This window comes from Ascaphus truei, chromosome 14, assembly GCF_040206685.1.
Source record: "Ascaphus truei isolate aAscTru1 chromosome 14, aAscTru1.hap1, whole genome shotgun sequence".
Classification (NCBI taxonomy): Eukaryota; Metazoa; Chordata; class Amphibia; order Anura; family Ascaphidae; genus Ascaphus; species Ascaphus truei.
This window is the reverse complement of record NC_134496.1, coordinates 19,251,486-19,323,574: the sequence shown is the minus strand read 5'-3', so window position 1 is coordinate 19,323,574 and position 72,089 is coordinate 19,251,486. Positions and strand designations below refer to the sequence as shown.

At 50.8% G+C, this 72,089-nt stretch overlaps 1 protein-coding gene and 1 long non-coding RNA gene across 5 annotated transcripts; both read left to right on the top strand.

The window, feature by feature from the left end:
- The first annotated feature begins 25,444 nt into the window (after positions 1–25,444).
- LOC142465730 (phospholipase A and acyltransferase 3-like) lies at positions 25,445–62,922 on the top strand. Of its 4 annotated transcripts, none has more exons than XM_075569976.1 (5): positions 25,445–25,545; positions 40,119–40,214; positions 40,627–40,726; positions 59,808–60,067; positions 62,387–62,922. In XM_075569976.1, the coding sequence occupies exons 2-5, from the start codon at positions 40,200–40,202 to the stop codon at positions 62,489–62,491; spliced, it is 480 nt and encodes a 159-aa protein (XP_075426091.1). In that variant the 5' UTR covers positions 25,445–25,545; positions 40,119–40,199; the 3' UTR covers positions 62,492–62,922. The 4 variants fall into 4 exon arrangements, with proteins under 4 accessions (XP_075426091.1, XP_075426093.1, XP_075426090.1 ...); XM_075569978.1 differs by having other exon boundaries at positions 25,490–25,545; positions 40,128–40,214; XM_075569975.1 differs by having other exon boundaries at positions 25,509–25,664.
- Positions 62,923–65,119: 2,197 nt separating this feature from the next.
- LOC142465731 (uncharacterized) lies at positions 65,120–68,916 on the top strand. The gene is made up of 2 exons (XR_012787953.1): positions 65,120–66,900; positions 68,029–68,916. It is a non-coding gene; the product is annotated as an uncharacterized LOC142465731 (long non-coding RNA).
- Positions 68,917–72,089: the final 3,173 nt, after the last annotated feature.

Here is a 72,089-nt window from a genome sequence, read left to right as displayed (position 1 = left end):
TGCAAAGTTAGTTCTGAGTTCTGTGAGTGTTGCTGGAAAGCTCTTGTCAGAGCTGAGGAAGGAGTTAAAGTTCTATCAGAGTGTCAGTTATGTTATAGTAACTCCATGGGAGGCTGTGTCCAGGGACCTGGCACAGGACAGTGATTCCTGCGGGAATAGTGAATCCCTGATCTGGGTGACATACCTAACTAAAGGGAGCACTGGCGAGATGAGCGGCTGAAGATACTCCTTGTGGAGGGCAGTTGCCCTGCCGTGTCAATAAAGATGAGTTCAGCCAGAAACCCTCTCGTGTATCTATCAAGAATGAGTGTACAGAGAGGAGCACCACGGAGGAGTTCCTCGCCAGGATCATCCCTTTGCGGACGCAGGGACCCTGGTGAGGTGGAGGCGCTGCACTGGAACTAGGTGAGACTCAGCACACTACCTCAGCTGCCTGTCTGACGGGTCCTCCCCACACACCATCATGCGGGAGACTCAGGAGTCCTGTAGCCAGCAGGTGCACCATCAGGCATATTCACACTGTAATGGGGTCCGGTTAGACCACAGGGGCCAATGTGAGATTGGGTGGGTCAGGCCGGGCCAGAAATACCGTTACATTTGGAGGCGAGCTGCTGAGATCAGATCCGTCAACAGGACAGGCTTTTAGCTAGGTCACTGGGAAACAGGGAGAGTGTCTGCTGCCACTTTGTGCTGCGTAGGGACGGACCTAGGGGTGGTCAGGGGGCTGACGGGATATTGTCAGTTCGCAGGGACAACCTAGGGGCCTGAAGGGAGTGAGGGGTCTGGAGCGGGCTATAGCTGACCGAGTCACCTTGAGGCAGTGCTAGTTGGTAGGATGCCAGAAGGGACAGCCTGTTAACTTGGTCAGGAGTCCTGGAGAGGGTCTGCGCTAGGCTGACCAAGACAGGTAGACGCCCCAAGTACTGCATGGCAGAGCCAGCCAGAGTACCTAGCCATTCCAGACACTCACCGTAGGGAGCACAGACTGGGAGGAAGGAGTCACAGCAGACACTGAGAGAGTGAGCCTAGCCTGAGGTAGTGCAACACTGGGTCACACCTAGATAAAGTACACATGTGGTGGTGCATCTGAGCTAATCTTTATTGTACCGGTGTGGTGGCTGCCCCGCAGAGTGGAGCCTCATGTACGACAACTGTTATGAGAGAGTGGAGGATCCGCGTCGCGCGGAGAACGTAAAATGGCGGACAGAGGCTGATGGGGAGGGCACCCGTGGCGTGCAACCCACTGAAGAGCAGACTGTCGCTGAGTTGTCATTGACCAGGCTGCTCTGGAGCGGAGCGAAGGCTATGGCTGCCCCGTTTTTATCCTGTATGGGACAGCGAGGGGCCACCCTTGAAGAGTGTGAAGAAATTGTTATAATTGGGGGAGAACCCCGTGAGGAGAGCAAACAGATGGACTTTTTGGGCGCAAAAACCAACCAAAATGGCGGTTCCCGCTTGCTAGGGAAACCGCATGGGCCAGGCGCAGAAAAAATGGCTGCTGCAGGACTTGCACGGAGCTGGCCGGGAATGGCGCGAACAGCAGAGCCCCGCCCTGAAGGGGGGCATGGCGCGAAAGCTATGGCTGCGCCGGGATGGACAGTGACTAATTCAGCCCCTGTGCTGAGTCAACCGTTGAGTTTATGGGACCCTCCCCTGATTTCTACCAGGGGGAGTGACTTTCAACTATGGCCTGTGGGAATGCACCCACTGGGCCCAGGGACTGATATCCAGACGGCGCCACTACAAAAAGTAGTTCCGGCCGTGGAGGTGATTTGCAAGCAAAGGTACCTTGTGCAAAAAGCTGCTGCAAGGAGAAGGCGGGAACTAGCCGCGGGAAAGGACTTCAGCTCTGGGGAGGAGACTTGCGCGAAAACGCAGACCGCGCCCACCAGGACTGAGAGAGGTGCGGCCTTAATTAAGGGGCATGATATTCCCCTGTGGGACCCGCCCATTATTGCAACCCCTGGGGGCGGGTTCCAACTCTGTCAGAGAAGGGAGGAGCCGAAGCAGGGAGTGGCGGATCCAGCAACTTCCACCAGTCAGTTGCGAGGAACCACAGAGAAGGAGAGACCTGTACAGGAAGTGACTCCTGTACAAAGAATGGCCTGCTCCTCCACTGTGGGCACTATGGTCTCCACCCAGCCCTACTCAGTGCCCGGCGGGGTGCTGGTGGTGAGGGTGGCCAATACAGAGACGGTAGTCGGGCTCTGCCTACAATGCGGGCTGCCCGGAGGTACTGTGAATACGATGGCACGTTGCCCTCATTGCGGGACTTTGTATCTGTGGCCTATGCCCACATTCATCCCAATACAGCCTGCTGACCCCCCGGTGGATGTGATACGGCGCTCTGCTGAGTCACCGGGCGCGCTGTGGATCAACCGCGCGAGTCCCGGAGACAGGGGACTGGAGCCGGTCAAGTCGGCTGGGTCACTGGCCATTGAGGCGGCTGGATTAAACCCCGCGACAGGGGCAAAGAGACTTTCACCACGCCCCGCGACCCCTAGGTCGGGGCGAGGGGACTACTCTGATGAGGACCTTCGTGAGCTGGCGGTAGCAAAAACGGAGCGGAAAAGACAGACGGGAAGAACGACGCCCCGTGGGGTGAGTGACCGGACGTCCCCCGCAGATCGGCGATCCGACCGACGGAGTCCCGCCATCCCAGGACCTGGCGGAGATGGGAGAGAGACGCCTACACCCCTGCGGATGGGTAAGCCAAAAAGCCCTATCTCTTACCTGGTCACAACAGACGGCGAAGCGCTGGAAGGGCCGCGCCAGGCCCAACGCGCACGTGGAGGAACGGCATCACTTCCGGTGGCGACGGCGGAGCAACCGGATGTCGTCGTGGAAGAAGAGATCCCGCATGGGGGTCCAACGCGAGATGGCGACGCTTCCGGTTCCGGGGAGGACGTCACTTCCGGTGGCGACGGCGGAACCCGGGAAGGGGAAGCAGCGACGCTTCGGCGATTGGGGGAAGGTCCCCGACCGCTCGTATTGCCCAGAAAATGGAGAGACGAACTCAGGACTGAGGAGGGTGAGACATCATCCTTGGACCAGTCTACGGACAGCCAGGAGCGGGTCGTAACCCCGTGGGGTCCCGTCCCATGCCCCTATACCCAACCCCATGCCCTAGCTAATGTCCCTACCCCTATCACACGGTCACCGGGTTCACCGCCCAGCTTGGAACTTGTGGACATACCTTTGGGGGGGGAGGAAAAACGGACTGGGGAGAGGCAGCTCAGTGGAGCTACGGAAGGTGATTCAAGGGGAGGAGGAGAATTGAGGGTGGCGGATACAGCACCCCAACCGGCAGTAAAGGCTCCGGGGTCCTCGAGGTGGTTCAACTCGCGATCCACAAGGTCGTCAGGGGTATTTTCATTTGATGACGATCGGGAACCAGGGCCTAATCCCTTTAAGGAGACCCGGTGGTGGGCTCCACTATTTGAGGGGTATTCCGCATGGATGGACCGTACTCGGTTCCTCATCCGGCGGGAGGACGTGGTAGATTTCTGGTGGAGAGAGGGAGAGTTTACACCCGAGCAAAGGGACAGGGAATTACAGGAGAGGTGGTTCCAGCTGGAGCGTAGAGACATAGCGCCCATGGGTCCCGACACACTATCAGATCCAGTCGATCCTGATGAGCCCCTATCATGGGTGTTACCTGGGAGGGCAGGTAATGCTGATCTGACCAGGGTCAGTAGGGCGGAGAGGGCTATAATAGTCAAATATAAAAAATCCCATGGGTTGGAGTATCCCTATGTTCCGGAGCCCCTGATGGATGAAATTGAGGACAATAGGGAAACGTGGCTCCAAGAGACTATAGAGCTGTATTTAGTCAATAGGGGGAGCGCCATTGTAGGTAAGAAGGCGGAAGAAAGGATAGACACCCTGATGCGAGTGTGGAGCATAGGGAGAAATGTTCACAAACATAGGGTGACCTATGTGCCAGAGAGAGGATCACCTAGGCATTATTATGTTACGGTCCTGGATATGGGTAACCGGGAAGTGAGGAAACCTGACCCAGATCACTATTATTAAGGGGGTACTGAGACATTACGCGGGTTCGTGGCTGCTGGTCGGGGCGGGCTTGGCGGATGACTGTATTCATATGTACTGTATTATGAGGAAATTTGTGTGATGTTAATTATGTTTTCCGTTACAGTGTTTCCTGGAAAGAGGTATACAAATTTAGGTCCCAGCGTGGACGATGGGATTCACCAGGGGGAGAATGTAGCGGTCATGTAAAATGCCTACAGTCATCTCTCCTGTTGGCAGTAAGGCCTGGTAAGTGTGGGCATGCCAGCAGTAATTATGGAGGTTTCCCCTCACACCCTGGTGGGGTGCTCTGTGTATGGCTGGGACTGGTCACATGCTCTGACTCCATGGTTAGTGATGTCAGAGATGTGTCAGCCTCAGAAGCTTACATAAGGCACAGCACTGTGTTGCAAAGTTAGTTCTGAGTTCTGTGAGTGTTGCTGGAAAGCTCTTGTCAGAGCTGAGGAAGGAGTTAAAGTTCTATCAGAGTGTCAGTTATGTTATAGTAACTCCATGGGAGGCTGTGTCCAGGGACCTGGCACAGGACAGTGATTCCTGCGGGAATAGTGAATCCCTGATCTGGGTGACATACCTAACTAAAGGGAGCACTGGCGAGATGAGCGGCTGAAGATACTCCTTGTGGAGGGCAGTTGCCCTGCCGTGTCAATAAAGATGAGTTCAGCCAGAAACCCTCTCGTGTATCTATCAAGAATGAGTGTACAGAGAGGAGCACCACGGAGGAGTTCCTCGCCAGGATCATCCCTTTGCGGACGCAGGGACCCTGGTGAGGTGGAGGCGCTGCACTGGAACTAGGTGAGACTCAGCACACTACCTCAGCTGCCTGTCTGACGGGTCCTCCCCACACACCATCATGCGGGAGACTCAGGAGTCCTGTAGCCAGCAGGTGCACCATCAGGCATATTCACACTGTAATGGGGTCCGGTTAGACCACAGGGGCCAATGTGAGATTGGGTGGGTCAGGCCGGGCCAGAAATACCGTTACACAGAGAGAGAGAAGTTTTTAGTGAAAACCAGGTCTAAGTAGTGGACATCATTGTGGGTGCTGGCTGCAGTCCACTGTTGAAGGCCAAAAGAAGAGGTTAGAGAAAGAAAGCGGGAGGCCCAAGGGAGAGAGGGGTCCTCAATGTGGCAATTGAAGTCCCCTAGGAGAAGAACGGGGGAGTCTGAGGAGAGAAAGAAAGAGAGCCAGGATTCAAAGTGAGAGAGAAAGGCAGAAGGGGAATGAGCAGAGGTAGGTGGGCGATAGATGACCGCCACATGGACAGGGAGAGGAGAGAAGATCTGGACAGTGTGAGCCTCAAAGGAGGGAAAAGCAAGGGAGGGGGGAATAGGAAGGGTTCGGTAACGGCAGAGAGAGGAGAGCAGGAGCCCCACGCCTCCACCCCTGCCATCAGGGTGCGGAGTGTGGGAGAAGGAAAGGCCACCGTAGGAGAGGGCAGCTTCCAGAGCAGAGTCAGACTGAGTGAGCCAGGTCTCAGTTATAGCAAAGAGAAGCAGGGAGTGAGAGAGAAAGAAGTCATGCACAGAGAGGAACTTGTTAGAAAGGGAGCGAGCATTCCAAAGGGCACAGGAGAAAGGGAGAGAGGAGGGAGGGTGGCAGGGGATGGGTACGAGGTTGGAGGGGTTAACACCAGAAGGAGTAGAGATTGCATTTGGCAGGCGAGGACGAGAGCAAGTAGAAATAAGGCAGGGACCAGGATTGGGAGAGATATCCCCAGAAGCAAGGAGGAGAAGCATGGATAGAAAGAGGATGTGTGAGGATGATTTGTAGGGGTGTGTTTTAGTGTAGGGGATATAGCTGTGTGGTGTCAGAGGACGCAGGTAAGAAAGGAGTTCATGTGAGCTGAGAAGTGGGGAAGGAAGGAGAGATGGAGATATATGAATAGAGTTAGAGACATACTGAGGCTAGTAAAAAGAAGTGCATAATTTGAGAAGAAGTGAAGTCACAGCAAATATAAATGGTAAAGGCAGCATCACAGCAGTAATGAAGCAGTCTGGTATAGATGATTTCCTCCTTTCCAGCGTAGTTCAAATGCAGGAATCAGGGCCAGATGGGGTGTCCACTTCTTCCTCACTTCTTTTGAACTTCCTTTTAAACTTCAGTTGTTCAGTCGTCTTGCCACTTATAATGGGCCACTTTGAATATGGGCTGCAAGCAGTCTAGCTGGTCTGACTGGGTTTATATAGGCCTAAAAAGTCACCTGACAGTGTGGTTCTGTCTGCTTAATTAGCACATCTGAGGCACATTCAAACAGATTGTTTCCTACACAGGGTGTTCCCTGCCTAGGTGTCAATGCTTAATTTAATTAACAGTTGAAGCAGACAGGATTCAGATATGGGATATTACCTAAGATTGTTTCAGATTATGTGCATAATATAATGTGCATTATATAATGTGTATATCTGATGTGGGATAAAAGAGTTAGGCAGGAGATGGGAAGGGATTGATCTTCTATTCTTGACTCAACAATTGACACCAACATGGCATCTCTCCTGGCAGCCGTATAACCTTGTATTTCAACACTTGCTCCTCTACTAAAGTAAGATACACAGCCTTGTATTTTTTATCTACCTGTGTGATAATGAGCCTGCTACTTACCTCTATTCTGTTCTTTACTGTACTCTCATGTACATGTTACTCTCGCTATCAACTACAACCTTCCCCCTCCTGGCCCACTCCCAATGTAATCATACACCCTGAGCTACTCAAAAGCCTGGCATTATCTACTGACCATTGGTGGAGAGCACTGAGACCAGCACACCCAGCACCACTCATTCTTTCTTATTTCAAACATTTTTATTAGGTTTTTCAACATAACACAAATAGCATAAATAAAACTTAATGGAGAAAAGCAATAATAATGGTAAAAAAACATCAATAAGGTGTATATATAGGCAAACATTGACCAAATTGTACATGTATAAATATAAGTTTGCTGCAAGTAATATAGAAATAAATAGTAATCTATATATATAAAACTGAAAGTGTTGTCTGTGGGTTTCTGCGTTTTCTGATTGGTTGTTGCTCACCCACGGCTTTCGCTCTCATTGGCCTGCGGGGTGGTGTTACGTCACTCCCTGGGCTACACACTCCATATTACTCACACCACCTTCACCTCTGATCCACTGGCTACCCACACGTGCACCGCCTGCGAGGACCGACAGCAGTGAACAAACCACCCATCCACAGCCGCACTCCCGCCCGCCGCCTCTCTCAACTCCCACACGCTCGCCGCCTCTATTCATTGCCGCTCGCCCGCCCGTCGCCTCTCTCCCGCCTGCTCACACTCCCGCTGCCCGCACTCTCGCCCGGCACCGCTCTCCTGGCTGCCGCCCTCCCGCACGGTGCCTTTCCTGGCCGCCGCTGCCCACCCTCCCCTTTCAACCGCCGGCCACACCCCCACCCCCCTTGCCCCTGCCCCCCTTGCCCCTGCCCCCCGCCCCCTGCCTTTTACCTTCCCCCCCGCCCCTGCCTTTCACCTTCCCCCCCACCCCTGCCTTTCACCTTCCCCCCCGCCCCTGCCTTTCACCTCCCCCCCCACCCCTGCCTTTCACCTTCCCCCCCGCCCCTGCCTTTCACCTCCCCCCTCCCCTTTACCCACCCGCCCCTCCCTTTCACCACCCCCGCCCCTCCCTTTCACCACCCCCCACCCCTCCCTTTCACCCCCCCCGCCCCTCCCTTTCACCCCCCCGCCCCTCCCTTTCACCCCCCCGCCCCTCCCTTTCACCCCCCGCCCCTCCCTTTCACCCCCCCCGCCCCTCCCTTTCACCCCCCCCGCCCCTCCCTTTCACCCCCCCCGCCCCTCCTTTTCACCCCAAATAAAATGATTTGATTGGACTGATATTTGGAGTTACAATGTGTTGAATTTCAATTACATTCTGTAGAGAAAAATAATAAAGAGCAACGGGGGTGGGATGGGAGAGGGGGGCAGTTGGCATCACCATTCTCCCTGTCCGCTTCTACCATAAATGAAATCATGGTCATACTTCTGTAGCAGAGTCCCCCTACCTTGCCTCCGGTGCAGGGGACTGATCAACTGTTTAGCTGGCAGAGCTCTGCGCGACCGGGAAGAGTGGCGGTGGCCATCTTAGCATTTCTGGACTACATTTCCCAGAAGCATTGGATGTGTCACATGGGCCGTTTTAACCAATCAGTTGTAAGCGGTCATTAGAGAGACTCCTGATATCCTCCAAGGGGCAGGAAACACGCAGCAGTCTTGCAGGAGCTGGCAGAGAGGACGGGCGTGTCCAAGGAGCCAGTAAGCCCCTGGACTAGGCAAGAACGCTGCCCCAAGGCTCCAGATAGGCCCCAATCCCTCCAAAGAAGTGGAGTGTCATGTGTCATAGGGAAGGGCCCAGATAGGGACCCTCCCATTACAACCTCAGCTGTACTACTGCACCGGTGGATTGCGGACTAGGGACCAGGCTGCACGTGGCAGCACAGTAGAGGAATTCTTCCACTGGAGATCGCCATGCGTACTGCTCCATTGACAAGGTGTGAGGGGAATTGTTGGAGGCCCCACTGCGTGGAATCTAATAAAGCACCCTACCATCAATATTCCCTGGTCTGGCCTGAGACCAGGAAGGTACCATCATGCACCATCACATCACAAGGGGGTAGCGCTACCTCACATTTGGGTGGGACTGCTTGTGTGGACACCGGCTATAGGTGCCCAAGGCACCCCCAGTACTTTGGGGGAAATTCACACCGAGTGTTGTGTATTGTTATTGCATATATCATTGTCACGGGAGACCAGGTTTATTAACACCTTTTTATACCGGGATCATTGATTGAGCAAAACAAGGAGATAAAATAAATTGTAATTTATTTCACGAAAAGACATACACACAATGTAACACAATTCACAAGGTTATCACACTTACTGGGAACGGGGCTAACAAATAGATCCATTTCTGGATCGAAATTCACCAAGATTACCTTTTTAGGAGCACTTTCCACTATCCCTGGGAAGGATACTGGCTGGGTCACATGCCTGTGGTGTGATGCCTGTCAATATCGGACCTGCCCTGTTATGGGGCAGGGTTACAAGCACCTCCCCTGGGGTACAAAAGTTGACACTCTCCCAGAAGTCAGGGTCTTCCTTCCCTCCCCCTGTGGAGTGGAAGCACTTATCCCTTATCCCATCAGGGGGTAAGGGAGCAGAGCAGGGGCCTGCAAGGCCTCAAGCTCTGTGGGAACTGCCTTCAGGGAATGAGCCTGAAATGACTGTTATGTATGCAGTAAATAAAGTCCAGTTGAATTATCATTGGTGTGATCTGTGAAAAGAGTTGCCTGTGAGGATCATCCTGGCTACACCAGGATCCTCATAGGATGGAGGCGCTGCGCTGACAGAAGAAGCATCACCGAGAGCCTGTCCTGATGCCTCCCTGTGGCAGGAAAGGGGTTAACCAGGCTTATAATAAAGGTCAAGCCCACTTGGTTAACCCTGACCCATTTGTTAGGGTTTTAGAGTTTCTGGGACCCAGATGTTAAAAATGTATTGTTGCAGCTGTATACTGATTTTGCGACATTAAAGAAGTATGTGATTTTTGCCTACTGGGATGCTGGGACCGGGAGCTTTTCAGGAGGTAAGTTTCAGGGTGGGTTTGCCGGAGAAAGTTGTTACAGATTTTGGCTAGGTAACGGCGTTCCCAAGTTATGAGTTACCCCAGAAATGTATCTGGGAATCAAGTGAGATTCTCGGATACATGGAAGCCCAGTGCTCTAGGCAGACCCCCATCCTGAAAACGTTCTTGCGCCTAACCCCTAGGACGTCCTGCTTCAGCATAATCCAGGAAAAGGTAAATGAGGCACAGGGTTCACTAGTATAATGGAGGAAGTCCAAGTAATGCCCAGGTACTCTGAATCCAGGATAGGGGTTCAGGGGGAAAATCATATAATGTGTTAAATGTATGAATTATGGTAACAATGTTTTTGAATAAGGGAAAAGAGAATGGGTTTTAACCAACCCCCAAGCTTGATATGGTTGAAGGAATGTCAGAGGAAGTCATTGAGCATGGTTATGAACCCCATTTACATAGGAAGTAAAGGGTGCTGCTCATCTCAGCTTCAAAGGTCAGGATGTAGAGGTGTCAAACCTTTTTGTTAGCAGACACATTTGGGATTCACCAGTGAGTCATAATTTAAGTTCATGACTTCTAAGGCATCACGTGGAGTTGATTCCGGCATCTCTGGGGAGATATTGTAAGGTGTTACTTGGGGAGGAGGAGAGAGGAACATTTTGGCCTGACAGGTGGCTAGGTGTCAGGAGACAGGGAGACATTAGTTCTCCAGGGAAGTAGGCTTGGCTGGGTATGCTAAGCAGCAGAAGTGCTAAGTTTGCACATGCTCTCATCATACCTTGAAGCTTTGTGCCAGTTTTTGGAGTGCCTGGCAAACCCTTGCTATAGGTGGGATAATTGGTTCTCACGCAGTGATTTGCTGCAGACTGAAAAGATGGGACATGTGAAAGTTTTTAAAAAGTCATGCAGTCAATCAGAAAGTTAGTTCCATCAGTTCCATCTAAGATTCATCTCCGTTTCATCTTGTGTGATTCACCTGAGTTTCAGTCCCATTTGAGAAGTTTCAGCTCTGAGTAGATCGTCTAAATTTCTCAGAGGATAAGTGACCAGAATCCAACAGCAAAAGGCCACATGAAGGAAAAGTGGCTTGGATTATTTTGGCTGTTTGATTGCCATTAGGAAGGATTAGTTTGTTATCCCAGTTTCCAAAGTAAGTGTGTCTTTTACTGTATTTTTGTGTAACATAGCTGTGTACGTTTATCAGGTAAATAAATCACAGTTTATTTTTATCTCTGCTTTGCTCAATCAATGATCCTGGTAATTAAGAGGTTAATAAGTTGGGTCTACTGTGACACTCCCCATACTATTGCGGAGCACTCAGGCCTTCTGTTCCATCTAACAGGAATGCATGACACCATCATGCAATAGGTAGCAGCTAGAATCTCCCTCCGGGGGGGGAGGGGGTGGGAGGGGAGGGGTGTTGATGAGTTACACTTGTATACAATGTTGACTGAACCCAGTCTAGTTCTGTCTAGTTCTGTCTATAATCATGCTCTCCACCATCTCGTTTAGGGGGTGGGGGCCTAATTGACCACCCAGCTCTGCATGGCCGTTTGGCTAGATCACTCTGTTTAAATCAACTCAGCTCTCCTGCCATGGATCCCAGATTCTGTCAAATGTATTAGTGGAGTGTCTCCAAAAAGCGGTTAGTTTTCTATCAACATCACTTAGTTTATCCTTTTTTCCACCATTTGTCTGGATAGGGGAGCTTGTTTCTTCCAGGCAGCCGCGATTGCGCATCTGACCACTGTTAGATACATGAGATCAAACGTTTTAAGGAGTGACTCGCGTCCTCCACTGGGTTAGCTAATTGGTAGGTTAATGGGTCTATGGGTATTGTTAGCCCTGTCGTGTCTCTAATCATCTTTTGGACAGTTGGCCAATCATTTTGGATGGCTGGGAAGTTCCACCAGATGTGGACCATGTCACCCTTCATTCCACAGCCCCTCCAACACAGGTCAGATGTTTTGGGATATATTTGTTTTAGCTTACTTGGGGTGAGATACATTTAGAACAGGATCTTGTAGATAGTTTCTTTAAACACACTGATACCCAGTAAGCTCATATAAACCCCCAAAATTACCTCAAAATATATATATGTATATAAGCAGTGTTTGACAAATCACCCAAAAATCTACTTGCCCACCAAAAAATCTACTCGCCACCTAGTCCCGCCCTGAAACCTGCCCCTAGTCCTGCCCCCAACCCTAGTCCCGCCCCCAACCCCGCTTTAAAATAAAATATATAAATAAAATACATTAATAAATTCCTAGTCAGAACAACATTAGTTTTTGACATAAATGTATTTATTGTATTACATTATACTACAATTAGTCCTTGTTACGTGTGTGTGTGTGTGTGTGTGTGTATGTGTGTGTGTGTGTGTGTAAATGTCGATCTAGAAAAAAAAGCTAGGTGTGAATGACTAGTTTCCTGAACCCTTAACCAGTGTCTGGACGTCCCCGCTTCACAATATCTAAAGCAGCAAACCCGCCTGGGATCTTACCTGATCCGCAGTCCCTCAATGTCCAGGTACCCTCATTCCCGCAATGTTATACATTGGAGGGGAGGTGTTCCCTACCTGTCTTCTGGGTTAGGGGGTGTTCCGATGTTTCCTGTGTGAAGCTTGAGTCAGATCTGGAAGAAAGCAGTATAGGTTATTTCGGTGTAGTATAGGGCAGTTAAGATATATAGGGTAAATAAGATATCCAGATCGAGAGTGTGAGACAGACACAGAGAGGGGGTGTGTGTGAGAGAGAGAGGGTGTGAGAGAGAGAGGGTGTGAGAGAGAGAGGGTGTGTGAGAGAGAGAGGGTGTGAGAGAGAGAGAGGGTGTGAGAGAGAGGGTGTGAGAGAGAGAGAGAGAGAGAGAGAAGGTGAGAGAGAGAGAGAGAGAGAGAGAGGGTGAGAGAGAGAGAGAGGGTGAGAGAGAGAGAGGGGACGAGAGAGAGAGAGGGGACGAGAGAGAGGGGGCGAGAGAGAGAGAGGAGGCGAGAGAGAAGGGGCGAGAGAGAAGGGGCGAGAGAGAGGGGGCGAGAGAGAGGGCGAGAGAGAGGCAGGGGGGGTGATTGGGTGGGGTGACGGAGTGATTGGGTGGGGTGGCGGGGTGATTGGGTGGGGTGGCGGGGTGATTGGGTGGCGGGGTGATTGGGTGGTGGGGTGATTGGGTGGGGTGATGTGACACTTCTGGTATCCTACACACACACACACACACACACTCCACTCCCACACACACGCACTCCCACGCACACACATGCACACACGCTCTCCCACGGACACACGCTCTCCCACGCACACACGCTCTCCCACGCACACACACTCTCCCATGCACACACACTCTCCCATGCACACACACTCTCCCACGCACACACCCACGCACACACACCCATGCACACACACACACCCATGCACACACACACACACACACACACACACACACACACACACACACACACACACACACACACACACACACACACACACACACACACACACACACACACACACACACACACACACACACACACACACACTCCCATGCACACACACACTCTCCCATGCACACACACACACACACACGACAGGGGGAAGAAGAGGAAAGGCCGCACAACCGAGCACCACCACCACTGCCCCGCTCGCCCCCCGCGACCATCTCCCGCCCTGCGTGGACAGCCACGGGACCGTGGGGAAGTGGAGACCAAGGAGGTAAGGGGGGAACACCCTCACTACCATCACCGGCCCCGCGCGGGTATCGCGGGAAGCCAAGAAGTGACGCGGGAAGCCGGGGAGAGAAACACCTCCGCCCCGCGCGGGAAGCCGGGGTAAGCGGGTAGAGAAGGGGGAACACCCTCGCTACCATCTCCAGCCATGCATGGGTATCGGGGGGGGGGGGGGGGGGGGGCAGGAAGCGGGGAGTAAGGGGGAACTGCAGGAGGCAGGGAAGGAGCCGAGGGGATGGAGGATTGGAGAGTACTTACTCTCCAACAGATCTCCGGCCAGAAAAAATGGCCGTTCGTTGGGGGTGGGCTCATATAGAGCCTGGCCGCGCACCCACAAAGCCTGGGAGCGCGCACCAGTCAGCTGTCAGGTAGGGGGAGTTTTTTTTTCTTCCAGCCAGCGCGAGCAGGGAAATTTCAGCGCGAGCAGGGAAAATTTAAAAAACAAACACGTGTGCTGCTTGGGCCAATATTTACTCGCCCGGAGGTTAAATCCACTCGCCCCGGGCGTGTAAATGTATAGGATTGTCGAACACTGTATATAAGTGTCAAAAGGAGTGCTACTGAGCGTGGCACTGTATACTACAAAAACAAAACACAAAGGGAGCCCAGAGCTACATCCAATATGACAAAAATACACAGTGAAATACCTATATATATATATATATATATATATATATATATATATATATATATATATATATATATATATATATATATATGTAGAGGTATCAGTACCGTTTTAGCCGAGCTTCAATAATCAAAAAATAAATAGATGATACCGTTCTGTGGCTAACGAAATGCTTTTATTTGTGCGAGCTTTCGAGATACACTGATCTCTTCTTCCGGCGATGTTACAATGAATGAAGCAAAAGGTACAGTATACTTAAAAACAGTGTCTCTTGGAATGTTATCTGTGCTGTTCCTTCCCCCGGTGTGGATGTGTTTTATGGCTAGAGGTGTCAAAAGGTTAATTGAAAGCAAGTGAAGAAAGAGTGTGTATGTGTATCAGTGTGAATAAAAATGAATGGAGAGCCCACAGTATATACAGTGCTTTACACAAGGTGTGTGTGGAGTGGGAGTGGATATAAATGGTGTGGGTGGGTGTGGAAATGTGAGAGTTTGTAGCACAACTAAAAGTGTGTGTGGATACTTAGTGGTCCCTATTGGTGTATAGGGATGGAAAAACAAGGAGTATTAGTATGTGTGAGAGGCAGCTGTGTGTGCATACATATAGCACAGTATGTACAGACATGGCCTTTAGCGCTCATGGGACGAGAGTTCACTAGTGTCAGTAATGACTCATAACATTTCGATCTCTGTTTAGGCCACTGCTAAGTGTCCCGAACAGTTGCATAAATTTGTATTCATGCAACCGTCTCTCTTTCGGGGTTTTAAGATTACCTTTGAGTATGGCAACCCTCAGATCGTTCATCTTATGGCCAGAGTCAGAGAAATGTTCGCCAACAGGACTGTCTCTTGTACCGCGTGTGATGCTGTGGCGATGCAGGTTCATTCTCTTGTTTAGCCCCTGCCCTGTCTCACCTATGTAGTAGCAGCCCCCTGGGCATTTCATGCACATGATGAGGTACACGACATTGCTGGAAGAACAGGTGAACCTTCCTCTGATTTTTTATTCCCGATTCCTGTGTGGTATTTGTATTGTGTCCGCTGTGTAGAGCATTGCGCAGGTTTTGCATCTTGGGTCCTGGCATGGTTTTGTCCCGCATTCAGTTGTACTGCTGAATACTTTACTCCTCACCATAATATTCTTGAGATTATGGGGTTGTCTGTATGATAATAAGGGTGCTTCAGGGAAGACCTGTTGCAGTATATATATATATATATATATATATATATATATCTTGAAAAAAGGGTCATTTAGTTTAACCCTTTTGCCAAAGTATTATAAGCCTGCGAGCCACTTCAAGGCATGACCACATATTGCAGGTCCTAACACTAACTGATTAAAATTCTTATTTACCTGTATAATTACAGGTTTTAAGCTTGCCCCTCCAGACTTTCCATATGTACAGGTCTTTTCATGCAGATATTTTCTTTACTCGTTGTGCATATGGAGGTTTTAGCCGCAAATTCCAAGATATCTTCCCAGTCCTCTCTGTCAATATACAATTTTAGGTCCCTGGCCCACTTGGTCATATAACCATGGTCAGGAGTGTTTGCTGTTGCTTCCATTCATAGGTATATTTTGGTGATCAGACCCTTCTGATAGGTCCCTCTTCTACAAAGCGGCTCAAAATGCAATAATTCAGGAAATTCCAGTTTCTTAGAGACTTTGTAGAAAGTGCCAATTTTGCAGGTACTTGAACAGGTGAAGGTCTGGGGCATTGTATTGGATCTGGAGGTCTTGGAAACGTAATAATTTCCCCCTGTATAGAAAGTCTGCGATCGTTTTGATATTTTTTTTCTTAAATTGGTCGAAAAGATTTGTATCGCATCCAGGGTGAAAATTAGGGTTATCGAAAAGAGGGGTAAATTGGAATATGAACAATGAGAGTTTGAGTTTCTCTTTTGTTTTGGACCAGATATTCCAGGTGCATTTCATTGGCCCTAACTCAAATGTTTTTATGCCCGACTCTTTTTTCTCAGGAGCCCAGAGAGAGAGTGGCCGATGGGATGCCTTAGCGTATTAAGGTTCAATCGCTATACAGCAGTATTGGTTTGGGTCAGCATTCCAGACTACCACTTGCCTGAGCTGAGCGGCTTGATAATATTTCAGGATGTCCAGAACCCCCAAGCCACCCCTTGCCCTAGAGGTCAGCATGACTGACCAGTCCGTCCTAGGTCTTTTGCCCTGCCAAATGAATTGAAATATTTTGTTTTGCAGACTTTTTAGTTCAGACCCAGGAATCCGGATCGGGAGGGTTTGGAACTAGTACAATAATCTGGGGAGAATTAGATATTTTGATAGATATTATTCTCCCGATCCATAAAATCTGAAATGTATTCCAATTCAGTAAATCTTTTTTAATCCCATCAAATAAGGATGGGTACTTGCGTTGATATAATTCAGTGCCATGACAACGAGGCACTGACATGTTGCCATGACAACGAGACACTGACATGTTTCCATGACAATGTGGCATCACGTGATGCCCCTGCAGTGTTAGTGTGTATAGAGGTTGGGGCTTTGCTTGGGCCCTTCTACTCTTACAGCCAGGGCATTATTGGCCAGGAATGCCCAGTTCGGAGGGGATGATTACTACTTCAAAATGTATTTATTTCCAATTCTTAACATAACACAAAAAAAATGTTATACCAATAACTAACAACCACAGACAATGATTATGTAACCCGTCAAATAAAATGAGAGAGAGCAGAGAGAGAGAGAGAGGAGAGAGAGAGAGGAGAGAGAGAGAGAGGAGTGCACATCTCAAACAGTGTAATGCCTACACTGGCCTAAGCTGGGTTACACCTGGACCACATCCAGCCTAGGTCTATCACCGCACTAATTACATCTAAACCTCTCCTTCCTTCATCTCCCTGACTGGTGCCTCCTACTTTATATACCTTGGCAGTTCCGGTACAACTTGCTGAGCATAGACCCTTGTCCATGCACCGTGCACATTTGCAGCCTGAGTACGTCTCTGTTCTTATCAGTATCTCTGGTGTCACCCTGCTTCTGCCTGACCTGTCTCTTCTTTATTCCCCCTGGACCACGGCTTGTTTACTTCTACCCTCTCCACTCCACAACCTCGGCTTACAGACTACGACCATTCTACACTCTCCAACCCCGGACCACGGCAAATTCCCTCTACTCTCTCCACTCTCATACCCTGACCCGGCTACACGTCCTTGACTCTGCAATCCGGACCTATTCCCGTGGCTTAGGGCGGTGGTTATAGATCTTCCCCACCTGAGCCCCGCGGTCGAGTCCAGGTTACAGTGAGCAACCGTGACACTTTTAAGCCGAAAAAGTAATTTTATCTCCGAAGAAAGTCGTTTGTAAGATCGCCGGGGATTTGTGCCTGCAAAATTCTACATACTGTATATGGCTGAGTACACTTTAGTACTATAGAAAAAATATATGGATCAGTTTAAGAGGTTCAATGAAAAATCCTTGCAGTATGCAAATAAGGCTATCAATTGTAACAAAGTCATGGTACAAGAATGACGAGACGAGGGATCTTATAGGAGCTATCCACCCTAACTCCATTTTTTGTAAACGCAACTTATATTGGCTTACATGCAGGGCTGAACATTTTTTTACTTACTCTGCCACCGTGAGAGACCAAGCTGTCTTTCCTGCGCCAGAGGTGGAAGCGACTCTTGAACAATCTCTTTGGAAGCAGATCTGTCAATCACTGCTCTGCTTGACAAAGTCACACTCCGCATAGTGCCACAAAACGCATTGTGGCGTGACTTTGACAAGCAGAGCTGTGAGCTACGCCCCTAAAGATGTTCATCAACAGCAGTGGTTTTTCACTCCCCATTTTCAAATAATCCTGCACAAGTGTTTTTTTCTCTCTTCGAATTCTGATTTTTAGTATCGCCAGTCTTCCGGGATCAAAATGTGATCACTTGAGGGTAGGGATGACACCTGCGTGATCACTTGAGGGTAGGGATGACACCTACGTGATCACTTGAGGGTAGCGATGACACCTACGTGATCACTTGAGGGTAGAGATGACACCTACGTGATCATTTGAGGGTAAGGATGACACCTACGTGATCACTTGAGGGTAGAGATGACACCTACGTGATCACTTGAGGGTAGAGATGACACCTACGTGATCACTTGAGGGTAGAGATGATACCTATGTGATCACTTGAGGGTAGGGATGACACCTGAGTGATCACTTGAGGGTAGGGATGACACCTACGTGATCACTTGAGGGTAGCGATGACACCTACGGGATCACTTGAGGGTAAGGATGACACCTACGTGATCACTTGAGGGTAGGGATGACACCTACGTGATCACTTGAAGTTAGGGATGACACCTACGTGATCACTTGAGGGTAAGGATGACACCTACGTGATCACTTGAGTGTAGGGATGACACCTACGTGATCACTTGAGGGTAGGGATGACACCTACGTAATCATTTGAGGGTAGGGATGACACTTACGTGATCATTTGAGGGTAGCAATTACGTGGTCATCCCCCCAGTGACACGAACAGAAGTGGAAAATAGAGTGACACGCTAATAATGTTTTTGTAGGAAAAAGGGTGCAAGAACATTAAGCAAAGATAATATCCAAACTACAATAAATAAAGAAACGTGGCCGGAAAAGCGTTAATTTCCCTCCCAGTGATTATTCTGGCCTCAGTTCTAATTATTTAATCAACACTATATGGAATTAAATATAAATCCCCAATTAATAAAAAAAGAAAAGAAAAAAGATCCCTAATAAAAAAAAGGAAGGTATTGGAACTGTATCTGTCCTCACCAAGAGTGAGAATGCTCCCTCCTGTATGTACCTCCATAAGGAATATATTACATTTCCGCTGTGGGAATAAACGAAACGCATTTTCGCCAGTGTTGATGTCTGTAAGCGCAGCAAAATTGTTCAACCGATTTCCTATAGACGCAGCTCCTTGCGATGTGTTGAGTGCCATTGCTTTGCTGAAGCGGTTAACAGAAGAGACATTTGATATTACAATAAAAAGCCATTGTAGAAAAAAAAGGTTCCTGATTTATTCTAAAAAAACAAAACTGCTCTGGACTCTTGGTAAATTGAAGTGGGGCGGACCTGCCCCTAAGATATTTGTGTTTGATGCACAGTTGAACTATTCACTCTAGAAATGTATTTTTATAGCAGCAGCAGCAGCAGCAGCAGCACAATTCTTATCAGCGGTCGCCAGGCAGACTCACAGCCAGAGGCATGTAAGAGGAGAAATGCGTCCCTTAGCATGTATGAGAAAGATACGGGAGTGCAGAGTACTTTAGAAAGTAATATGGATGTAGTTGGGCAAACAGAGGTGCTTTTCAGGCACCATTTTGCAGGCTCCCATAGGCCGCCATTGGAACTCCATGTCTTTCAATGGCGAATCTTGCTGTTGAGTCCGGTTCCTGGGAAGACCAGCAGATGGCGTCCGAGAGGGAGAGCGGCGGTTTCCCATTGAAAGTCAATGGGCTCTCTCGAGGATGGAGAAATCCTCGAGAGAGCTTTCCAGGAACGAGTTGGCTGCCGTCCAAACCGCTTAACCGCAAAGCGGATACAATTTCAATAGGAGAGCTTTGATCACTTACAAGTCAAGTTCAACGACAAGTGGCATGGGAATAAACAGTTCTAGGGCACCTAGAAATAAAATTCTTTCTGTCCCTAGTTCCTAGACCTCCCCCCACTCGAACACAACCGGGTCCCCGTATCCTGGACCCCCGATAAGGGTCGAACCGAGAAGAGTGGGCCGCGCCATAGGTTCCAATGGCGGCGGCAGAAACAGCTCAGGAAAACGGCTAAGTGTCAAAAGCTGAAATTTGATAATCCATAGCTCCGGTTACAGAGGGCCCAGCGGATCAGGGTTTGGGGTATCGGTAGCCACTGCTCCGGCATCGCTGCTGAACCATCCTTGACCCTCTTGGACCAACCCGACGGAGTATGGACCCCCTTGAAAGTTCAGGATTTCTCCCCTGGACTCCAATGGCGGCCAAACCCCATTTACCGGCTACGGCGGATAAACCCCATTGACTTCAACGGCGGCATCGCCCCGTTGAAAGTCTATGGCGGGGATTCCCATAGCCGCCAATGGCGGCGGTTTGCCATTGAAAGTCTATGGCGGCGGAACCCGTTGTTTTCAATGGGGATTTAGTGAAAAACCGTGATTTAATTTACAGCGGAGTTTTGTGTATTAAAATGTGAAACGGTTTTAAGTGTATTTGTGTATCTCCGGTTCCCAAGGTCGTAGCAAGTCGCAAATTGGACCATAGGGTATCCCAGTTCCGGCATTGAGAACTGGGGAGTTTGTACCTGCTGGACCCAAAGGAACCGGATATTTTAATATGTTCATGTTTTATCCAACGTACTGTATTTCAAGGTATGGGTAAAACCCAGAGGAAATTCCTTTGCATACCAAGGTAGCATATGGCCAGAAAGGCGACCCAATGTCTAGGGCTTGAGTATGTTTCAAAGGATTTTGTCACCTCCACTGTTTGTATGAGGGCGGAGATTACTCAAACCAGAGCAGTCTTCAAGTGTTCCATTTCACACCTCACAACAAAGGGTTTCCTGCCAGGTATTCCGTGGGGTAGACTGGCTAGCATTCCTGATGCAAATGGGGGATTACAGAAATTAGACCCCAGAGTGCTACTGCGCATGTACCAACTAGCAGGGGGGCAGGGTTCAAAATGTGTTCCCATGTTAGTGAGTGGCTGGAGGTAATTGAAACCCAATCACCTGTACTTAAGGTTAAGGATAGGACCACAAAAGGTATATAATCTGTGGTCAACTCTTTATCCTTTGTCTGTTCTATACCATCTTGATTGCTGAGAGTAACGCTATGCACTGTCTTCCTGCCAGAGGTCTTTCATGTCTTTGTTGTCTTGATGACTATGAAGAATGCTGTATGAACTGCCAATCCAGATATGACTGCTTCATCATTTCCATTTTAAGTAAGTGTCTATATTTTGCCTGTTATTTGTACATTTTGTGTGTTCACCTTTATCAAGGAATAAATTATATTTTATCATATCTAAGTCTCGTCCCAGTTCAGACCCAGTTATAAATATATATTATCTTTTATATATTTATGTGTGTAACATACAGCCTGCCACAAAGTCACCGTGACAGTCATCTGTGTCCATTTCTACTTTGGTGTCTTAATACAATCCTGCATTGAATCAAATGCATTAGATGGTGCTGTAGACTAAACATGTCAGACATTTTGGGGAAAATGCACCATTCCTATGTTGCCTCTTAAAGAGACATTAACATCCATGGACCAAAAATCTAAAGTTTTTTTTCTTTTTGTTTGTTTCTTTTTTTTAAACCAGTGAGATTCCATTAAAGTCGATAAGAGGCAGATGGTAAAAATCAGAGCCGCTGCAGGTTAATCCTCATGCTGCGATCATTTAGATACAGCACTACCACACAGAATCTCTCGTGCAAGTCGAAGGAAGATTCCATGCGGCAGTGCTCAATAGGTGTTAGCGCAAGTTAATGAATTATCCACACTGACTCAATCATTGATGTGTCCAAAAAAATTATTATTGGAAACAGCCTAGAGGCAGGGCCGCAAACAGGAGCGAGGAGGTGGCGAAGCCGGAACTAATGTCCAGAGCCCAGCAGGACGATCTCGGAAGTGGGGTAGGACTTCTGGTCAATCTCCCAAGCCGTTCCTCAGCCAGTCTCACTCATGCTCAACAAGTCCAAGCTGAAGGACTCAATATCACCACCCCCCTGCAACTCATCACCCCCTTCCTCCACTCAGCCACTCGCCCCTATTCTCTTACCCCATTTAGCGAATACACCCCCTTTCTTTCATCCTCTGTTTGCCCAGCTACCTCCATATTATCCTGAAAATTAGAATAGATTTTTGGTTCCCGTTAATAATACTTGTAGTTTTGCATGACAGAGGTATGAAGAAATCTTCTAAACCACTTCTCCATCACAAACATCCCTGTCCTGTATTACATATTATGACATATAAAGGATAACAGGCTATGCCTTCCTGGAGTATTACAGTGGTAATACCATTGCCTTTAAATTAGTCAAACCCAGTTCAAATCTTAGAGTCAGCTACTTTTTGTCAGGGTCGCACCGGGGGTACGCCCCCTTGGCGCATCACGCCGCTTACCTGCTGCTGTATCCCGCCGCAGCGGGCGACACGGCTGTACTACCGGGCCCACGCCTGCCTTGCTCCCCCTCGGCACATCGCCTCTGCCTTCCGGGAGCCCGCGGGGAGTCCCACCTGCGCGCGCATCTCGGCGCATCCAGACAAAAGCCCCACCCCCGGCATCCTCCAACCAATCCCCTGCGGCCCGGCATTCTAAAGCCCCACCCCCGGCATCCTCCATCTGATCCCCTGCGGCCCGGCATGTTCTACTAAGAAGCCCAACCCTTGGCATTCTGAAAATACTCACCGGTCGGGCTGCCGCAACCTCCTCCTCACCACCGCCTCCCCCGCGCACCACCACATCTAAAAAACGGGACCAGGGAGAAAAACCGGGGCATTTCCGGGACAGTCCGGCAACCGGGACAGCACAGAAAAAAACGGGACTGTCCCGGCAAAACCGGAACATCTGGTCACCCTAGGGGATACTGAAGTGTCATAAATTGAACTTTTTCAGGTTGGGCTAAAGTTGTGAGTGGAGTACCTCAGTGATCGGTACTGGGACCCCTGCTTTTTAACTTGTTTATTAATGACCTTGAGGTTGGCATAGAGAGCAAAGTCTCCATCTTTGCTGATGATGTGACGGGTAAGGGTAACCAGGCTATACAATAAACGTTAAGCCCATCTGGTTACCATGGGTCCCTGGCAGCTACCTAGCACTATAAGCCAGGGGCCAGGTGTCATTGCATGAAAAGTTAAAGTGACTCCTGCTTTTCCACTTTCCATGTTCTCTTTACCCCAGACTCATGAAACTTTCTGTGTGTAAGTTTTAGGTGGGATATTTGGGTAGAAATACAATTATTTTGTTTGCTGGAGTTCGGGAGCCGGCGCTACCGGTAGTCCCCAAATTCTCCCTGGCGAGCTGGCATGATTTGCCGGTACGCAGGGTGAATTACAGCTGGGCTGCCCAGTGTCCCCCAGACTCCTGGTTTTTGAATCTCCTAGACTTGGCGGGGCCTGACCAGCAGGTAGCAATGAGTTAGCCGGGTGAGATACAGCTCATAGGCGCTTCTTCCATTGGCTAATAAAGGGGAGCGCAAACTTTTTCAGCTGCGCCCCCCTGCCTGCTCCTTCTTGCTTTCACTCCCCCTTTACCTTGCTCTGTGGCGTCAAAGGACGCTGGGGGGTCACGTGACATGATATATATATATGGTTTTACATATATATATATATGTAACGGGTATTACCCCACCCAATAGCATATAGTATGTGTGTGCGGGGAACTTAATGTTACCAGGTGTGGTTCTTTACCTGTTAGGCTCACAGGGGGCCTAAACCTCCGCCACGGGGAGACTGGGATACGTACAAATAATAGGAGTAACCTCGTACTCGGTGCAGCGCCTCCACCTGCGATGGCTCCCACCGGAGGGGGGAGTGGTTCGTCACAGGACAATATATATATATCACACACACAGCATGTAAAACAACCAATAACTTTACTGTAGCAATCGTACTTATGCATATATGTATCAACAGGTGTCCCTCTCTAGAGGAGACACTAACTACTGTGTCTCGCAGGACGCTACCCCCTTTCACCGGGTGATCCCACCCCGTGTCCAGTAACCCCCACACAATATTTCCCTTCACGTGAGATTGATATGTGTGACTGCGCAGCCACTAGTCCCGTGTAAATATAATAGAGTATAGTTGGTGCACTTGTTGGTTACCTGCTGAGCACTCCAGTGCTCGGGCCTGCCAAGGAGCTTCACAAAGCATCCGATGACCGCTGACCACAGGAACTACCGTCCGGGGCGATCCCACCCGGATGGCTGCTGCAGCGACAGCGAAGGTGTGAGCCAAGACCTATGTATGGACGCGCAGCGTCTGCTGTGTCCCTAACTGACTCTGGATAATAATAAGGGGCAGGGTCCCTAATCTGGGGCCTGTCCCTGAACAACCCAACACTACTGGTGACTCAGGGCTATCTGGGGCCTAGGGGGCTGCTGGCCTAGTGCAGGGAGTCACTGACTCCTGCACCCTACCTCCTTCCCCTAACTGCTCCGGTCACCAACTGACTAACGTGCTCCAAGCCCGCGAAATGTATCCAATTTCCCCTGCAGGGAGATGCTGTAGCCCTATTGGCTACCTGGGGTCATGTGGTGCGCTCCTAGGCTCATGGGATATGTAGTCTCTTCTCTAGAGCCCTCTCCCTATTGGCCAGCGTTCGCGCGGTCTATCTGCGCATGCGCAATGTCCCTGGCTGGCCGCCGCATGCGGGGACTCACTGCGCATGTGCAGAGTTGCGCAACATGGCGGCGCCCTGCTCGGGAGCTGCCGAGGACCTCCGGAGCACCGGAGTGCTCCCTGCTCGGCCCCCACCCTCCAGAAGTGCCGGCGAGTCTATCGAGTGACCCCCGCAGCGGAGGTAAGAGGAGGGGGGGGGGGGTCGCGACACAAAAGGGGACCTGGCTACATCTATATATACATATTCCTCATACAGAAAACAATTACTTCAAGTTATTGCTGCTAAAGGGGGTTCTACAAGCTATTGAATCATAAGGTGTACTTAGTTTTTCACACATGGCTTCTCCATTTTGGCTTTATTTTTGTTAGATAAATCATGACACGGTGTAATATGTCATGTGCTGTTGTTCATCTGAGGTTGTATTTACCTAATTGTAAGACCTGCTAAGGAACAGATGATTGTTATTATGTCCTGATATGTAAAACCATAGAATTCAAAGAGGATGTACTTTCTTTTTCACACAACTATATATATATATATATAAAAAATAAAAAAAAATAGACGATACCGTTCTGTGGCTAGCGAAATGCTTTTATTTGTGCGAGCTTTCGAGATACACTGATCTCTTCTTCCGGCGATGTTACAATGAATGAAGCAAGCAAAAGGTATACTTAAACAGTGTCTCTTGGAATGTTATCTGTGCTTGTCGCTCCCCCGTGTGTGGATGTGATTTATGGCTAGAGGTGTTAAATGGTTCCTGAAAGTTAGTGATGTAAGAGTGTGTGTGTGTATCTGTGTGAATATAAATGAATGGAGAGCCCACAGTGTATACAGTGCTTTACAAAAGGGGTGTGTGGAGTGGGAGTGGATATAAATGGTGTGGGTAGGTGTGGAAATGTGAGAGATAGTAGCATAACTAAAAGTGTGTGTGGATACTATGTGGTCCCTATTGGTGTATAGGGATGGAAAAACAAGGAGTATTAGTATGTGTAAGAGACAGCTGTGTGTGCATACATATAGCACTGTGTGTACAGACATGGCCTTTAGCGCTCATGGGAAGAGAGTTCACTTGTGTCAGTATATATATATATCTGTATGTGTGTGTGTGTGTGAGCGTGGTGCCAGGCTCGGCCTGTTTACACATTCCTTTCTGTGAAGCTCAGCCCAATGTGACCGGATGCAGACCCCACATCCCCCTCTCTCTGCTCCTGAGGTTGGTATCTGTGCTAACTGACCCGCTCCCTACACCCCCTCTGACTAACCCCATATCAGCCCCCCACCCCATAACAGCATGAGCAGCTCCATTATGGGAGAGAGAATGTGACTGGCCTGGTAAGTGAAATAGATCTCCCTGTACTTGCAGTGCTCTCTCTCACTCCTTCTCTCTACTTGTATATATTTTCTTCATCCACTTCCCCCTCCCCTCTTTTTCCCCATCTCCCTCTTTCCTGCTCTTTCTTCATTCTTTGTTTTTTTCTCTCTCCCCTCTTCCTCCCTCTGTATTTATTTCCTGTGTGTGTGTGTGTGTGTGTGTGTATATACGATGTATATAACATATAAGTATATATATACGTGTGAGTATATAAATATACATAATTTATTGGGTGCCAATTAAATCATTGGTCACATTACCTCCAGCAGAGTGTAACACCCACCTCCCCCCTATACTGACACCCACCTTCCCCCCAACATCCTCCCTATGCTGACACCCACCTCCCCCCAACATCCCCCCGATGCTGACACCCAACTTCCCCCCAACATCCTCCCTATGCTGACACCCACCTCCCCCCAACATCCTCCCTATGCTGACACCCACCTCCCCCCAACATCCCCCCGATGCTGACACCCAACTTCCCCCCAACATCCTCCCTATGTTGACACCCACCTCCCCCCAACATCCTCCCTATGCTGACACCCACCTCCCCCCAACATCCTACCTATGCTGACACTAACCTCCCTCCAACATCCTCCCTATGCTGACACTAACCTCCCTCCAACATACCTCCTATGCTGACACCCACCTTCCACATAAACATGCTCACCATGCTGACACTAACCACCTCCCCTAACCTCCTCCCTATGCTGACACTTACTTCCCCCCACACCTCCTCCCTGTGCTGACACTCACTTCCCCCCACCCCCCACATCCTCTCCATGCTGACACTAACCTCCCCCCAACATCCACCCCATGCTGACACCCACCTCCCCCCCCAACATCCCCCCTATGCTGACACCCACCTTCGCCCCCAACATCCCCCCTATGCTGACACCCACCTTCCCCCCCCAACATCCCCCCTATGCTGACACCCACCTTCGCCCCCAACATCCCCCCTATGCTGACACCCACCTTCCCCCCCAACATCCCCCCTATGCTGACACCCACCTTCCACCCAACATCCTTCCTTTGCTGACACATACCTTCCCCCCCAACATCCTCCCTATGCTGACACCACCTACCCCCCCCCCACATCCTCTCTATGCTGGCACTAATCTCCACCCCAACATCCTCCCTATGCTGACACCCACCTACCCCCCACCACGTCCTCCCTATGCTGACACCACCTACCCCCCCACCACATACTCCCTATGCTGACACCCACCTCCCCCCAACTTCCTCCCTATGCTGACACCCACCTTCCCCCCAACATCCTCCCTATGCTGACACCCACCTTCCCCCCCAACATCCTCCCTATGCTGACACCCACCTTTCACAAAACATCCTCCCTATGCTGACACTCACCTTCCCCCCCAACATCCTCCCTATGCTGACACCCACCTTCCCCCGCAACATCCTCCCTATAATGACACCCACCTTCCCCCCCAACATCCTCCCTATGCTGACACCCACCTTCACCCCAACATCCTCCCTATGCTGACACCCACCTTCACCCCAACATCCTCTCTATGCTGACACACACCTTCACCCCAACATCCTCCCTATGCTGACACCCACCTTCCCCCCCAACATCCTCCCTATGCTGACACCCACCTTCCCCCCCAACATCCTCCCTATGCTGACACCCACCTTCCCCCCCAACATCCTCCCTATAATGACACCCACCTTCCCCCCCAACATCCTCCCTATGCCGACACCCACCTTCCCCCCCAACATCCTCCCTATAATGACACCCACCTTCCCCCCCAACATCCTCCCTATGCCGACACCCACCTTCCCCCCCAACATCCTCCCTATGCTGACACCCACCTTCACCCCAACATCCTCCCTATGCTGACACCCACCTTCCCCCCCAACATCCTCCCTATGCTGACACCCACCTTCCCCCCAACATCCTCCCTATGCCGACACCCACCTTCCCCCCAACATCCTCCCTATGCTGACACTCACTTCCCCCCCCACATCCTCCCTATGCTGACACCCACCTTCACCCCAACATCCTCCCTATGCTGACACCCACCTTCACCCCAACATCCTCCCTATGCTGACACCCACCTTCCCCCCCAACATCCTCCCTATGCCGACACCCACCTTCCCCCCAACATCCTCCCTATGCTGACACTCACTTCCCCCCCCACATCCTCCCTATGCTGACACACACCTTCACCCCAATATCCTCCCTATGCCGACACCCACCTTCCCCCCCAACATCCTCCCTATGCTGACACCCACCTTCCCCCCACATCCTCCCTATGCTGACACCCACCTTCCCCCCCAACATCCTCCCTATGCTGACACCCACCTTCCCCCCCAACATCCTCCCTATGCTGACACCCACCTTCCCCCCCAACATCCTCCCTATGCTGACACCCACCTTCCCCCCAACATCCTCCCTATGCTGACACCCACCTTCACCCCAACATCCTCTCTATGCTGACACACACCTTCACCCCAACATCCTCCCTATGCTGACACCCACCTTCCCCCCCAACATCCTCCCTATGCTGACACCCACCTTCCCCCCCAACATCCTCCCTATGCTGACACTTACTTCCCCCCACACCTCCTCCCTGTGCTGACACTCACTTCCCCCCACCCCCCACATCCTCTCCATGCTGACACTAACCTCCCCCCAACATCCACCCCATGCTGACACCCACCTCCCCCCCCAACATCCCCCCTATGCTGACACCCACCTTCGCCCCCAACATCCCCCCTATGCTGACACCCACCTTCCCCCCCCAACATCCCCCCTATGCTGACACCCACCTTCGCCCCCAACATCCCCCCTATGCTGACACCCACCTTCCCCCCCAACATCCCCCCTATGCTGACACCCACCTTCCACCCAACATCCTTCCTTTGCTGACACATACCTTCCCCCCCAACATCCTCCCTATGCTGACACCACCTACCCCCCCCCCACATCCTCTCTATGCTGGCACTAATCTCCACCCCAACATCCTCCCTATGCTGACACCCACCTACCCCCCACCACGTCCTCCCTATGCTGACACCACCTACCCCCCCACCACATACTCCCTATGCTGACACCCACCTCCCCCCAACTTCCTCCCTATGCTGACACCCACCTTCCCCCCAACATCCTCCCTATGCTGACACCCACCTTCCCCCCCAACATCCTCCCTATGCTGACACCCACCTTTCACAAAACATCCTCCCTATGCTGACACTCACCTTCCCCCCCAACATCCTCCCTATGCTGACACCCACCTTCCCCCGCAACATCCTCCCTATAATGACACCCACCTTCCCCCCCAACATCCTCCCTATGCTGACACCCACCTTCACCCCAACATCCTCCCTATGCTGACACCCACCTTCACCCCAACATCCTCTCTATGCTGACACACACCTTCACCCCAACATCCTCCCTATGCTGACACCCACCTTCCCCCCCAACATCCTCCCTATGCTGACACCCACCTTCCCCCCCAACATCCTCCCTATGCTGACACCCACCTTCCCCCCCAACATCCTCCCTATAATGACACCCACCTTCCCCCCCAACATCCTCCCTATGCCGACACCCACCTTCCCCCCCAACATCCTCCCTATAATGACACCCACCTTCCCCCCCAACATCCTCCCTATGCCGACACCCACCTTCCCCCCCAACATCCTCCCTATGCTGACACCCACCTTCACCCCAACATCCTCCCTATGCTGACACCCACCTTCCCCCCCAACATCCTCCCTATGCTGACACCCACCTTCCCCCCCAACATCCTCCCTATGCCGACACCCACCTTCCCCCCAACATCCTCCCTATGCTGACACTCACTTCCCCCCCCACATCCTCCCTATGCTGACACCCACCTTCACCCCAACATCCTCCCTATGCTGACACCCACCTTCACCCCAACATCCTCCCTATGCTGACACCCACCTTCCCCCCCAACATCCTCCCTATGCCGACACCCACCTTCCCCCCAACATCCTCCCTATGCTGACACTCACTTCCCCCCCCACATCCTCCCTATGCTGACACACACCTTCACCCCAATATCCTCCCTATGCCGACACCCACCTTCCCCCCCAACATCCTCCCTATGCTGACACCCACCTTCCCCCCACATCCTCCCTATGCTGACACCCACCTTCCCCCCCAACATCCTCCCTATGCTGACACCCACCTTCCCCCCCAACATCCTCCCTATGCTGACACCCACCTTCCCCCCCAACATCCTCCCTATGCTGACACCCACCTTCCCCCCAACATCCTCCCTATGCTGACACCCACCTTCACCCCAACATCCTCTCTATGCTGACACACACCTTCACCCCAACATCCTCCCTATGCTGACACCCACCTTCCCCCCCAACATCCTCCCTATGCTGACACCCACCTTCCCCCCCAACATCCTCCCTATGCTGACACCCACCTTCCCCCCCAACATCCTCCCTATGCCGACACCCACCTTCCCCCCCAACATCCTCCCTATGCTGACACCCACCTTCCCCCGCAACATCCTCCCTATGCCGACACCCACCTTCCCCCCCAACATCCTCCCTATGCCGACACCCACCTTCCCCCCCAACATCCTCCCTATGCTGACACTCACTTCCCCCCCCACATCCTCCCTATGCTAACAGTCACCTTCCCGCCCAACATCCTCCCTATGCTGACACCCACCTTCCCCCCCAACATCCTCCCTATGCCAACACCCACCTTCCCCCCCAACATCCTCCCTATGCTGACACCCACCTTCCCCCCCAACATCCTCCCTATGCCAACACCCACCTTCCCCCCCAACATCCTCCCTATGCTGACACCCACCTTCCCCCCCAACATCCTCCCTATGCCAACACCCACCTTCCCCCCCAACATCCTCCCTATGCCAACACCCACCTTCCCCCCCACATCCTCCCTATGCTGACACCCACCTTCCCCCCCAACATCCTCCCTATGCTGACACCCACCTTCACCCCAACATCCTCCCTATGCTGACACCCACCTTCCCCCCCAACATCCTCCCTATGCTGACACCCACCTTCCCCCCCAACATCCTCCCTATGCTGACACCCACCTTCACCCCAACATCCTCCCTATGCTGACACCCACCTTCACCCCAACATCCTCTCTATGCTGACACCTACCTTCACCCCAACATCCTCCCTATGCTGACACCCACCTTCCCCCCCAACATCCTCCCTATGCTGACACCCACCTTCCCCCCCAACATCCTCCCTATGCCGACACCCACCTTCCCCCCCAACATCCTCCCTATGCCGACACCCACCTTCCCCCCAACATCCTCCCTATGCTGACACTCACTTCCCCCCCCACATCCTCCCTATGCTGACACACACCTTCACCCCAATATCCTCCCTATGCTGACACCCACCTTCCCCCCCAACATCCTCCCTATGCCGACACCCACCTTCCCCCCCAACATCCTCCCTATGCTGACACCCACCTTCACCCCAACATCCTCTCTATGCTGACACACACCTTCACCCCAACATCCTCCCTATGCTGACACACACCTTCCCCCCCAACATCCTCCCTATAATGACACCCACCTTCACCCCAACATTCTCCCTATGCTGACACCCACCTTCACCCCAACATCCTCCCTATGCCAACACCCACCTTCCCCCCCAACATCCTCCCTATGCTGACACCCACCTTCACCCCAACATCCTCTCTATGCTGACACACACCTTCACCCCAACATCCTCCCTATGCTGACACCCACCTTCCCCCCCAACATCCTCCCTATGCCGACACCCACCTTCACCCCAACATCCTCCCTATGCTGACACCCACCTTCCCCCCCAACATCCTCCCTATGCCGACACCCACCTTCCCCCCCAACATCCTCCCTATGCTGACACCCACCTTCCCCCCCAACATCCTCCCTATGCCGACACCCACCTTCCCCCCCAACATCCTCCCTATGCCGACACCCACCTTCCCCCCCAACATCCTCCCTATGCCGACACCCACCTTCCCCCCCAACATCCTCCCTATGCTGACACTCACTTCCCCCCCCACATCCTCCCTATGCTAACAGTCACCTTCCCGCCCAACATCCTCCCTATGCTGACACCCACCTTCCCCCCCAACATCCTCCCTATGCCGACACCCACCTTCCCCCCCAACATCCTCCCTATGCCGACACTCACTTCCCCCCCCACATCCTCCCTATGCTAACAGTCACCTTCCCGCCCAACATCCTCCCTATGCTGACACCCACCTTCCCCCCCAACATCCTCCCTATGCCAACACCCACCTTCCCCCCCAACATCCTCCCTATGCTGACACTCACCTTCCCCCGCAACATCCTCCCTATGCTGACACCCACCTTCCCCCCAACATCCTCCCTATGCCGACACCCACCTTCCCCCCAACATCCTCCCTATGCTGACACTCACCTTCCCCCGCAACATCCTCCCTATGCCGACACTCACTTCCCCCCCACATCCTCCCTATGCCAACACCCACCTTCCCGCCCAACATCCTCCCTATGCTGACACCCACCTTCCCCCCCAACATCCTCCCTATGCTGACACCCACCTTCCCCCCCAACATCCTCCCTATGCCAACACCCACCTTCCCGCCCAACATCCTCCCTATGCCAACACCCACCTTCACCCCAATATCCTCCCTATTCTGACACCCACCTTCACCCCCAACATCCTCCCTATGCTGACACCCACCTTCCCCCCCAACATCCTCCCTATGCTGACACCCACCTTCCCCCCAACATCCTCCCTATGCTGACACCCACCTTCCCCCCAACATCCTCCCTATGCTGACACCCACCTTCCCCCCAACATCCTCCCTATGCTGACACCCACCTTCACCCCAACATCCTCCCTATGCTGACACTCACTCCCCCCCAACATCCTCCCTATGCTGACACTCACTCCCCCCCCACATCCTCCCTATGCTGACACCCACCTTCACCCCAATATCCTCCCTATTCTGACACCCACCTTCCCCCCCAACATCCTCCCTATGCTGACACTCACTCCCCCCCCACATCCTCCCTATGCTGACACCCACCTTCCCCCCCCACATCCTCCCTATGCTGACACCCACCTTCCCCCCAACATCCTCCCTATGCTGACACCCACCTTCCCCCCAACATCCTCCCTATGCCGACACCCACCTTCCCCCCAACATCCTCCCTATGCTGACACTCACTCCCCCCCCACATCCTCCCTATGCTGACACCCACCTTCACCCCAACATCCTCCCTATGCTGACACCCACCTTCCCCCCAACATCCTCCCTATGCTGACACTCACTCCCCCCCCACATCCTCCCTATGCTGACACACACCTTCACCCCAACATCCTCCCTATGCTGACACACACCTTCACCCCAACATCCTCCCTATGCTGACACACACCTTCACCCCAACATCCTCCCTATGCTGACACACACCTTCACCCCAACATCCTCCCTATGCTGACACCCACCTTCCCCAAAATAAGAATGAGCTTAGGGTTTCATTGCAAAGAACAACTATAAATAAAGGAAATACAATTTAAAAAGGAGGAAAAGAACGCACGCTTGATAGACGGCGCAGATACAGTAGTTACGGGTTCCATCATGGTCCACTCCTACGGGTTCTGGTCTGGGCGTTCCGTGGACACTCGTAGCGATGGCCTCGGATCACATTGAATTTACTTTCGCTGCACTTAGCATCATGAGTATCCAACTATGTGTACTACAGAAGTATACGTGTGTATGTGTGTGTATGTATGTATATATATATACCACACTTATTAAGGTTATGGTGGGTAAAAAAGTGACAAAAACCCTCCACAGTAAAGCATATAGCAAATGGAAATGCTTTACTGTGGAGGGTTTTTGTCACTTTTTTTTACCCACCATAACCTTAATAAGTGTGGTGAATACCTACTCTTAGTCTCAAACCAGCATAGCCAGCACAACCAACCTCACAGTGATGATACCCATCAAGGTTGAAACATGTCTGTGAGTGGGTTTAATGGCTTTGCATCTCACCCCAGCCTATGCTTAAAAGCTGTGTTTAAAGCAGCATGCATTGGCTTAAGGGTTGCTCGTGTAATACAGTATGAGCTTGAGATAAAAGGTGGCACTGTGTGCTCATTTGCATGTCATTACCCACCATCCCTTGCTGCAGTGGAAGTGCTGTGTGCTGGGCGATAATGGTGAAAGACAGGGTTGCAGACCTGTCTAAGACATGCAAATGAACATACAGTAATATTTCCATTTGATATATATATATATATATATATATATAAAATATTAATATATATATATATATATATATATATATATATATATATATGAATGAAAAGAGAAAAAAGTAACCCGTATGGGAGCACTCAGGTATGCAAATTAACACATAGTATTTATTTATTTGACACAATGCAAAAAAGGATTAGTAAACAGTACATGATTAAAAACACTTAAAAAAGGCTTGGACCCCTGTCACGGGTACTACCCATAAACACAAATGGGCAAAGCTAGGGAATGACTCAAATTGTCAATCCTTGACATGAGAAGGATAGTGACTCAAGAAACACTAGGATAGATCAATATAAATCACGGTAGGTTAATGGGTTCACAGGCACCTATACAAGGCTAAAGATAATTCGTACTACACACCAGTGAAATGACTAGTCAAAATATAAATGACAATTTTAAACCATCATAAATCTGTTTAAGCATACAAATATGTAACCAATACCAACAGCTCAAATTAATCACTTGTAGGAGAAAGGTGGTATGATGGGATGCAGTCACTAGATGTGTAGAGCAGTGAAGTGTGTGAATAGCATGTATGGAAAATAACCTGATGAACGCCTATTAGATAACCTTGTGTGTGTTGTAAGTATCCATAATGAAAAAATAGAATGTCACAGTCCAGAAATAAGTTGCACCAGTGCTGGGTAGCATAGTTACGTGAACATCTGTCAGGGGTCCTGCCTAGCACCCCCACTCCGACGCGTTTCGTCCAGAGACTTAGACTTGGAGTGGTGAGGGAACTAGGGCAGGAGACTGTTTATATAGGATTGAGTTTCGCGCCAAAAACGGGTAGGGGAGGTAACAGCTGCAGCTGCTTATTTCGATTACCGGATATATGCCGCTTCCGCGTGTCAGTCTGGCACGCATTATAATGTGACAAGGTGAAGAAAAAGTGCGCAACTATTAAATTCTAACACACACGTGAAGTGATTAAATAGTGATAAAAAATAAGTAAATTACGTGACCTATTTTTATCAATTCTGAATGGAGCGTCTGGATAGTTGCTATTCCAACGCGTTTCGAAACCGAAGAGGTTTCTTCATCAGGTGTCACCCACCTTCACCCCAACATCCTCCCTATGCTGACACCCACCTTCCCCCCCAACATCCTCCCTATGCTGACACTCACTCCCCCCCACATCCTCCCTATGCTTACACCCATCAGATGAAGAAACCTCTTCGGTTTCGAAACGCGTTGGAATAGCAAGTATCCAGAGACCCGTTACCCACCCCGTTGGCACTCTCTATCTGGCTACCGGAGGACAGTCACGCGAGCAGCGCTGCTATAGACGGATGACGTCACAACCCGGAAGTGCCTGCCGCAACGGAGGTTTGGAGGAGGATTGAAGCTGCCGTGCATGTCCCAGAGACAGGGCTGCTTCTTTGTGAACTGCAAACACGGGACATTAGCCATCTCATAAAGACACCCCTCTTTTGATGATACAGAACCTGGCACCACAGAGGGTTCCTGCTGGTGAAATCCAAACCGGTTTCCACTGATGACATCTGTTGGTGTATGGGTAACATATCCCTAACATGCTCACTTGTATTTAACTTGATGTACGCACATTACTTACCATATTGAATTTTTGAATTAATATATTTAATGCACTATGAGCGTTGTGCGCTGTGTTTTTTTGTCTATTTGTCTAACGCATTATAATGTGTAGTCATGGCGATGTCCGCATGTGTAGTGTGCACATGCGCGACTCGTAAGTGCTGACTTTTCTCTGAATGTCTTAACCCTACAGTACTGTCTGCTGCGCGTGCGCAGTATGATGCCTCTCGTTCTCAACGCTTATCATTATGAGGGGCAGCACGTCACGTCACCCTGTCAATGCGTGTCGGCTTGGACCGCACACCGCGCATGCGCACTGGACATGTAAGGCGACCCATGCGATTCTGCGCGGAGGCGCCAGCAATAATATCTGTAAATACAGATACAAATGCCCTTTATAACATTTATGCGTGGAACTAGAGTGATCAATATAGTTATGGTCCTGAAATGACCAATAGGCAGCAAACGCTGTCCACAGAGTCTCTAAAGAGTGCCATAAATAAAGCATTATGTGGGGGCACTGCAAAAGTACTCCCTAAAGGAAAGGGGACTGCAGTGCGCTTCATGTTGTCTGTAGGTGAAGGATAGTGACAAGAAAATGGGCAATATATCCAAATACAATTCATCACTATATAAGTACTGCATTGGTACCTCCACCCTGCATTGTTCAAAACTATTATGATGAGCTATGTGCCCTTAATCTCTGGGCCAATCAACAATATATAATCAGAACAGTGTGATATAAGAAAAAATGAGTAACACAGAAGTCATATATTGATCCAGTCGAGATATGATAGTGTCCAGAAAATAGCACGTTGGTCCGTTGTGTCCAAAAAAATTTATCCCATAAGTCCAGGAGTTGACAGAAAATGAGCAATCCGAATATAGCAAAAATTGACTTGTCTTGGCATCCATGATGGATATCTGTGCAGGGAGATGAATTCCTTCCACATAATTGTTAATAACTTTTGGCATCTCAGATTTGTATTTGTCCGTAGATTTTGTCCATGGTTATACAGAATTGGAGCCATGTAGAGTCTTGATCACAGATACATAGAGTATTGGGAAAATATTATCCAAATTCCATGGATGATTTAGCTCTTGTTCAGATAGCATGCAGTATCTAAAAGATTACACAGAATACATGCAATAAGTGCACTCATCAGATTAAATATAGAACATTTTCCTATATACAAATAAATTTGGGGCAAGGTATTTATTACAAAAACATTGCGTAACCAATGTAGTCGTTCAGACCCTTTGGAATCATTGAATTGATTTGTGTGATCCATCTGGTCTCCTTTTTAAGCAGAGCTTTTTCCAGATCACCTCCACGTATGCCGAGGGAGACTTTGTCAAGCGCAAAGGCCCTTATTAACGTGGTGTCCGCCGCATGTTTATTCAAAAAATGCCGGGCGACACTTGTTATTTTTTTTAAATTATCAAGGTCCCTTTGCGCATTCTTAACGTTCCTTACGTGTTCTAGGACCCGAAATCTGACCTCTCTTGTAGTCATAACAATATAGGGTAGATCACAAGGGCATAGGATACAATAGATCACCCCTTTTGATTTACAATTAAGTGTGGAATGAATTGTATAAACATGGGTCTTTTGACTATTGGTAAAAGTGAGTCTGTTTTCCATATATTTGCAAGCTGAGCAGTTGGAACATTTGGCAAACCCTATGCGTGGGGTAACGGACAAAAAGGTTTTATCAACATGTGGGATGTAATGACTGTTGACCAAAGTATCTTTAAGATTTGGTGCCCGGCGGCTCGTCATGGTGACTTGTTTCCCCAGGGCCTGTGCCAGGTCAGGATCAGTCATTAACACCCCCCAATGTTGCTGTAAAACCTCACGTAGTAATGGCCATTGCTGATTATATGACCCTACAAAGCGGATAACTGTTTTGTCTTTTTTCTTACGCTTGGGTTGTAAAAGGGAGGTACGGGTTTTACTCAAGCTGTTACGGTACCCTCTCTCTACCATGGTCTTACTATAACCTCTTTGTTGGAATCTTGCTTTCATTTCCCCTGATCTTAAATCAAAATCATGGGTTGACGAGACATTTCTCTTAAGTCTAAGAAACTCGCTAGTGGGGATACCTTTCACTTGGTGGGGGGGATGAAAGCTTTTGGCGTGCAGAATCGAATTCGTGGCGGTTTGTTTCCGAAAAATGTCGGTGCTCAGTACTCCACCCTCGCCAATACTGATTGTCAAGTCCAAAAATTCAATTTTCGTTGGACTTGACTGAAACGTCAGTCTGATGTTTAAATCGTTGTGGTTGAGGGCATCGATAAACGCAGAGAACCCACCAGCATTACCTCGCCAGAGGACAAGCACGTCATCGATGTACCTCAACCACAACAGGACATTATGTGTGTGTACACTATTCTCATCAGTAAAAACGACTTCTCTCTCCCACCAGCCCAAGAAGAGATTAGCATAGGAGGGTGCACAAGTCGCGCCCATTGCAGTGCCTCTCTTCTGCAAGTAATATCTGTTTTTGAAGATGAAATAGTTGTGGGACAGTATAAAATTCAGTAGATTGATAATCAGATCACCAGAGAGATTTTGCATGGACAAGTAGAATTTTGTCGCTTTTAAACCATCTCTATGATGGATACATGTGTAGAGAGATTCTACATCACAGGTCGCGAGGAGAACGCCCTCATCGACCGTGATGTGCTCCAGTTTAGATAATACATCCATGCTATCTCTTAAGAAAGATGGTAATGTTTCAACAGACAATTGCAGGAAGAGGTCAATGAATCTGCATATGGGCTCGCTCAACCCCCCTATGCCTGATACTATAGGTCTACCCGGGGGGTGGGAGAGATTTTTGTGTACCTTAGGCAATATGTAGAAGGTGGGTACGACCGGACATTTGGTCACCATGGCATCCATGTTGTGCTGAGTAATTACCCCATCCAGGACGGCAGCTCGGAGTAAACTCTCGAGCTCCTCCTTGAACTTAATAGTGGGATCTCTACTCAGCTCACCATAGCACTGGGTATCTCTGAGTTGTTTAAAGACTTCTCGCTCATACATCACCTTCGGCCATATGATCACATTTCCCCCTTTATCACTCGGTTTGATCTCCACCTCCTTAAGGTCGCGTAGCTCTGCAACTGCTCGTCTTTCAGCTTTGGATAAGTTCTGTTCACCTCTCTGGATGTGAATCTTGTTAAATCCTTCCGTAACAAGTTTTGCATAAACTTCTACCTGTGGGCACACTTGCCATGGTGGGCAGAAACTGGACTTGGGTTTAAGTTTGGACAATAACACACTCTGGTCAACTGGAACAACACCCTGTTCAAGATGCAATATATTGAGGTCCTCTAGGGCCAATATTTCCTGTTCGTTCCATTCCACTAGTAAGGACGTATCCTGATCTGGGTCATGTGGTTGATGAAGTACTTATGTAAAAGCAGCTTCCGACAAAATAGCTGCAGGTCTTTTGACCATTCAAAAAGATCCATAGACATGGTGGGGCTAAAGGAGAGGCCCTTCTGTAAAACACTCAATTGATCTGCACTCAAGATAATTTCTGACAGATTTATTACAGTAAGGGTGTCGGTGGTATCTAAAGGCTGTGGCATGGGGTCTGGCAGTCCAATTAGTTTCTTTTTCTTAATTGCCTTTTTCCCTCTTCTTGTCTGCCTTTTTGTGATGTATTCCTTGCCCCTTTGTCTAAAAAAGCTTTTTGCCTTTGTGTGCTAGTGTCAGGACCCCCTTCTAAGTCGGACGACTCTATGGGGCCTATGCAGAGAGCAGCGCTATTTCGAAATTCGCCATTTTTTGGAGAAAATCACGCAGAAAACAGCAGAAAATGGCGAGTTCCGAAAAACGCGCCAATTTTTCTTTTCTATTTCTAAAACTCGCCTCGCGGCTGGCGAGAACCTCAATCTCGCCAGTTTTAAAAATATCCTAATGCAGAGAGGCGCGAACGGCATCTAGCGGCTGTTCGCGCCAATAAAATGGCGCGATTGTCTCCTTTTTGCCTCGCCAGAAAAAATTGGCAAGAAGCTGCCGCTCGCGGCCATTGCAAAGGGAAAAAAAAGGCGCAAACTTTTTTTTTACACATTTCTGAAGCGCGCATCTCGCCAATTTAAACTCGCCACACGCATCCATGTTAAACATAGCAGAATTCGCACATTTCTGCATATGGAGAATAAAACTCTCCAAAAAAGCTACTTTTTAATAAATTCGCCAATTTTAAAATTCGCTGCTCTCTGCATAGGCCCCTATATCTGAAGCAGTTATTTCAGATGAGGTGGATACTGCAGTGACTCTCTGTTGGTCTTTCTGTTTTTTATTGAATCTTTTCCCTTTTTGCCACTTATAAACTTTATTGTTCTTATAATCGTCTTGATCTCTGTCAAATTTCTTCTTTATATATATATATACTGTATATTTCTATATACTGTATGCGTGTGAATATGTGTATGTATGTGTGTGTGTGTGTGTGTGTGTGTGTGTGTGTGTGGTTTGATCTGTGACACGTCACAGTCACAGGAACACACCCGGCTGTGACATATATTTCTTGTACTTTGCCAGTGTACGAAGAAGGGAAAGTGAAAGCTGGGAGAGGAGGGATAGTATAAAAGGTGAAGAGATACGGACGGAGGGACAGAAAAGATGCCTCTTGTGTCGGTGAGTTATGGGGTGAGGGGGCAGCTATGAGGGAAACTGGGGCTTTAATACCATTATAGCATATCGGGTAAACCTTTCCCTAGGTTTGTAGAGCGTCACTTAACCCCTCTCATGCCAAAGCCCTTCAGAGTGTCACTTAACCCATCTCCTGCCAAAGCGCTGTAGAGAGTCACTTAACCTCTCTCTTGCGAAAGCCCTGCAGAGCGTCACTTAATCCATATTGCCAGAGCCCTGTAGAGTGTCACTTAACCCCTCTCCTGCCAAAGCTCTGCAGAGCGTCACTTAAAACATCTCCTGTCAAAGCCCTTCAGAGTGTCACTTAACCCCTCTCCTGCCAAAGTCCTGCAGAGCGTCACTTCATCCCCTCTCCCAGCAGAGTGTAACTTAACCCCTCTCTTTTGACCTGTCATAGGGCCCAGACCCTAAACCTGGGGACCTGATTGAGTTTTTTCGTGGTGTTTATCAACATTGGGGCATTTATGTGGGAAATGGATACGTGGTGCATTTAACAGGTAAGACTATCCTACTGTATGTGACATATGTACAGGGCTTTTTTTGTAGTGGTTCTGTACGGTACTCAGTACCGGCTCCCCTGTTTATCCTGCTGCAGGTTTTTCCTTGCTTGCTGAGGGGGCGGGGCCGTCACTGCACACAGCCAATCCTGCCCCCTGCCTGCTTCCCCGCCCCCCATATGTCTGAGCTCTACAGAGCATCTCCAAGCAGACCGGAGCAGTCCTACCCTCTGCAGGGAAACAAATTCCCATGTAGAAGTCTGGACCGGCCGGTCTTACAGAGAATTCGATACCGAGATACACAGACATACATACAATATCTGTACTAAATATGCGCTAGTGAATGCTTGGTCAGATATATACAAATGCACACAGTGTACAAAAAATGTGTTCCCATGAAAAGATTACAACATTACCACTGTAGAGCACATGGGTATAGAGATGTCCTCCAGGATATAAGGCATCATTTGAGGCTTAGTTTCCCAAAGCAAAAAGTTATTTGCTACGGATGGGAACAGACAGTTAGTTTAGGATGGGGTGCAAGCGTCCACCCCAACATGCGTCACGCGTCATCCAGGTCAGAGAGGATGTTGCTATGACCCGCCCCAATGCGCGTTTCGCCACGGTTCCTTGTGGGGACGTGAGTGACAGCTCTGGGGACCAATCTTATATTCCCATGAAGACGAGTGAACACACCAATCGGAGTCTTACAGCGAGAATGACACACTACTATCAATTATTGCAACCGAACATCAGCCTCCTGAGATGGAATAAACATATGAGAGATGAAACAGGAAATACAAAATATACATAGAAACATGCCTACTATTTTTGAAACATAGAGTAATTCAAAGCATCATTCAATCCCACTGGCATAAGTATTCCCAATAGGACAATCCATCTACATTATTTTTGTAGAAGTATCTTCTCTAAATCCCTGCCCTCCCCCCCTAATTCCTACAAATAATTTGTCTATTGCAAAAGCTGTAAATAAAGCAGAGTTAGTCATGTTTTAAGAGAGAGCGAACGAAGAAATTCAAAGGTACCCCTATAAATGCACTCTAAACCAGGCGTATATATTTCTAAGGCTATAAGGTAAAGAATCCCCTATACCAGAAACTAAAAGCGAAAACGACGCAAAAAACAAAAAAGTTTTAATTCATATTTAAATTTAACAATTACACGCTGGTTTAGAGTGCATTTATAGGGGTACCTTTGAATTTCTTCGTTCACTCTCTCTTATTATTGTACTATACCTCCTTTGCACCTACCGTTTTAAGGACCTTCGGTACAATTGGTGAGCAGTTCTTTACAACCCTTATGTGCATAGATTCGAGATAGCTAATATCTCATTCCGTTTGGAACTGGCTTCCACTCTCCTGAGTATAATCTACATTCCTACAGTAGTTTCCCCCTTGGTTGCACATTTAATATGATGGGTTTTCTGGACAATACGCAGGATTTTGATGTCTGGACTACTGAGGCTCTCAATGTATTTTCCTCTAATCCAATCCCCAATACAGACCAGTCTATACCCAATATCAAAACATACTTCTATGATCTAGAACAGGGTTTCCCAAACTTTTTTTTCCGTGACCCGGTTATTTTTTAACTTCTTTTTTGTGACCCACTAAAAATGTTATTGCCTATACTGGCCTATAGGGCCTGCACAGACATACACACAGCCACTGATATACACCCACACACACACCCACCCACCCACTGATACACAGACACACAGACACACACAGCCGCTGATACACACACACACAGCCACTGATACACACACATACACAGCCACTGATACACACACACACACACACACAGCCACTGACACACGCAGCCACTGACACACACTGATACACACACAGAGCCACTGATACACACATACGCAGCCACTGAGGGGGCCAGGGACACTTGGGTGGGTGGGAGGGAGGGGGCCAGGGACACTTGGGTTGGTGGGAGGGAGGGGGCCAGGGACACTTGGGTGGGTGGGTGGGAGGAAGGGGGCCAGGGACACTTGGATGGGAGGCAGTGACTGGGTGGGGTCACTTACCTTGCCACCGGATGCTTTCCCCTGCTGCCCAGGACGGGAGGTGGGCTTGGGGGCTCGGGAGGGGGTGCCATGGGAGGTGAGCTCGGGAAGCTGGCCGCGGGGGGAAGCGGGCCGCAGTAGGAGCTTGTACTTCCACCGTCGGATCTGGTACTTCCTCCTCCGTCCCACGTTGGGAGCGGGGGGAGGAAGGGAGCGGGCCCTGCACAAGCGCGCGGGACCGCGGGGGCAATCGCCGCCATTTTTTTTTAACTTGAGCGGGGGGGACGGGAGACACCGCGCGGCCAGCCTCGCTGCGACCCGGCAATTTTGGGAAACGCTGATCTAGAATGTACACATACATCTCAGGCTAAAATCTGGTGGGAGGTGACCAGCCTTGACAACTACCTAAAAAGTAATCTTGTCCCTAGAGGACTTCGGGTCAAATTACCACCGTCCCACCAGATAACAGACGAAAGTTTTTTAGCCAATTGGGATAAGATATTATTAGAATGTTCGGCAAAACTCATGACACTGCTTATGGAATTTGAGACAAGAAAGTTTGAAAGTATTAAAAAAGAGATCAAAGTACAATTAGAAGATCTTCAAACTTGGCGGGGTGACCTTGAATTTGTGCAGCTAGAAACTAAGCTTAAAAATACCATAGACAAATTGACAAAAGACATCAAGGAGAGGAAACAGAGAAAGTACAACAGGGATAAAACAGACTTTGAAACAGGGAAGATTTTCACTTTTAAAACCAGACGTCCAGCTAGGCGTAATTATACACATACGCAGGAAACATCCACAGATTGTGAGGCTTCTGAAAGTGAAACCGAGCCTCCCCAAGGTGACACCAATCCTGATTTTCCCAGCACGAGCACAACTCTCCCATTTCCCCTACCCCAAAGAACTGCTCCTTTTTTAGGGGAGACGAGCCTTTTAGGCCCTTCCCTAAGAGGAAAACAAGGAGGGGGAAGGGTCGATTATCTCAGAGACAGGGAAAAATGGGCATATCAGTGTCACATCTGCAGCAACTCCGGTCAGAGACCGCCCCGCTGACGCGTCACACGGCGGACCCATGCGCACACGCACGGCCAGGGCAGTACACGCACGCTCGGAAAGGAGCTGCCAGCGCCTCCCACAGGGAGGGAACTCGGCCGTACGCCCGCGTGACGTCAGCGCTCCGCGACGCGCATCGCGCACGCGCGCGGGTTGCTCGGCAACCAAGGCAATCACCAGGAAAGCCTGACCTGCAGGCTGTTTCAGATTACTGCCGCCCGGACATCATTGGAGGACCGGATCACACCCCTGCAAGGTAATTGGATCCTTCCTGCATATATACCTGCTCCTGTCTGGCATTCCTTGCTGAGCATAAACTCCTGTTTAATGCATTGTGCTCACCGCTGCTGTTTAGTTTGCTTGAACTTTGCTTGGTCTGACCTGTCTGTTTCCTGATATCCTGATCCTGGCTGTTCTCTGGATTCCTACACTCTCCTGCACTTTGACCCCGGCTTCGCCCTCGACCATTCTACCTTCTATTACCCTGGACCTTGGCTACGGAAATCTACCATCCTCTACTCTCCAACCCCGGAACACGGCAAGTACCCTGACTACCCTGACCTCTCCAACCCTACGACGCGGTACGACTTGGACTACGCATTCCGGACAGGAATGCGTGGTTGTGGGTCGGTGTCTTTCTATCCCCACCTCAGCCCCGCGGTCTTCCGTCCTGTTTGTGGTGAGCGCAGCGTGACAATATGCTCAGCCCAACAAACATGGACGCCGCTGAGGTGGCCCGACGCCTAGACACACATGAGGAATGCTTCCGGCAACTTACCGGATCATTCACACTTAAGGAACAACTAGTCTCCCAACTCAAACAAGACGTGGATACCCTTACTGAGCAAGTTAGACGCCTGACCTTATCTACAACCAACACCGCCCCACTTGCAACCACTCCCGCACTCACGACACATACCACTGAGCCAAGACTACCAACGCCCAACCAGTATGCAGGGGATCCCAACGGTTGCCGAGGGTTTCTGAACCAGTGCTCCATACAGTTTGAGTTGCTTCCCTCTCACTTCCCTTCCTCACGATCAAAGGTCGCATACATACTCTCCTTGCTGACTGACGCCGCTCTAGCCTGGGCATCTCCTATCTGGGAGCAACGTCCCGATCTGACTTCAAACCTCGCCCTCTTCATCGCAGAGTTCAGAAGGGTGTTTGACACCCCAGGGCGTAAGGTTACCGCCGCATCTACTCTGCTTAATATTTCCCAGGGAGACCGTACTGTGGCTCGTTATGCCCTGGATTTTCGGATGGTGGCTACGGAGACCGGCTGGAACGATGAGGCCCTATCTGCAGTCTTCTGGCAGGGTCTGTCCGAACGTCTGAAGGACGAACTGGCCTCTCTTGATCGCCCCGCTGGATTGGAAAATCTGATAAACCTGTGCATCCGTATGGATCAGCGTCTTCAAGAGAGAAAGATGGAGAGAAACAAACACCCTCGAGGTATACAATCGTCATCTTTTTCCACCATAGGGCCTCTACTCTCCACAACTCCCGTTGTAGACGAACCCATGCAGCTGGGAGGGACTAGTCTTTCACCTATCGAGAGGCAACGGAGAAGACGAGCGGGGTTGTGCCTCTACAGTGGCAATAACGGACACCTGGTGATCAACTGTCCACTGAAACCGGGAAACGCCAAAGCCCAGTGAGTATAAGGAGGATCACGCTGGGCACTGCTACCTTTCCCCCTCCTCAACCCTCTACTAGGATTTACCTACCCATCTCCATATTCGGTGAGACCTTCACAGTACAGACACGGGCCTTTCTGGATTCTGGGTCAGGGGGAAACTTCGTTGATCAAGAGTTCGCAATCAAGAATAGGATACCGTTGGTACCCAAAGATCGACCGGTAGCCCTTGAAGCCATCGACGGACGACCCTTGCAGCCCGCGTTCATTTCCTTGCAAACTGTGCCCCTTAAGATCTCGACCGGTGACTGCCACTCCGAGACCATAACACTGGATATTATCCACACTCCCTCCACGGACGTTATTCTGGGACTCCTGTGGCTTCGGATCCACAATCCAGTCGTTGACTGGACAGAGTCCACGCCTCTACGTTGGAGTTCCTATTGCTTGGAACATTGCATGTCTACTCCTAAGGCAGTGGCAGGTCTGGAGGTCACGGATCCTGACAGGATACACCTACCGGGGATATATGAAGAGTTTCGCGATGTCTTTGACAAACGCCAGGCAGAGGAACTTCTGCCACATCGTGCGTACGATTGGCCAATCGATCTTCTACCCGGTACCATTCCCCCGAGAGGAGGATCATACCCATTATCCATACCTGAGACCAAGGCTATGAGACAATATATCCAGGAGAATCTCCAGAGGGGGTTCATTCGAAAATCCTCATCACATGCGGGGGCAGGTTTTTTCTTCGTCAAAAAAAAGGACGGAACCCTCAGACCCTGCATAGACTATCGCGGTCTCAACAAACTCACCATAAAGAACCGCTACCCCCTTCCGTTAATAGCAGAATTATTTGACAAACTCCAAGGAGCTAGGATCTTCACCAAACTGGATCTCAGAGGCGCTTATAATCTGGTTAGAATCAGACAAGGAGACGAATGGAAGACAGCATTCAATACTCGCGACGGGCACTACGAGTACCGAGTCATGCCGTTTGGGTTGTGTAATGCCCCTGCGGTCTTCCAAGACTTTGTAAATGACATCTTTAGAGACCTTCTGGACCGTCATGTGATAGTATACCTGGACGATATACTAATTTTTTCCAGATCCATGCCTGAACATACTACTCACGTCAAACAAGTCTTGCGGCGCTTAAGAGAGAACCACTTGTTTGCTAAGCTCGAGAAATGCCATTTCCACCAAAAATCTACCTCCTTTCTCGGCTACATCATATCGGACACCGGTCTCGCTATGGACCCTAGCAAGGTCAAAGCTGTACTCGAATGGCCCTGTCCTCTCTCTCTCAAGGCTATCCAAAGGTTCCTCGGCTTCGCCAACTATTACCGGAGGTTCATTCAAGGATTCTCATCGGTAGTAGCACCCATCACGGCGCTCACTCAGAAAGGAGCTGACCCTACTAATTGGTCTGACGAAGCTCTCCAGGCCTTCGAGAGGATAAAAACAACATTCGCCTCAGCACCCATCTTAGTACACCCAGACCCTTCATTACCCTTTTCCTTAGAGGTTGACGCCTCCGATGTAGGAGCAGGTGCTATACTCTCCCAGAGAAAGAACCCTCAAGCTCCACTTCACCCCTGTGCGTATTTTTCTAAAAAAATTTCCTCCGCCCAAAGGAATTATGACGTGGGTAACCGTGAGCTATTCGCGATCAAACTGGCCTTAGAGGAGTGGAGACACCTACTGGAGGGCACGGAAACGCCTGTCACGATATTAACAGACCATAAAAACCTACTTTACATTGAGGGAGCATGGCGACTCGGGTCTCGCCAGGCAAGATGGTCCTTATTCTTTACGCGCTTCAATTTCCTTATTTCATATATCCCAGGCTCTAAGAACATTAAAGCCGACGCCTTGTCTCGACAGTTCCTGGTAGAGGATAACAAGGTGGAACAGCAGGAGACCATTCTTCCATCCACTTGCATTGTGGCAGCCAATACTTTCAGCGCCTTGTCTGATATTACCAAGGCTCAGAACAACATCCCAGCAGGACTCAAGGTTCCGGAGGATCGTTTGTTCACTCCACTTCTTTACCAGAGGAGAGTCATGGAGTGGGGGCATTCATCCAAGACAGCTGGTCATCCTGGCACCAAAAGAACTACTGAGCTCATCGAACGCACGTTCTGGTGGCCCAACATGCGGAGAGACATACAAGCTTTTGTAGCTACATGCTCTACTTGTGCACGGAACAAGACGCCACACAACAGACCTGCGGGTCTCCTTCATCCATTACCTATCCCGGAACGTCCATGGACACACATATCTATGGACTTTATCATTGAGTTGCCTAAATCTAGAGGCATGGACACCATACTTGTAGTGGTGGACAGGTTTTCAAAACAGGCACACTTCATTCCTATGAAAGGTCTACCCACCGCACCGATGTTGTCCGACGTTTTCATCAGGGAGATCTTCAGGTAAAATGGGACTCCCCTGGTCATAGTATCTGACAGAGGATCCCAATTTATTTCCCGGTTCTGGAGGGCGTTTTGTAAGAGTCTGGACGTCACACTACACTTTTCGTCAGGCTATCACCCCCAGACCAATGGGCAAACAGAACGCACCAATCAGTCTCTGGAACAATTCTTAAGGTGTTTTGTTGCTGATACTCAAGACGACTGGGCAGAACTTCTCCCGTGGGCAGAATTCTCCCATAACAATCTTCGTAATGAATCATCTCAACAGTCACCATTCATGATCAACTATGGCTTCCATCCTTCTGCACTCCCTTCTCTTATCTCGAAGTCTGGAGTCCCGGCCGCAGAGGACAAAATCCTCCACTTACAAGACTTATGGCAGAAAATCCACCTAAACCTACAGCACGCTGGTAAACTACAGAAGAGACAAGCGGACCGTCACCGAAGAGAGGTCCCAGGGTACTCTGTAGGACAAAGGGTCTGGTTATCCACCAAAAACATTTGTTTAAAGGTAACTTCACCCAAACTGGCACCGCGCTTCATTGGTCCCTTCCGCATCACTAAAAAGATCAACCCAGTAGCCTACCGGCTAGAACTGCCTAAGACTATGAGAACTCCCTCCGTCTTTCACTCCTCCCTTCTAAAACCATGTCTACAAGACTCATCCTCCAAAGGGCAACCTAAACCTCCGCAAACCATACTGGTAGAGGGTCAACAAGAATACGAGGTACAGACCATCCTCAACTCTAGAATGTCCAGAGGAGGATTGCAATATCTCGTACACTGGAGAGGCTATGGCCCGGAAGAGAGAGAGTGGATCCCTCATCGTCAGGTACATGCCAACCGTCTCATTTATGCCTTCCACCGAAGGTACCCTGAAAAACCATCCCTGGGTCGCCCGGAGGTCTCCCCTCAAGGGGGGGATACTGTCACATCTGCAGCAACTCCGGTCAGAGACCGCCCCGCTGACGCGTCACACGGCGGACCCATGCGCACACGCACGGCCAGGGCAGTACACGCACGCTCGGAAAGGAGCTGCCAGCGCCTCCCACAGGGAGGGAACTTGGCCGTACGCCCGCGTGACGTCAGCGCTCCGCGACGCGCATCGCGCACGCGCGCGGGTTGCTCGGCAACCAAGGCAATCACCAGGAAAGCCTGACCTGCAGGCTGTTTCAGATTACTGCCGCCCGGACATCATTGGAGGACCGGATCACACCCCTGCAAGGTAATTTGATCCTTCCCACATATATACCTGCTCCTGTCTGGCATTCCTTGCTGAGCATAAACTCCTGTTTATGCATTGTGCTCACCGCTGCTGTTTAGTTTGCTTGAACTTTGCTTGGTCTGACCTGTCTGTTCTCTGATATCCTGATCCTGGCTGTTCTCTGGATTCCTACACTCTCCTGCACTTTGATCCCGGCTTCGCCCTCGACCATTCTACCTTCTATTACCCTGGACCTTGGCTACGGAAATCTACCATCCTCTACTCTCCAACCCCGGAACACGGCAAGTACCCTGACTACCCTGACCTCTCCAACCCTACGACGCGGTACGACTTGGACTACGCATTCCGGACAGGACTGCGTGGTTGTGGGTCGGTGTCTTTCTATCCCCACCTCAGCCCCGCGGTCTTCCGTCCTGTTTGTGGTGAGCGCAGCGTGACAATCAGGAACAGAACCAAACGAGGGGGAGGTACAGGAAAAGCAGGAGATACAGGTTATAAATCTTTCATCCAAAGTTCTTAATGCAAATCACATAAGTCTGCTGTCTAAAGGTTTATCTTTTTGCCCTACTAATCAAATTGACATTTTCGACACGGTTAAGGATTTAAACCTATTTTGCCGTAAACTGAACTTACCTAAGTTTTTAAAAAAACGCAGAGTATGGCAAAATAGGAACACGCCACTGGAGAACATGAGTACACAGGATTGTGTGAACATAGAGAACATGGAGGGTCTTTTAGAGGAAAGTACTAGACCCCAAGGTGAAGGCCCTTTCACTAATCTTAAAAATAAATCTCTATTCGAATCGCCACCTGATACATGTGCCAATGTAGACGTGTTTTGTCAATTAGTTACGAAAGAACTTGAATCAATAAGGATAAGAAAGAGAGAACAAAATCTTACCTTTAATGAACGATTGGCTCTTCAAGATCTAGAATCTGATTCTTCCGTTGTTCTCAAACCCTCTGATAAGGGGGGTAATGTTGTATTACTAAACAAATGTGACTATGTAAGCGAATGCAAACGCATTCTATCTGATCGTAACTGCTATAAAGTATTAAAAAGCAACCCAACAATTACTTTCATGAAAGAACTTACAAATATTCTCACAGAAGCTTTGCAAAGTAAACTAATCTCCAAACATGAGCATGATTTTATGCTAGTTAAGAAACCGCAGGTAGCAACTTTCTATTTATACGCAGGAGTTTATGGGGTTTATCTCTGATATAAACTACTTAAGACACCATTAATTCCACTATTATCCCCTAATCGACTCCGCTCACTCCTCCAAGGGGTTTAGTTCTTACCCATATTTTATCCATTTGAGTGTAATTGTTAAATTTAAATATGTATTAAAACTTTTTTGTTTTTTGCGTCGTTTTCGCTTTTAGTTTCTGGTATAGGGGATTCTTTACCTTATAGCCTTACAAATATATACGCCTGGTTTAGAGTGCATTTATAGGGGTACCTTTGAATTTCTTCGTTCACTCTCTCTTATTATTGTACTATACCTCCTTTGCACCTACCGTTTTAAGGACCTTCGGTACAATTGGTGAGCAGTTCTTTACAACCCTTAGTCATGTTTTAGTAGGAAATATTTAGCAATTGTTTTATTTTTTGAAGGCATTTTGATCCTGTTTAGCATATAGATACTTCTGCTATGCTCAAGCACACGGAATCCCAATTCTCTAGTCGGGATTCCCACATAAACTCACTTACAGGGACAGGACAGATAGTGCACAGCTCTCTTTGATTTGCAATTCAGGAAATATTTGATATTTTTACCCGAAGTATCACAAAAATAATCTGTCACTCATGTATCTGTAAGCAGAGCAAGCACCACATTTGAAAAACCCTTTAATGTAATTTCTCAGTGCAGGGCTGAGCAGTCTGGGGAGCGTAATGGCTATGCACCAGTTTATCTTGCAAATTGGAGGCACTGGTCAGACTGACATTATTGCCCAGTACAATATGAAAATGTATTTGGAGTATTTTCCGCATCTCAGACCATTGATCATTGTAAGTCCCAATGAACCGTATGATTTTTTGGTCCAACTTCTGGTGGATTTTGGGAACCAATAAAGATTCTCTCACTTGGGCTTTGCTTCTATTAAGACCCTGGGTGATACTCCTGTTGCTGTAGCCTTGTGATTGGAAGCGTTTCTTGAGCTCTGTGGCCCTATCATTAAAGACTTGTGGTGCAGAACAGTTGTGTCTCAATCAGAGGAATTTGCTAACCGGGACACCCTTAATCTGTAAAAAAAAAGTATGTGCACTATCTGCAAGGTCAGCCTGAAGTTTTGTTCATTGTGGGTGAGGACATCGAAAGACCGAAATCACGGCTCAGTGCCACCCCAGAGTATCAGAACATCGTCGATGTACCTCATCCACAACAGAACATGAGATGTATCTGGTGCTCCAAGATCACCAAAGACAGATTGTCACGGTAGCTTATGACAAGATATAATGAACACCAAATATCTGGGTTGAACTGAACGAGGCTTAGATATAATAAAATATAATTTATTCCTTAAATAAGGTGAACACAGCAATATAGTACAATTAACAGGCAAGAAGATAACACTTACTTAGGGTTGGGGAATGGAGAAGTATCCAATAGCAATTCTCCAGCAGTCCAGTGACATTCAAGATGGAATCAGAAGCACAACTCCAGCACAACTAAAAACTGTAGGGTTGACACAGTTTATATACCTGTGCAACCCTATTCTTAACATTGAACACAGCCTATTGGTGAACAATTATCTGTATCCACTCTCTAATGTGGAGACACAGACTAACAGACTAACCCATGCCCTCAGGTAACAATTAGACTGACAGAGTTTGTTGATTGACTAATACTTAATCCCTAGACATTGGGTAACAATCAAGGCAGTTACTTTTTGATCACCGTGCTTAGGCTACTCAGCCGTCTGCCCTTCATGACCTATTCGCCTAGCAAATGGCGTCTGCATTTTCAGAACAGATCCAAAATAAAATACATATACACTTTAATATCTACACATATTAATAAGTTCCATTCTGGTGGGCTCAGTGGGTCGACCTTTGCCAGTTTTTAATGCCTACAGTGACTCCACATATTGGGCAAATATGAACTCTCTGTGATCTCCAGAACTGGAGATACAGAAATGCACTTTAAAACATTAAAATACATGCTTATTATGAAACATGGGAACAGAGGAACATACATTTTCAAGGTACAACAAAGTGCAAACCTCATCCCTGGACCGCAGTCCAGTTAACCCCTTGTCTCTCTGGTGAGGTCAGGGGATGGGCATATGGGGTGCAACCCCTTTAATACCGGTCCACCCCCTTTCTCCCTCTACACCTCCCCTTCTTAATGGGTGACCTGTGGTCCACTGGCCCTAACGGGGAATGGGGCACTGCTGGCACCCTTAACGAACTCAGACGGATAGTCCTGACATGAAAGTCCATCAGCATTGCTGTTTTCACTACCCTTTTTGTGCTGAATGGTAAATTCAAACTCTTGCAAGGCCAAGCTCCACCTTAGCAACTTGGCATTCTCCCCTGATGCCCTCTGCAGCCAACTCAGGGGGTTGTGGTCTGTGAGGACCGTGAAAGCCCTTCCATACACATAGGGCTGGAGTTTTTTGAGTGCCCACACAATGGCCAAGCACTCTTTCTCAATGGTGGCATAGGCCACCTCTCTGGGAAGTAGTTTTCAGCTGAGGTACACCACAGGGTGCTCTCTACCGTCGTCCCCCACTTGGCTCAACACAGCCCCAATGCCATAGTCCGAGGCATCAGTCTGTATGAGGAAATGTTTGGTATAGTCTGGGGCAGCCAGTATGGGGGCCCCAGCAAGCACAGTTTTCAGTGCCTGGAAAGCAGTTTCACAGGCAGGAGTCCAGGTGATAAGCACAGGCAGTTGCTTCTTTGTCAAATCAGTCAGGGGTTTGGCAACGGCACTGTACTGTGGGACAAACTTCCTATAGTACCCTGCGGTGCCCAAAAATGCCATGACCTGTTTCTTGGTCTTTGGAACAGGCCACTGAACTATGGCTTCTACCTTGGCTGGCTCTGGTTTGAGGTGTCCTCCACCTACCCTGTGCCCTAAGTACAGGACCTCTGCCATCCCTACCATACACTTAGTGGGTTTTAAGGTAAGCCCAGCCTCCCTGATCCTATCCAGCACCGCAGCTACATGTCCTAAGTGGGCGTTCCAGGAATTACTAAAGACAGCAATGTCATCTAAGTAAGCCCTGACATAGCTCTGCATCCCTTCCAGTAACCTATTGACCAGGCGTTGGAAGGTATCCGGGGCATTCTTCATCCCAAATGGCATCACCAAAAACTCATAGAGGCCACTTGGAGTGATGAATGCTGACTTCTCCCTAGCCTCCAGGGTCAGTGGGATTTGCCAATAGCCTTTGCTCAAATCCATAGTGGTCAGATACTTTGCCCCCGTGAGTTCATCTAGTAACTCATCCATGCGGGGCATGGGGTAGGCATCTGACACCGTCCCAGCGTTGAGCAAGCGGTAGTCCACACAAAACCGGGTGGTCTTGTCCTTCTTAGGAACTAGGACTACTGGGCTTGCCCAAGGACTCTGGGACGGAGTAATAACCCCTAGGGTCAGCATCTCCTCTATCTCCCTTTCCATACTGGTCTTGACCTCTGCTGACACTCTATAAGCGTGCTTATGCAGAGGTCGCAGGTCCCCTGTGAGCACTGGGTGTTTTGTGAGATGTGTGGTCCCTGGCATGTCAGTGAAGAGGGCCCCATACTTAGCTAGCATGTCCCTGGCTTCTCCCTTCTGCCTAGCACTCAACTGTGCCCCTATCTCCACCTGTTCCACAGTGTGTCCCTGCCTAGCCTCCACTAGGAGATCAGGCAGAGCATTGCTCGCCGGATCCTCCAGCAGGGGGCAACAAATGGCCATTACTGCTCCTATACTCGGTGCTCTGTACTCTTTCAACATGTTAATGTGATATGTCTTGTGCCTCTCAGGCTCTAACTGTACAACATAGTTGCACTCATTCACCTTTCGGATGACCGGGTACGGTCCCGACCAGGCAGCCATTAACTTGTTCTCACGAGTGGGTTTGAGAACAAGCACCTGCTGTCCTGGGATGAATTCTCTGCTACGGGCATTCCAGTCATACCATCGCTTTTGCTTGGTCTGAGCGGCCCTGAGCTGGTTCTGGGCCACCCCCATGAGCATCTCTAACCGGTTTCGGAGATCTACCACATACTGTATCACTGAAGCATCAGTAGCAGTAGCCTCCCCTTCCCATCCCTCACGGAATAGGTCCAGAGGTCCACGTACCCTGCGGCCATATAGTAGCTCGAAGGGGGAGAAGCCTGTAGATTCCTGCTGTACCTCTCGGTAGGCAAACAGCAAGTGCTGTAAATGAATCTCCCAGTCTTTCCCCTCCGCCTCTATAAAGGTCCGAAGCATCTGCTTCAGGGTACCGTTAAACCTCTCACATAATCCGTTTGTTTGGGGATGGTAAGGGGTAGTGCACCGGTGCTGTACACCGCATGCATCCCAGAGACAATGTAACAGTTCACTCATGAACTGCGACCCCTGATCGGTTAGGATCTCACTAGGGAAACCTACCCTAGAAAAAATGTTCAGCAAAGCTGCTGCCACTGTCTTGGCATCTATGGTGCCAAGCGCTACCGCCTCAGGGTACCGGGTGGCAAAATCCACCACCGTGAAGATGTAGCGCTTCCCTGACCTGCTAGGAATCATAAGGGGTCCTACAAGGTCCATTGCTACTTTCTGGAAGGGTTCCCCTATTATCGGTAGGGGTTTCAGGGGTGCCTTCACACGGTCGCCCGCCTTACTCACTCGCTGGCAGTCATCACAAGAGCGACAGAAAGTGCCCACATCTCGAGATGCCCCCGGCCAGTAGTAACGCTGTAATAACCGGGCTCGGGTTCTGTTGACCCCCTGATGTCCCGCTAACGGAATAGAGTGAGCTACCCGTAACAGTTGCTGTCGGTACCCCTGGGGCACTACTAGCTGTCGCTTACCGGTCAATCCCTCCTCTATCCCTGGGTTCCCTTCTTCTCTATACAGGAGTCCCTTATACCATAGGCAGCGCTCAGTGCCCTCCCCTGCCTGAGATTCGGATGCCCGAAGTCTCACGCCAGCCAGGGTAGGGTCTGTCTTCACTGCCTCCCTAAACTGGGCTCCTAATTCTGGCCACCCCCCAGTCATGTCATTGTCAGGGGAATGGGGAAGGGTGAGAGGGAACAGTAAGTCAGTCTGTGGTTGCAACTGATCCTGGCTTACCTCCCCTGGCTCCTCCGCGCCCTCCGCTAACGTTGGTCCCAAAGGCTGGGGGACTGGCGTTGCCGCCATGGCCGTTGTCTGGCTCCGGGTAACCGCCGCCACTGCAGCGGGTTTGGGTACCCGGTCGTAGGTGCAGGTCATCGGTCCCAGATCGTTGCCAAGAAGAACATCGGCATCCAAACCGGGTAAAACCCCCACCTCCCGCACACCCTGGCCCTCCCCCCAATCCAAAAAGATTCTGGCCACTTGCAGAAAACGTGGCTCTCCGTCGGCCACAGTGATCTGTATCCCAGGGCCTGGGATCAATTCCTCTGGCCGGACCATATCAGGTCGGACCAGGGTCACTGCAGCTCCTGAATCCAGCAAGCCGACTGCTTGCCGGTCACCGACTGTGACCGGGGTGTGATGTCTGCTCCGGCCGTCCGTATGCTGCAGGTCCGCGCTGAGATGTCCTCCGCTCCTGGCTGTAGGCACCGATGAAACCGGGACAGGTGTGGCATGGGACGCCTCGCTGGGAGTTGGTTCCATGACCGGTCCGGTGTCTGTGGTGGAAGCCACCCGCACGCGGGCTACCGGCTTCGCAGCTGGGGTGCGTTGCCCCTGATGGGGTCCGCCAGAATGCAGGGGTTCTGGGCAATCTGGTCTGATGTGACCAGGGCGGTTGCAGTTGTAGCACCGGCGCTCGTGCCGGAGCTCGCCGCCTTCGGTGAACTGCTGCCCGCAGGTGGCCTCTGAGTCCATTGGGGGGTATTGGCAGACATTCTGGCCGGTGCCGCCGCCACCGCCGCCTTGGCTACTGGTTTGGCGGTCATCAGGGCTCGGCTGGCCACATAGTCGTCTGCAAGCCTCGCCGCCTCCTGGTAAGTCTTGGGCTTCTTGTCGTACACCCAAGCCCTCACCGCTGGCGGGCACTGCTGCATGAGCTGCTCCTGAAAGATGAGGTCCAGCAGGCGTTGGTAAGTCCGTGCCTCATAGGCCTCCACCCAGCGTATCCCGTATAAAGCCATGCGGGTCACGTAGGTAACATAGGACTCCTGGGGCTGCCTCTCCTCCTGCCGGAATTTACCCCGGTAGGCTTCAGGGGTAAAACCGTACTGAAACAATAACAGTTCTTTCAGGTGTTCGTAGTAATCAGCATACTCATCTGGAAGCGCCATCATTGTCTGCTTAGCCAAGCCGGACAGTAAGGGGTCCAAACGTACAACCCTATGCTGGGGAAGCACTTTGTACCACCGGCACTGCGTTTCAAAGTTCTTTAAGAAACTGTCAATCTGGTCAGTGCCTTCCACGAACTTGGTGAGACTGTGCTGGTCCAGCTTGAGTTCATCGTTGGGTTGGACAGGGGGGCAATAAGCGGGTCTGTTCACTGCCATAGTGATAAACTGCAGCCGCTCCTCTGGTGTCCCTCTGTCTCCCCATGCAGTAATCAGTGCCAACATTTCGGGGGTGAACGGACTGGTAGCCGCAGCAACCAGAACCCCTCCTGTTGCACTGCTCCCGGGAGGTGCACTCGTTCCCTCCCCGAGATTCCGCCGCCCCGGCACTGGGTTCTTTCCCTGATCTCCGGGTGGCTGTAAAAGGGCAAGCTGAGCCATATCCTGAGGCTCTGCAAGCCGGGCTTCATAGTCACCGATTGCGTCAACCATGTCTGCGACCTCCTGGTTCTCATAGGGCAGTCCATATTCACGGCACTTGTCCTTCAGCTGAGCTCGGGTCCTCATGTTGAATGAGCCTTCAGCCTCGCTCATGGTTCAGTCGCAGAAGTGAGGTGGTGTTACAACTTGTGTTAACTGTTGCACTACTGTGTGTTCAATATCTTTAGTCCCAGGAACTTGCAATTACCATCAAGTTCCTACTATGTTACAGTATCCTGCAGTATACTGTAACACAGGTCCAGTTTAATCCCGCCGCTTGCCACCAGTTAATTATAGAGCTTGTCACGGTAGCTTATGACAAGATATAATGAACACCAAATATCTGGGTTGAACTGAACGAGGCTTAGATATAATAAAATATAATTTATTCCTTAAATAAGGTGAACACAGCAATATAGTACAATTAACAGGCAAGAAGATAACACTTACTTAGGGTTGGGGAATGGAGAAGTATCCAACAGCAATTCTCCAGCAGTCCAGTGACATTCAAGATGGAATCAGAAGCACAACTCCAGCACAACTAAAAACTGTAGGGTTGACACAGTTTATATACCTGTGCAACCCTATTCTTAACATTGAACACAGCCTATTGGTGAACAATTATCTGTATCCACTCTCTAATGTGGAGACACAGACTAACAGACTAACCCATGCCCTCAGGTAACAATTAGACTGACAGAGTTTGTTGATTGACTAATACTTAATCCCTAGACATTGGGTAACAATCAAGGCAGTTACTTTTTGATCACCGTGCTTAGGCTACTCAGCCGTCTGCCCTTCATGACCTATTAGCCTAGTAAATGGCGTCTGCATTTTCAGAACAGATCCAAAATAAAATACATACACACTTTAATATCTACACATATTAATAAGTTCCATTCTGGTGGGCTCAGTGGGTCGACCTTTGCCAGTTTTAAATGCCTACAGTGACTCCACATATTGGCCAAATATGAACTCTCTGCGACCTCCAGAACTGGAGATACAGAAATGCACTTTAAAACATTAAAATACATGCTTATTATGAAACATGGGAACAGGGGAACATACATTTTCAAGGTACAACAAGGTGCAAACCTCATCCCTGGACCGCAGTCCAGTTAACCCCTTGTCTCTCTGGTGAGGTCAGGGGAGGCCATATGGGGTGCAACCCCTTTAATACCGGGCCACCACCTTTCTCCCTCTACACACATTTTCTCTCCCATCACCCCAGGAAAAGATTGACATAAGAGGGTGCACATGTTGCGCCCATCGCCGTCCCCTTTTTGTGATTTTTGGTATACCTTGTTTGTTTATCTTCGGAGGTTTTTTTTTTGTTTGTGTTGTCTTTATACACATTATATACCTCACACCACCATTATAGCTAACTGTCATGGAACAGAAATACCCATTTCTGACTTCTCTGTTTCACCCCCCCCCCTTTCCTTGGCAGTTCTGCCTGCTAGCTGTATTTGGATGTTACTTTCCTTGCAGTTTCACTCCCAGTGCAGATGGAATGGATACATTATGTTGCCTTTTTTCCTTCCAGCCTGTCACACCCCTGGTTGCCCTGGCAACATCTCCAGTCCTCCAAGTTAATGGGCTTTCCCATTCCCCCCTGTCCCTGCTGACAGTTAGTATGGCCTGACCCCTATCCCTGTGTCACAAGCAGTACCCACTGTCTTTTACTTCCTGACATTGGCAGAGCGAGTACATTCATGTTACACCCTTATGGCAAGGCCAATTCTTTTCACCTGCCCTTACTACAAAGCACCCACAGAGATACACCTTTCCAACACAAACATCTTATCCACAAGTGCCTGTTTTTATTGCTGCCTTCCTAAATAAAGTGAAGAAAATATACAGGACTTGTTGTGCTTTGGAAAGAGGGCTGAGTTGAAGCTAGCTGGGTTCATTCATACCCCAGACATGACCCTTGATCCAGAATACTAACACCTTGTTTAGTTATATTTTGATGTCTACTCTGTCTCCTGCAAACTGTGGCACATGGAAGAGACAGTCAGCTTAACTCATTCCCCTTTTATTCACACCAAGCAATCTTTTGTAATCTTTTATTGAGCAATAACAGCAACATGCAAAAGAAAATGGGGGGGGGGGGGGGGGCTGTAGTAGGTGCAATTACTTAGGGAAATGTAAAAGATATTAAACTTTACCAGGAGATGATGGGAGACATGACAGATCCTGAAGGCTGCTGGTAGAAAGAGGAAGGGGATAGGACCTGACATGCAGGAAAAGGGGCAGGGAGAAACCAGCCGCAGGGGTCCTGGATCATACCACTCAGCCAATGGAAAAGTTATTAGGCAACAGGCTGAGAGCCTGGGGGGAAGGCAACATTGTTGCAATGTTACACTGAGCAGTGGCAGGAATCACAGGGCAGGGAGACATGCACAACTGGTTCCAGGACAATGTCACAATTTCTCTAATATTTTGTGGGTACTATTAACTCTTGTATCCTGAGCGGTTTCTTTCTTATTTAGTGTGTGTACACACACTCACTCACACTCACACACACTCTCCAGTATAAAGAAAAATGGCTTGGTGCACGCGTCATACTAATAAAAATAGCCACATGTCCTAGACCACTGCAGGAAAGACTGTAAATGTCATCCCAATGACTAATCAGTGATGTGTTTAATGAGTTGGAGAGTCAGTGACACAGGAGCACAAAATGAGGAAATGACAATGACATATTTACTGGGTTACAGGGTCAGTCCCACACACGGGTAACCCCTTTCTGCTCTTGTCCCAGATCAGGATGGCTGGTCTAGTTTATCCTCAGCTTTTGGGGGCACGGCTGTGGTTAGAAAGGATCGCCTGGAGGACGTGGCACAAGGCTGGTATTATAAGGTCAATAACAAGTATGACCAGAAGCGTCGTCCGTACCCCCCAAACAAGGTGGTGCGTGAAGCGCTAGCAAAGGTGGGCGAGAAGATGTCATATAGTGTCACCAGTGCCAACTGCGAACATTTTGTGACCGATTTAAGATATGGAGACAGCTTCTCTGACCAGGTATAGATTGAGCGCTATGCGGGGGGGGGAGGGGGAGGCACTGGGTACAGCACGGTTGTGTGGGGGGGGTACTGGGTACAGCACGGTGTGTGGGGGGGGGTCGGGGGAGAACTGGGTACAGCACAGTGTGTGGGTGGGCACTGGGTACAGCACAGTGTGTGGGTGGGCACTGGGTACAGCACAGTGTGTGGGTGGGCACTGGGTACAGCACAGTGTGTGGGGGGGGCGCTGGGTACAGCACAGTGTGTGGGGGGGCGCTGGGTACAGGACAGTGTGTGGGGGGGGGGGCGCTGGGTACAGCACAGTGTGTGTGTGTGTGGGGGGGGGGGGCACTGGGTACAGCACAGTGGGGGGGGTTGCACTGGGTACAGCACATTGTGGGGGGCACTGGGTACAGCACAATGTGGGGGGTGGCACAATGGGGGTTGGGGTGCTGGGTATAGCACAGTGTAGAGGGGGGCGCTGGTATAGCACAGTGTAGAGGGGCCTCTGGGTATAGCACAGTGGGGGGGGGCGCTGAGTATAGCACAGTGTAGAGGGGTCTCTGGGTACAGCACAGTGGGGGAGGGGGGGCTCTGGGTATAGCACAGGTGGGGAGGGGGGGCTCTGGGTATAGCACAGTGGGGGAGGGGGGGGCTCTGGGGTATAGCACAGTGGGGGAGGGGGGGCTCTGGGTATAGCCCAGTGGGGGAGGGGGGGGGGGCTCTGGGTATAGCACAGTGGGGGGAGGGTGCTCTGGGTACAGCACAGTGGGGGGAGGGTGCTCTGGTACAGCACAGTGGGGGGAGGGTGCTCTGGGTACAGCACAGTGTGGGGAGGGTGCTTCTGGGTACAGCACAGTGTGGGGGGGCTCTGGGTACAGCACAGTATGGGGGGGGCGGCTCTGGGTACAGCACAGTAGGGTGGGGGGCGGCTCTGGGTACAGCACAGTATGGTGGGGGCGGCTCTGGGTACAGCACAGGGGGGGCACTCGGTACAGAACAGTGTGGGGGGGGGGGGCGGCTCTGGGTACAGCACAGTGTGGGGGTGGCTCTGGGTACAGCACAGTGTGGGGGGGGGGCTCTGGGTATAGCACAGTGTGGGGGGGGGCTCTGGGTACAGCACAGTGTTGGGGGGGCTCTGGGTACAGCACAGTATGGGGGGGGGGGCGGCTCTGGGTACAGCACAGTATGGGGGGGGGCGGCTCTGGGTACAGCACAGTATGGTGGGGGCGGCTCTGGGTACAGCACAGTATGGGGGGGGCGGCTCTGGTACAGCACAGGGGGGGGGGCACTCGGTACAGAACAGTGTGGGGGGGGGCGGGCGGCTCTGGGTACAGCACAGTGTGGGGGGGGGCTCTGGGTACAGCACAGTGTGGGGGGGGGCTCTGGGTACAGCACAGTGTGGGGGGCTCTGGGTACAGCACAGTGTGGGGGGGGCACTCGGTACAGAACAGTATGGGGGGGGCGGCTCTGGGTACAGCACAGTATGGGGGGGCGGCTCTGGGTACAGCACAGGGGGGGGCACTCGGTACAGAACAGTATGGGGGGGGCGGCTCTGGGTACAGCACAGTATGGGGGGGCGGCTCTGGGTACAGCACAGGGGGGGGGCACTCGGTACAGAACAGTGTGGGGGGGCGGGCTCTGGGTACAGCACAGTGTGGGGGGGGGGCTCTGGGTACAGCACAGTGTGGGAGGGGGGGCTCTGGGTATAGCACAGTGTGGGGGGGCTCTGGGTACAGCACAGTGTGGGGGGGGCACTCGGTACAGAACAGTATGCGGGGGGCGGCTCTGGGTACAGCACAGTATGGGGGAGGCGGCTCTGGGTACAGCACAGGGGGGTCACTCGGTACAGGACAGTGTGGGGGGGGGGGGCGGCTCTGGGTACAGCACAGTGTGGGGGGGGCTCTGGGTACAGCACAGTGTGGGGGGGGTGCTCTGGGTATAGCACAGTGTGGGGGGGGGGCTCTGGGTACAGCACAGTGTGGGGGGGGGCACTCAGTACAGAACAGTATGGGGGGGGGCGGCTCTGGGTACAGCACAGTATGGGGTGGGCGGCTCTAGGTACAGCACAGGGGGGGGGCACTTGGTACAGAACAGTATGGGGGGGGCGGCTCTGGGTACAGCACAGTATGGGGGGGGCGGCTCTGGGTACAGCACAGGGGGGGCACTCGGTACAGAACAGTGTGGGGGGGGGGCGGCTCTGGGTACAGCACAGTGCGGGGGGGGGCGTCTCTGGGTACAGCACAGTGTGTGGGGGGGGGGGGGGGGGGGGGGCTCGGTACAGCACAGTGTGGGGAGCATTTAGGCAGAAATGTATTTCCCTCTTCTGCCCCTGCAGGTGGATAATGGTAAGACAGTTGTGGCTGTTGGTGGAGGGATATTCTTTGCAGTTGCTGCAGTTGCTGCCTTTAGCAGTATGAGGAACAGACGGCAGAACCAGTGACATCAAAGCAGAGCGTTGTTCAACCCCTCTCCTGCTAGAGCCCTGCAGAGCATCACCTAACCCCCCCCCCCCCCAACGCCCGCCGGCAATAATTGAGCAATAAGATTAGTTTTAAGTTTAACCCGTTGAGTGCTGAGGGGCTACGGGATTGGGATCATGTGATCGCTCCCTGGCTCCTCCTCCTCACTGATGACACACAAGAGGAGGAGGAGGAGGAGTCTCATCTTCCATTTCTCACCCCGTCTGATCTCTCTCAGGAGCTCTGAATGTTATCTCCCCCAGCAAACAAGGAAACAGCTCAGGCCGGGGTAACGTTGTCTTAGCTTAACCCTTTGGGTGCCCCATCAGTGCCTTATTATAATAATTACCTCTATAACACTACCACACCGGGCGCTGCGTCATCTCTAATAAAACGTCTGTGTGGGATTGTGTCACTGACCTTTAAATGCCACACCTGGCAAATAACCCTTCCCTCTCACAGGGGAAAGAGGTTTTAACACTGTATGGTATAGAGATTAGTGGGTTCTGCCCTGGCTATTGCAGTGTGAGAGGGTAGTAGGGTGACAGGGCTGTATGTGAGGTACAGACACGGGGGCAGTACTGAAGGTGGCCACAAGGTAGCAGTGCTATGTGAGGTACATACACGGGGAGCAGTACTGAAGGTGGCCACAAGGTTGCAGTGCTATATGTGAGGTACAGACACAGTGAGTGCAGCACTAAAGGTGACACAAGGTGATAGTGCTCTATGTGAGGTACAGACACAGGGGCGCAGTACTGAAGGTGGCCACAAGGTAGCAGTGCTGTATGTGAGGTACAGACATGGGGGAGCAGTACTAAAGGTGGCAGTGCTATGTGAGGTACAGACACGGACAGCGCAGTTGTGAAGGTGTTAGTGCTATGTTAGGTACAGACACGGACAGCAGTACTGAAGGTGGCCACAAGGTGGCAGTGTTGCATGTGAGGTACAGACACGGAGATCAGTACTGAAGGTGGCAGTGCTTTATGTGAAGTACAGATACAAGGGGGGCAGTACTGACAATTGCCACAAGGTGGCAGTGCTGTATGTGAGGTAAAGACACAGGAGCAGTATGAAGGTGGCCACAAGGTGGCAGTGCTGTACGCGAGGTACAGACACCTGGAGCACAGTACTGAAGGTGGCCACAAGGTGGCAGTGATGTATGTGAGGTACAAACACCAGGAGCGCAGTACTGAAGGTGGCCATAAGGCCGCGTCCATAATCAGTGCGATTGCATGCATGACGGCGCACGCAGTGCCAACAAAAGGCCGTACCTCTATGAGGCAGGCCATAGAGCACGCGACTGCGCAGCAGATTTGAGCAAATGATTTTGTTTTGGTTACGCGACGGCCATGTCACGTGAGCGGTTCAGCCAATGAGAGCAAACCGGTTGGTGACGACATGGCAATGCCTCCGCCACGCCTCCCCGTCGTGTCTTCCCCATCCCAAAGGCCACGGATCGCCTCAGCTGTAGGCACACGCGACGCCATGTGCTCCATCGCGTGCATGTGTGCACCTAATATATCTGAGGCCTACGGTGGCATTGCTGCATTTGAGATACAGTACAGACATGGGGAGCGCAGTACTGACAATGGCCAAAAGGTGACAGTGCTGTATGGGAGGTACAGACACAGGGGCGCAGCACTGAAGGTGACCACAAGGTGGCAGTGCTACATGGGAGGTACAGACACAGGGACGCAGCACGGAAGGTGACCACAAGGTGGCAGTGATGTATGGGAGGTACAGACACAGGGGCGCAGCACTGAAGGTGACCACAAGGTGGCAGTGCTGCATGGGAGGTACAGACACAGGGACGCAGCACGGAAGGTGACCACAAGGTGGCAGTGATGTATGTGAGGTACACAGGGGCGCAGTACTGAAGGTGGCCACGAGGTGGCAGTGCTGTATGTGAGATACAGGCATGGGGGCGCAGTACTGAAGGTGGCAATAAGGTAGCAGTGCTGTATGTGAGGTAGAGACATGGAGGCGCAGTGCTGTATGCGATATAACCATGTATTATTTGTCAACCAGGACATACAGTACTTGAAAACGAGAGGAAACTCTCAACGTATTACTACGTGGTAACATTTTATAAATAAATAAATACGCAGGGGTGCAGTACTGAAGGAGCTCACAAGGTGGAGGTGCTGTATGTGAGGTCCAGACACAGGGAGCACAGTACTGACAATAGCAACAAGATGGCAGCGCTGTATGTGAGATATAGACACAGGGCGCAGTACTGAAGGTAGCCACAGGGTGGAAATGATGTATGTGAGGTACACACTGGTACACACACAATTAAGACCTTTATAAGACACCTTATAAGACGAATACACAGAGAAGTGTCCCAGGCCGCAGGGAGGCACACAGTATGTTTGTGTAGGCCTGTTGGAGCTTCACCAAGAGTCTGCAGTTCAGGAGAGGACCTGGAAAGGGGAATAGGCTCACCTCACTTCCAGGGTATGAGGAACCGCCGAAGTCAGGAAGGAAAAGGGAAGCTAGAGAGGTTGAGAGCGAGGGAAAGAGACGGAGAGGTAGGGAGGGGGGGGGGGGGGGGAGAAGAGAAATGGAGAGGGGGGAGGAAGGGAGGAGAAGGGGGAGAGCAAGGAGAGAGGGGGAGAGAGAGGGAGCGGAGAAAGACGGAGTGGGAGGGAGGAAGGGAGAGGGAAGTGGAGAGGGGGGAAGAGAGGTGGAGGGAGGTGGAGAGGGGAAGAGAGAGGAGAAGCGACAGGCCCTAAGTAATTTGGGGTTTGGCTGCAGGTGTTCGCCATTTTAGCGAGCGTGCGGGGAGAGAAGTTTCCTGAGCATTTCTTAGCTTTATTCAAGATACCATCAGTAAGATGGCGCGGTGGAATTAAGATTTGGGGGTTTTGCCAGAACATGGTGATTCCCAACTGCTACGTTGGGATGTGCAGGATATGGATCTGTGGCTCTCTCATGACACGCTAAGGCCGTCTCCTTCTCGGATCACGGCCGGCCAGAACTCGGGCCGTCGGACAGCTTTGGGAGTACAATGAGGGTCAGTGTAAGTGGGGACGTGGTTGCTGATGTTGGTGGCAGAAACATCCAGCTAGTCAGTGTTTAGGGGAGAAAGGCTTGGCCTTGGTATGGAAGCTGCTGGCAAGGTTACTGCAACGCCGGGGAGCGCTGGGAGGACCTCGTTCCCTTCCCCAAGAGAAGGCATCGGAGGTCGGGCTTCACATAGACCAGGAGCGGCCATCTCCAGCCCCCAGGGCCACGTATTGGAGATATTCCTGCTTCAGCACAGTTACAGTCTTCGACTGAGCATTGATTGAGCCACTTCCTTAAGGCAATCTGATCGCTCCGCACGGTCTGCAGCACCATGTCCCCAGCCTAAGGCTCCATGCAGACGAGTACCAGATCGTGTCCAAGCGGTGTGCGGGAGCTGGAGGGGGAGCGTGCGTTGCGCAAGAAATCAGTTCAAACTAATTTCTTGGCGCGACAGGTGATCACGTGAGAGGTTCGCCCTCTCCGTGGCGCCCCTAGGCACGCCCCCCACCATGGCCAGGTAAGCGCCCGCTCACTGGCCAGCCTCCGCGCTCCTCCGCAGGGGCGAAGGCACAATGGCCCCAGCCTAACACACACTGTGTTGCTAACACAGTGCAGTGACACATAGGACTACAACGGTGTGATACATTATAAACCGAAAGCACTCAACTCATGAACGGCTCCTGTATGAACCCTAAGCAGATGAGTGGACAAGGTGGTGTGAGCAAGGTCAGAGTGACGGGCGTCCGCACGCAGGGACAGCTGGGGCTCCGGTAAGATTGGAGCAGGAGAAAGGAGGGATTAATGGAGAGATAATCAGAGAGAGATGGAGGGAGAGGGAGAGGGGAAGAGAGAGAAGAGAGGGATGGAAGGAGAGGGAAAAGAGGAGAGAGGGAGGCAGAGAAAATATAAGACATAGCACAGAAAGAGAGAGAGAGGGAGAGGGAAAACTGAGAAAGCGGGTGAGAGAGGGTTAGAGGGGAGGGAAGGAAAGGGGGTGAGAGGGAAATGAGGGGGGAGGGAAGAAATAGTGGGAAGAGAGAAAGGGGGTTAGAGACGGAGAGGAGAGAGAAAAAGAAAGATAGAGGGGGAGGGAAGGAGCGAGGGATAAATAGGTGACGCTAGTGACAGAGTGACGTAAAGAGAGTGACATCAAAGGGGAGAGACAGAGCGACAGCGAGAGAGAAAACAAAGAGAGACAGAACGAGCGAGAAAAGAGGGAGAGACGAGACAGAGAGAGAGAGAGGAGGGGGAGAGAGGAAGAAAAGGAGAGAGGAGAGCGTGGAAACGGGAGAGACGGATAAAGAGAGCGTCACACACACACAGCCCTGGACCCCTTTAACTCAGCTCAACATCTATCTGAAGCAGAGCAGCCGCTTCTACGGTGAGACCTGCAGAGCGTCACACCTCCCCCACCCTGCAGAACATCGCACCTCCCCCACCCTGCAGAGCGTCACACCTCCCCTAACCTAGAGCATTGCGCCTCCCCACCCTGCAGAGCATCACACCTCCCCCACCCTGCAGAGCATCACACCTCCCCCACTCTGCAAAGCATCGCTCCTCTCCCACCCTGCAGAGCATCGCAACTACCCCACCCTGCAGAGCGTCACACCTCCCTAACCTAGAGCATTGCGCCTCCTCCACCCTGCAGAGCGTCACACTTCCCTCACCCTGCAGTGTCACGTCTCCCCCACACCTGCAGAGCATTGTTCCTCCCCCACCCTGCAGAGCGTCACACCTCCACTAACCTGCAGAGCATCACGCCTCCCCCGCCTTGCAGAGAGTAACACCTCCCCCACCCTGCAGAGCATCACACTTCCCCCCACCCTGCAGTATCACGTATCCCCTACCATCCAGAGCATCGCGCCTCCCCCACTTTGCAGTGTCACGCCTCCCCCACCATGCAGAGCGTCACACCTCCCTTCCCCTTAGAGCGTCACACCTCCTCCACCCTGCAGAGCGTTGCGCCTCCTCCCACCCTGCAGTGTCACGTCTGCCCCATGTTTCAGTGTCATCCTTTACCCACCCTGCAGAGCATTGCGTCTTCCCCACTTTGCAGTGTCACGCCTCCCCCCACCTTGCAAAGCATCTCATCTCCCTTCCCCTTGCAGAGCATCTCACCTCCCTTCCCCTTGCAGAGCATCTCACCTCCCCCACCCTGCAGAGCGTCGCACCTCCCTTCCGCTTGCAGAGCGTCGCTCTCCCCACCCTGCAGTCACATCTCGCTTCCCCTTGCAGAGCGTCACACCTCCCCACCCTGCAGTGTTGCGCCTCCCCCACCCTGCAGAGTGTCACGTCTCCCCCATGTTGCAGTGTCACCCTTTACCCACCCTGCAGAGCGTTGCACCTCCCCCACTTTGCAAGCACGCCTCCCCCACCCTGCAGAGCATCTCATCTCCCCCTTGCAGAGCGTCACACCTCCCTTTCCCTTGCAGAGCATCCCGCCTCCCCCACCCTGCAGAGCGTCGTGCCTCCCTTCCCCTTGCAGAGCGTCTCGGGACTGTTGTTGCAGAGATGTCCCGGGAGCAGTTGGAAGGGGTGGTCCGCACGGTGGAGACCCTCCTGGGGGAGGCGGAGGCTCTGCGTGCGCGGTGCCAGCGGCAGAGCGATGAGGTGCGGCAGCTCTGCGACGACCTGCGGACGAGAACAGGGAGCTGGCGGAGCGATTCTCCCAGGCCAGAGCGGGACCTGCTTGAGGTCAAGCGCTCCGTCACCGAGCTGATGGACACCAAGGTGGCGTTCGATGCCGCGAGAGGCAGGTGCGGAAGCTGAGCAAGCAGCTGTAAGCGGTGGCCATCTTTAAAGCACCCCGACAATGAGCGATCCCCGTCCGCTGGTTAGACACGGAGGCTCTTAGGCCGTGTAACGCCTCCTCTAGCACCGCACTGCCCTCTGCTTTAACTCCTCGCATTCCGGAGGCACCTGCCGTGTATTGCACTCCTCCATCCCCCCTCTCCTCCGTCCCCCCCCCCTCTCCTACATCCCCCCCCTCCTCCGTCCCTCCCCTCTCCTACATCCCCCCCTCTCCTCCGTCCCCTCTCCTCCATCCCCTCTCCTCCTCTTATTCTTCTTCCTCCCCAACTCTCATTTCTTCTGACTCCCAACTCCCTCCTGCTTCATCTCATTCTCTCTCCTTTTTCCCCTCTCCCCCTCCATCTTCTGCCCCCCTCTTCCCCTCCCTTACCTCCCCCCTTCACACTCTCCCCTTGTCCTCCTCTCTTTCTCTCCCCCCCCCCCCCCCCAGTGCTGTGCAGTGGGTTGCAGGCCTCTCTGATAGTGAAGGGGTTAATAAGTTGCATTGGAACATGTTTTTTAATGAATGGGTTGCTCTCTTAATGAGCGTCACCTGATGTCACCAAGACCAAAGATTGTCACCAATTAAACTCTGCGCTGGATTCTCTGTGTTGTTTAATTCATTTTATGTCCCTGCACAGGGATACGCAGCTGGCACCTCTAGGGCTGGCACAGGGATACGCAGCCTGGCACCTCTAGGGCTGGCACAGGGATACACAGCCTGGCACCTCTAGGGCTGGCATAGGGATACGCAGCCTGGCACCTCTAGGGCTGGCAACAGGTATACGCAGCCTGGCACCTCTAGGACTGATACAGAGGTACAGGGTGAGGCACCTCTACGGCTGGCATAGGGGATGGAGCCTAGCACCTCTATGACTGGCATAAGCATACAGAGCTTGGCAGCTCTAAGGCCCGGGCCATAGAGGTGTGGGGAGAGCGGAGGCGCGCTAACGCTGAGGCTCGCCTTCAGTCAAGCGCGATTTGCACGGACTTGCAGGCGAGCCAGCGTGCGCGAAGGGAGCCGGGGGGCGGTGGTTGGAGGCGGGGCAGTGACGTCGCTGGGCCAATCGCCCGCGACGCACTGACGCTGCTGTGCTGTGATTGTGAGGTTTTCAGCCGACAGCGCGCTGAAAAACAGCTTGGCGCTCGGCTGAAACCTCCAACTCCTCAGCACGCCTGCGGACGCTCTCGCGTGAGCCCCCTCTCAAGGCATCCTCATTGAGGATGCAGGGGCTCAGCGCGGAGCGTCCGCACGCCTCAGCACGGCCTGTCCGTCTATGGACTCGGCCTAAGGCTGGTACAGAGATACTGGGCGCAGCACCTAAAGGGCTGGCACAGAGATACTCAGCCTAGCACCTCTATGACTGGCATAGGGATAGAACCTGGCACCTCTAGGACTGGCATAGGGTTAGAGCCTGGCACCTCTAGGACTGGCATAGGTTTAGAGCCTGGCACCTCTAGGACTGGCATAGGATTAGAGCCTGGCACCTCTAGGACTGGCATAGGTTAGAGCCTGGCACCTCTAGGACTGGCATAGGGATACAGAGCCTGGCAGCTCTAGGGCTGGCACAGGAAATAGCCTGAAACCTCTAGGACTGGTACAGAGATACAGAGCCTGAAACCTCTAGGACTGGTACAGAGATACAGGGCGCAGCAGCTCTAGGGCTGGCACAGGAAATAGCCTGACACTGAACGTCTCAGGATTTAGTGATTAGAGCAGATTGCTGGCTCAGCAGTTTCATGATTAAACGGCTCTAATCTCCCTGCACGATGCATGTTACAGTCTCCCAGCCAGAGCACTGTATACACATATATAATCCTCCCGAGTTACATCAGGTGACTATATGACACATATATAACCCTCCCGAGTTACATCAGGTGACTATATACACATATATAACCCTCCCGAGTTTACCTCAGGTGACTGTATACACATATATAACCCTCCCGAGTTTACCTCAGGTGACTATATACACATATATAACCCTCCCGCGTTTACCTCAGTCCTGCGTTTACCTCAGGTGACTATATACACATATATAACCCTCCCGAGTTACATCAGGTGACTATATACACATATATAACCCTCCCGACTTTACCTCAGGTGACTGTATACATATATAACCCTCCCGAGTTTACCTCAGGTGACTGTATACACATATATAACCCTCCCGAGTTTACCTCAGGTGACTATATACACATATATAACCCTCCCGCGTTTACCTCAGTCCTGCGTTTACCTCAGGTGACTATATACACATATATAACCCTCCCGAGTTACATCAGGTGACTATATACACATATATAACCCTCCCGAGTTTACATCAGGTGACTATATTCCTGGCTGTGCTCAGGCTCTCACAGCTGGTCAGGCTGCTGGATCCGCGCAGGACGGGGCGTAGATATGCTGAGCGGTATTCAGAGCCCATGATAATACTTTCCCCACTTGGTCACACTTTACTCTATTGACAGTTCTGATGTATTCAGTGTTTGTACTGTTTGCTTCTCCCCTGGATACCCATCTTAATACGCTGGGGAGGTACTGAGCCGTGTATCTCTTTGGGTTCGCTGAACTGGCCCTCTTCTGTGTTGCGTCACTAATGTCCCATTACTAGTGAGCTCCATGCTAGCATTGGCCGACATTGTACTCCTTGTGGATCAGTATCCAGGTACTGTACACGGACTGCCACCTCTGGACAGACTGGGGTCCGAGTTAGCTACGGACCTTCCAGTTGGTCCGATCTGACTATGTCCTAAATTTCCTTCCTGGGGAACTCCTTTTGAGCATACAAATAAACAGATTACCAGTGCGTCTAGCAAAAGCCCAGATCATTGGAAATGCAGAGAATCTGTGTGTTGTTGTCTTCAAATAACTGGGTTCCTCAGCCATCAAGGTTCTGCCGGGGAACCTCCAAATATATACAAGATACATAAAAAACAAAACAGAGATCTCCTAAATTAAGTAAAAGATATATTAGGCCACGAAGCCCCGATTCTTACTTACAAGTGAGAAATGAATAGTGCAGCATCAGAGGTAGGGCGTCTCCGCATTAAAGGACACTGTTCCACGAAGGTGTATATCCACAAAGCATACCACGTTAGTACTGTCTGTATATGCGTCACCTCATGTTATCCAGGGGTCATCCTTGATGTTATCACGTCAGGGGCTGCCGCGTCTCGGGGACCCTCCGCGCTGTACTCCTTCAAGCTCTTCCGGATTCCTGTGCCGACGTGCCGGGAATGCGGAAGAAGTTGAAGGAGAATAGCGCACCACTGGCCTAATATATCTTTTACTTCATTTAAGAGATCTGCGCTTTGTTTTTTTGTATCTTGCGTATCCTTTTGAGCACAGGCTTCCTTATATCTGAATAAATGTATTCCCCATGGCCATTGCTACGGACACTCTCTGGGTCAGGCAATTTCCCTAACTATGACACATCAAACAGGGACAGATCGAGCTTAGCGCACACATCTATACGCGGGAACCTATTCATATTATTAACAGTGAGGCTCCTCCAACTGTCACTCCCAGGAACCTAGTTCTAGAACCTTCGGGCTGACTATATATACCCCTGATGGTGACGTCACAGGTCACCAAAGTGGGCGTGGCTTCTTTTCTCACAGGTCACTCTATACCAAGAGAAGGGCTTTAGCTTGAGCGAGCCCACACAGTTAACCTGTTAGGGCCATTAACCCCTTAACTCAATAGTAGTCCAAAGGGGGTCTACACACACACACACACACACACACACACACACACACACACACACACACACACAC

Excerpts from the sequence above, each read along its gene's own strand:
- LOC142465730 (XM_075569976.1), top strand. Across the intron at positions 40,727-59,807 it reads ATACGTGGTGCATTTAACAG|ATCAGGATGGCTGGTCTAGT; the intron begins GTAAGACTATCC and ends CTCTTGTCCCAG. Across the intron at positions 60,068-62,386 it reads GAGACAGCTTCTCTGACCAG|GTGGATAATGGTAAGACAGT; the intron begins GTATAGATTGAG and ends CTGCCCCTGCAG.